The following is a 72,089-nucleotide window of genomic DNA, read 5'->3' as shown; positions in this document are numbered from 1 at the left end:
TAAGGACTTATTTATGCAGAAGCAGGAGTGAGAAAGGACCAACAAAGGGCCAGGGGTGGGAATGGTGACATAGAGATGGGAAATAGGCAGTAGTTGGGTCAATAAAGGTAGACCCTTGGGTATGTGTAGGAGAGCAAGGAGGGGCGAGGCTGAAACCCTGAGGCCAGATCACAGGGCCCTCAAGTACCAAGAGGAAGAGTGCACATCCTTGAAGGGCTCTTTAAAAAGACCAAATGGAAAAAGAACTAAAAGAAAAAATACAACCTAAGAATCTGAGACAGGGTGATTATTTGCCAGTAAGAATTGGCAAAATATAGTTTTATTTATCTGGTTAGCTCTGAAAAAGCTACATTGGTTTAAAGGGAAAAAGGCCCCTTTTTTTAAACCACAAAAGGAATTGATTTTGGAAACAACATACTTGTTCCTTTGAAGAATTAAAAGGTTCTTTCTGAAATGTGATATAATTTCTATATTTAAATTAAAATGCAATTATAGGTATGTTTTCTCAATTGGATAAAATATATCTGGAATTTAAATGTTGTGAATTCGTTCCTTCCTCCCTCCCTTCCCTCCTCCCTTCCTCACTTCCTCCCTTCCTTCCTTCCTTCCCTCCCTCCCTCCTCCCTTCCTCCCTTCCTCCCTCCCTCCTCCCTTCCTCCCTCCCTCCTCCCTCCCTCCTCCCTCCCTCCCTCCCTCCCTTCATTCCTTCCTTCCTTCCTTCCTTCCTTTCTTCCTTCCTCTCTCCTAGACAACAGGTATTTTTTTTGTCTTTAATTCTGATCTTTCATTCATGTTTTAAATGCTTATGTTCAAGTTTCACATTCATTGTGACATGAATTCTCAGTCACTAGGGCAGCTAACATTCTTAGAATGGCAGAGTTTAAAGGGACAGTAAAGATGATTTATTCTAGTATTCACATTATGACTAAGAAGACTAAAGCTCAGAGAGGAAATGCGATTTTTTTAAAGTACATAGAACCAGTTCAAGGGAAAACTGGGACCTGGACTTGTTCCTATCTAGTACTTATTTCAGTATATTGTCTGAGCACATGTATAAACAGGGTTCTGGGAAATTTAGCTTCTTAGGATTTGTTCACAGAGTCTCAAAAGAGTTCTCATGTACTGCTTCAAGACTTAGAATCTATGGATATTTAGAGCTGGAGGGAACCTTAAAATGGTCAAAACCGGCATCCTCCTTGCTTTGGTCTGAATGTGCCCTTCAAAATTCATACGTTGGAAACTTAATTCCCAATGCAACGATGTTGGGAGGTAGGATCTTTCGGGAGGTATTTAGGTGATGAGGGCTCTGCCCTCATGAATAGATTAATGCCATTATAAAAGGGCTTGACAGAGGAAATTTAGCCCCTTTTCACCCTCTGTCCCTTCTGCCATGTGAGGACATAACTTTCTTCCCTTTTTGGAGGATGCAGCAGTGAAGCGCCATCTTGGAAGTAGAGAGCAGCCCTCACCAGAAAGCTGAGCCTACTGGTGCCTTGATTTGGGACTTCCTAGCCTCCAGAACCATGAGAAATAAATTTTCTCTTCTTCATAAATTACCCAGTCTCAGGGATTCTATTATAGCAGCACAAACAGACCAAGACATTCCTTTTGCAGAGGAGAAAATCGAGGCTGACAAAAGCAGGGGGACTTGCCCAGCCCGCATGCCTGGAGGTGGGCAGAGCAAGGCCAGGGATTCCAATTTTCTGACTAGTGGGCCCACGTTTTCACTCTGTACATGCTCACCTTTACTTTCCAAACTCTCCATTTCAAGAATTCATTTCTTTACGGTCACATATACTAGAAGGAATTCCACTTCATAATGCCTGGAGGAGCCTCAAATGGAATGTATCCAAACCAGGAGGAAACCTTCCCCTGGTTTTCCTCTGGATGGTCAGTTCAGGTTGGTGTGTGGTGTGGGTAGGGGTGTGGGGAGATGGCAAGTTCTGCTTTAGCAAGTTTTTTTTTTATCTTTTCATACCCACAAGGTACCACAATCATTGCATTCTTGGTGAAACCAGAGCCCAAAGCAGTGAAAGGGGAGTGAGGAACCTGGTGAAGCCATGTTCCACCCAGCCAAAACCAAGACTGCATGCTCACATAGCACTTCCATAGCCATTTTGTTGTTTACAGTCACAAAGTAAACACATGGCCCAAGGCTCAATGGCCAGATTCTGTAGCTGATGTGAGATGTGTAAACGTGTGCATGTGTGTGTGAAAGCACTGTGGAAATTATAAAATATATACAAAAGGAAAAAAAGAAATTCATAACTCTTACCCATATTACCTTGTTCTCTCTCCTCCGTCATAGAACCAGAGAAAAATATTGGCCCAAATCTCCAACGACTACTCATGGTTTTCAATCTTGCCTGCCTGGTAAAATCATCTAGGAGCTCTCCAAATAATACCAATGCCTGGTCTCCACCCCCAGATAGTCTGATTCACTTGATCTGGGATGGGGTCTGCACATCATGATTTTTTAAAACTCCCCAAATGTTTAATGTGCAACTAGAATGGAGAATTACTCAATGAGACATCAGGTAGCTCTCCCTGACTGCTGGGTTCCATTCCTTGTGCTGCTACTAACCATTTTGTAGCCACTTAGGACTAAATACCCTCATAATGTGGTCTTACAACACATCCATCCAATTTAATAGATACTTGTTGGGCACTTCCTGGCACATGGCTGGATGGACTGCAGTGATTGGATAGGTGAATGAAAATGTTCATTGCCCTAGAAAAGCTTAGTATAGAATAAGGTGTTCAGTCACCTATATAAATAACTACTGCCTAGTAAGGTAGCACTTCCTTTTTCCTGAGAAACTCCAAAAGTCCTCATGGAATTGAACCTTGAAGATTCTATAACATGCAGGAACATTTTTTATTTTCATAGGAGAAAATTCCTTTGTAAAGAGAGACCTGCTTAATTGAAAATTTGCTTTGATAAGCCTACCATGGTGTAAAAATGAGCCTTGGGCTAGTGCCTGGGTTTGGAAGACAGAAGCTTCTCTGCATAGTAGAGAGTGGGAGCAGGTGATCAGGGCTAAATGCCAGGTAGAGAAGTGGTCAAAAGAGTACTTAGCGACTTCTTCTCTAACAACAGAGGTTCATGAGGGTTTTTGATTTTGTTTTTGGTTTTGCGACGGAGTCTTGCTCTGTCACCCCAGGGAGAGCGCAGTGGCGTCCTCATAGCTCACAGCAACCTCAAACTCCTAGTCTCAAGCAATTCTCCTGCCTCAGCCTCTTCAGTAGCTGGGATTACAGGCACATGCCACTGTACCTGGCTAATTTTTCTATTTTTAGTAGAGACAGGGTCTCACTCTTGCTCAGGCTGGTCTTGAACTCCAGAGCTCAAGCAATCCTCCTGCCTTGGCCTCCCAGAGTGCTAGGATTACAGGTGTGAGCCACCATGCCTGGCCCCATGAGGCTATTTTTTAATAAGAACTTTTAAAAACAAAATGTAGGTATTATAAATTATAAACCCCATTTTCCATATTTATTAATACATCTTCTATAAAATACACACTGCTTATTAATGATTTGGTGAGAGTGGATTCTGTATGGAAAATACAAAGAAGTGCTATATCCCCCTTTGAGATGGGCAGAATAAAACCAGAGGGTACACAAAGGGCAACCATGGGTGGTGTTGCCAGGTTTTGCAGTTAAAATTGCAGGACACCCAGTGAAATCTGAATTTAAATGAATGCATAATTTTTTAGTATAAATATGCTCCATGGAATATTCACACATACTTATATTAAACAATTATTCATTGTTTATCTGAAATTCAAATTTAACTGGGCATCCTGTGTTTTATCTGGCAACCCTACTATGAGCTATGGTTCGGCAGCGTTTTTATAATCAAAGAGGGAGACAGGAAATGAACAAAGGCACAGAGGAGGGAGAGTGTAAGTTATATTTAGGGAATAGGGAGAAGTAGGATGAGAGTGCAATGCAAAGTGTGTTGGGAGTTGTCTGGGCATTCAAGTAGGAAAATAACCTAAAGCCACATTCTAGAAGGCCATGAATGCCAGTCTCACTGATTTGTGCTCTGTCAGCAATAAAGAGCCCTTTGACATGTTAATGGGAGGGACATCGTATGCTCCATCCATCCATTTACATCAGTGTATCTGTATCAACATGGCACATTAGAAAGCCATAGTACTCTGGCTATGAGATGAAAGAAAGATAGTCCTCTGACTATCTATTCTGGTTCTGCTACGTGCTCTCTGAGTGATGTTCCACAAATCCACAGCCACTCTCAGCCTCAGTTCCCTGAGAAATGGCATAATTATATCTACATCCTATGCTTCTTATCAGGATTATCACAGTGACATACACTTACCAAGTAGACAAGGCCACCTTGAATGCTTTTTTTTTTGAGAACTCATTTAAAGGTTCCAGTACTGTGTGTGCACCAAGTTATACCCTTGTGACCCTAAAATATTCCTCTCAGTCTGCTTATGTCATACCTTTGCAAAAGCACTGGACTTTACTCCTGTGCAGTCAACAGTGAGTAAGGAATACATCCCTGTCTCTCCTGCCAAATTGGTCCGTTTGGGTCCATTTGTGTATAGGTGGGTGTTGCTATTTGTACAATGTGTCACAAAGTGTTTTCACTTTCATTATTTCCATTGAACTTTCAGAGCAATCATTCTGCTATCATGGGAGGATAGACTGGTAGGGGGTGGGTAACGGATGGGAGGTGGAGAGATCACTGAAGGGCTGCTGGGACAGTCCAGGTGAGATGCAATGAAGTAGTGGAAAGGGACAGATAAAAGAAATGACACAGAAACAAAATCGAAGGGAAGTTCTGACACCCACATTTTGGTCTCCTTGACGTTGCTTCCATTTCCTCTAGGGACACGTCCTGGATAAGGGTGAAACCGGATGCTCTTTGGCAGTTTCAGATGACACCACCCCTAACTTTCCATTGGATAAGAGAGGGCCCAAAATAGCCTCTGGTCCCACAGACTTGTGATTACTGGGACTCAGATTCCTGTTTTAAAAACGTAGGGAAGAAGCCAGGCATTTGCCCACTTACCCTTTCACCAGCTGACCTGGGGCATTAGCACCCTGGTGCCTGCTGACACAGAGCATCTGCCAGGTTCGATCAGCTCCGTGGCCTGGCTAAGCCAGGCATGTCCTGCATTGCTGCTAAAAGAAGCTCTCCAGGAAGGAGCCCTGAGACTCAGAGATGGAGTTTTTTGTTGTTGTTGTTGTTGTTTCCTTCTAAGTGTCAGTCAGGATGATTGCTTGGCAATTTGAGGTAGGGGTGAGGAAGACATTTTAATATTAGAAGGAGCAGAAGACAAAGCCAAATATTTATCTAATATTCACTTCTGAGACAAAGAAAATACTCCAGACAATAGACACAGATTGTTTGTTTTTTCACTCTTTGCTCGAACTTTATAAAGCCCTTTGGAGTCCAGCAGAATAAGCCAAGCAGCCATGAAATGGCGTGTGGGAACACGCTGCCGGCTCAGAGCAGGTTGCTTGAAGGTGGGACAGGAGATGACCTGCCTGTGAGAAGCCCAGGGAGCCCTGTTCTCCCCACCACTGGGCCAGTTGACCTGCATCTGTCAACTCAGCTTTCTGTAGCCTTCAGTGCCTCTCCTGTTTCTGGTCACAGGGAATTGGGAGGGGATTAAGGACCCTAGTTCAGGAGCTCGGATGGAGCTTTCTCATAGGTCCATTCAGACCCTGAATGTCGATTTTACTATCCAAAGTTTTTTTTCTTGTGTCTGTGGTTAGGCTCCTGTTTGTCTTCAATTTCCCCTATTACTAGGGTCCTGATTACTTATCCCCAGTCATTAGAATCCCATATCGAAGGCCTAGCCACCAGGTTAGGGCCCTGCTTCCTGTGGGCAGAATTCTCTGATGGCTGTGAGTCCTGTTTACCTGGAGTTCTCTTCTCTGGCTGGTCAACAGGTTTTTTTTTTTTCAAATACAGATGCCTGAATCAAAATCCCAGAGATTCTGACTTAACTTAAAAAAAAAAATTTCCTATGTGATTCAAATGTAATTCAAATGTACAGGTTAGGATTGAGAGCCACTGGTCTGGTGGTTAAGCCTTGGGATTATATAGATGTGGCTTCAAATCTGACTATATCTTTTATTATCTGACCTTGGGCAAGTTATTTAAGCTCCTATGTTGTCAGTCTCCTTGTCTCTAAAATTACACCTGTCTCATGGTTGATGAGTATTTTAGATAGCATGCAAAGCATCTAGCATGGCATCTGGTACAAAATAGGATGCCATAGTATTGGCTATTGCCAAGCGCTTGTCCTTGTGTCCAACCCATTCCTAGGGTAGCCACCCTTTACTGGGCTTCTCTCATATGGGTTCTCAGTCTGAAGCCCATGGATCCACTCTTTATGGTTATTATAGAACATTCTCCACCCTTTCACACCTAACTTCTGTTTAAGTGAAGGGGCACATCTAGTCCTCAGCACCTTGACTTTGCTGCCTGCTCTACCCCATCATCTATGGGATCTGTTCTTGAGAAACTGGGGAAACCACCACAGCAAACTGAGTTCATCTTTGGGGTCAGTTCTATTCAATTGGCAGTTACTATGTGGAGCATGACCTTGAGAAGGATTCTGAGGCTGAGGCAGAGCTCAGCTAGGACTTGTGAGTAACGTTTGCCATAGAAGAGAAGAGTTGGGAAGAGAAGGCTGGCACTGGTGTCCAAGACTATTGCAGACCCAGCAGCCCTGGGTCATTGTTCCTTCTTTTCTCCACCAATCCCAAACACAAAGTAACTGTAAGGTATCCACCTAGGGAAGATTGAGAATTCCTGAGTCTAGCAACTGGTTCCAGAATGCTCTGCCCATCTATCCAATCCTGGTAACTCACAGGAAGCTTTTCAGATCTGCCATGTGGTTGAATGGATGACAGCTGCCTCATTTCCAGGTATTGGAAACAGGTGACATGGAGCTCTAGAAACCCTGCACTCAGATTGTTCAGCATAGAGCAGTGTTATGTCCACTTTTGGAAGGGCTTCCATGCAATGTGAGCCTGTATGCATGTTAACCCTTAAAAGAGCAAGCTGGTGCTCTCTTGAATGCTAAAAAAATGCAATTACCACTAGTGTTCTCCCTTTCTTTTTTAATTTCAAAATATTAAGGGGGCACAAATGTTTTAAGTAACATAGATTGCTTTTGTAATGCTTGAGTGCTGGATGTAGGTGTGTTCATCACCCAAATAGTGTTCATTGTACACATTATGTAGGTTTTTGTCCCTATTTTGTCCCTCCCCTCTTCCTCCACTCTTTTGGTTGATTTCCACTGAGTTTTACTTCCCTCTGTGCACATGTGCACTCATCAGTTAGTTCCACTTTAATAGTGAGTATATGTGGTGCTTGTTTTTCCGTTCTTGAGATACTTCACATAGGAGAATGGTCTTCAGTTCAATCCAGGTCATTGCAAAAGGTATTAATTAATCTTTTTTATAGCTGAGTAGTACTCCATGGTATACATATACCACATTTTATTAATCCACTCATGTATTGATGGGCACTTGGGTTGATTCCACATCTTTGCATTTGTGAATTGTGCTGCATAAACTTTTGAGTGCATGTGCCTTTTTTGATGAAATGTCTTCTTTTCCTCTGGGTAGAAACACAATAGTGAAATTTCTGGATTGAATGGTAGGTCTACTTTTAGTTCTTTCAGGAATCTCCATACTATTTTCCACTAGGGTTGTACTGATGGAAGCCCAAGTCCTCTCAGACATATAACTACCAACTTTCCATTCTTTTTGTTTCTGTATTTTCTTTATGCCCTTCACGTTTTTTCAATTTTGCAGTGGTTAACCAGATCCAGGCTGCATGGAGTCCAGTCCCTGGGCTGCTGCTCACAAGTATTGTGATTTTTGGCAACTTAATTGAATTCTCTGAACCTAAGTTTCCTCATCTCTAAAACAGGAGTACTAATACGATCGCCCAGACACTGCCTGTGGGTAGTAAGCACTAGGCACCACAGCTGTGTGGTGGACTGCTTGTATGTCAGTGATGGGGCAGAAGGTCAAGGGAGGATTCTCCTGATGAGCCATGGCGACTTTTAGAAATGTGTTTGTGGCCCCTTGTTTCTCTCCCAAACTACATGGGTTCATCCATTTCACCCTGCTGTCAATCATTGCCATTCAGCTGGGTGGACACGTAGGGATCATGGGCTTCATTTGGAATGTACCGTCTAGAAGAACAACTTTTATTGTATGTATCTCCTCCATTTGCCTAAGTGCATGCCATGGCTCACAATTCTTATTTATTGTGAGTGAATAAATAAGAATAGCCTCTTAAATAAGAATTCCAGAAAATACAAAGTAGCCCTAGATGCTGATGACACAGACGACATGGGATCCCTTCCAGGAGTTGGAATATTAGAAAAATATCTCTAAGGTCTGCTCTAGGTAAGACCAGCTTATTACTAGTTAGCAGAGTAACTACTAAGAGTTTGTAAACAATTTTTGAGGCTTTCTTTCATGGGCCCATCACTTTTCTAAGTGCTTTATATGTATTACCACATTTGATTCTCACAAAATCCTATGAAGTAGATGGTAGTGTTTTTACCTGTCCTTTATAGGTGAAGAAACTGAGGCACAGAGAAGTTAAGTGATTTTCCCACAGTTGCACAGCTCTTGGGGCAGATCTGGGATCCAGACCCCAGTGATCAGGCTCCAAAATCTATACCCTTAACTACCATACTATGTGTCCTCTGAGAGGTGAAAAGTTGAATCCCAGAGGAAACAAAGCCCTAAGGTCACCAGGAGGAGAAGCAGGGCCTCAAGTGGGAGCAGAGCAGAGTGGATAGAACTATTAAAACAGAAAGAAAACATAGGTTTCTCAGAGATTCAGGCCCAAAGGACTCCAGGCCAGGAATACGCCAAAGTTGGGGGGCTTTAGTGAGGAACTCTAGATCAGGGGTCCTCAAACTTTTTAAACAGGGGGCCAGTTCACTGTCCCTCAGATCGTTGGAGAGTGCGCACTGTGGGCCCGGGACTAGTTGGCTGCTAAGCAGGACAGGCAGCGGTGGCAAAAACACCCGGAAGGCCGGATAAATGTGCTAGGCGGCCCACATGTGGCCTGCGGGCCATAGTTTGAAGACACCAGCAGACCCTGGTATGCCAGTGAGCTTTGTCTCCCAATCTGGCCCAATCTCCACTCAGAGTGACCTTTCCCACAATATTGAAGTAGATTTTGTCACTCTGCTGGTGTGGATTTGCCATGATTTTGTCATGAGACTTCCTTGTCCTCAAAGCTATTCTCTCAAGAAGAGGATGTATCCAGAGTGCTTGGGGGTGGCGGCGAAGTAGACTGAGAGCTGCACATCCTTGCTGAAGTTATAAAGCCTGAAGGAACTAAGATGTGAGCCCATTTTGTTTCCGAGAGTTCTATCAACAGGGACTCTACAGGATGTGAATCCAATGGTTTAATGTATTTCCTCACTCTGCAACTCAGCAAAATACACTGGATCTCTCTTTGTCAGGCATCGTGCAATATGGCATAAATGAGTGATGTAAAACATAGAGAAAATGACATTGCCTGGCTTTGAAAGAGAGGTTAGAGCCAGGCAGAAATAGCACCTTGAAGAATATTTGGGCACTGTCCTCAAGCCATTTTCTACTTGATTGTCAAAGAGTTGGCAACATTTTTATAGTTACATATGAAGTAAAAAAAAATTTCCCTGGGACACATCTCCCACTCCCCAATCCCCACGCTGACCCAAGGTGCCTCCTGGTTTCAGCCTTGTGGCATGTGCCAAGTAATAATAAAAACACTAACGATGGAGAGAGGCAGGAAATGGACAGAGAATTATCTCAGAATGTTCCCCAGCCTTTCAGTGGTTCAGAAACCTCTTTTTACTGCAAACAATGAAGTGGGAAGAATGGAATTGTAGAGTCAAAACTGGAATTTACCCTTAAGGCCATCCAGTTCAGCCTCTTCCTGTGACAGATGAGGGCTTGGGGGCTCAGGGAGCGGAAATGGTTGGCCAACCTAATGACTGAATGACTGGGACTCTTGGCTCCTAAGGTAGGCTTGTTAGAATTCACATTTCCATATTGCTTCATAGCTGGGTAATATATTTGGACACACTCCCCTCCATGGCATGAACAGAAAATCTTCAAATGCAGTTTGCAGCCTAAAACGTGCAGGAGTGTGCACACACAGACATACACATACACACAGAGATGGGGTGGGGATGGGAGTAGCTTATGTTCAGGTCCTCATTTCCAGAAACCAGTTCCTACAGTCAGGAAATGGTTTGCCACAATGTCTGGGGAAGCCCTTTGTATTTACAATCTGGTCATTTTGGAAGCATGAACCTAGGATTCCTCAGCTGGACGTCAATAGCTGATTAATTCAGGACACTGATTTAATTCGTGACCAATAAACCTCTATTTCACAGAGAGGGCTGCGTTGGCATGTGCAGAGCCCAGCTCCCCAGATGGAGTAATCTTTTCCTTATTAATTTGCTGCATGTTGCGTCTCAATTCTCACAGTCATTCCAAATGTGTTACAAACGACTATATGCTCTGGGTCCCGAATCCACTACTGCTGTCATTTTGAAAGGAAAGAAAAAAAAATTGTTGACTATAAATGGCAGTGAGCTTTCCTGGCTCACATTTACATGCTTGCTTTCAAATCCTCAGTGCACTCTTCCAACTCCTGCCACACTAGGCATTGCTCCACCTGCAAGCACCCATCGCTCTTGTGTTTTTTTAGGAAATGGAAACCCTAGATGATGTTTTCAGGGTGCAAGAAAGAGGTAGTGATGTGGCTGGGATAAGAACTCTCAGTTCCAAATTCTTGGGCTGTGCTATCTTCCTATTATCTAGAAGAACACGTGGAAGGCTGATTGCTTAATTTCCTTAATCCAATGATTCTCAAATTTGAATAGGCACAGAATCACCTGGAAGGCTTTTAAAGCACAGATTGCTGGGTCCTACTTCCAGAGCTTCTGATTCAGTAAGTCTAGGATAGGGCCTGAGAATGTGCATTTCTAACAAGTTCCCAGAGATATTGATGCTGCTGTGGCTGCAGATTGGAGATTGCACTTTGAGAATCATTGCATGAGTCCACTTGGAGGAGAGTATGGGTAGTGCCAGCTCTAAGGAAGCACAGCTTAGTATCTTTTGGAGAAGGCCTCTGCTGTTTAAGGATTTCTATTTTATGTCTTTTTCCTCTTTGCTCCCTGACATGCACCAAATCTCAGTTTAGAAATTATTTTTTAAATGTTGGAGCTGAATGGAGAATGCAGCTTGCCTAAATAAATTTGAATGTGTACTGCAGTACTTGATATGTATTTTTCCAAAATGTGAGCACTTAAGTGGGACAGAAATATTTCTCCTGGGTTCAGCCATTCTGTGTAGACCAGCTCCTGGTTTCTAAGGAATCATTTGAAACAGATTACAGTGCCAAGCTGCAGTGCTGCGGGAGTATCCTTATGTCCTGTCTAAAGGTAGAACATACACCTCAAGCTCAACCACTTTTTGGTGATTTACACGCTTAAGACAGGTCCTGTCATTAACTACAGCACCTTGTGTGATGTTTTTTCAAGACAGAAGTGTTTGTTTTTCTGAAGAACTTTTTTATTTATTTATTTTTTGCCAGATATAAATTAGCTGCTTACACTTAAATATGTAATGAATGCAAAGATCTTGTGTGTGTGAGTGTGTGGTGAGATTTAATCGGAAGGCCAGCTTTTACAATTCCATGCTACTGACATTACCAAGCACACAGAATTGTTGTTAGTCAGAAAAGCAAATGTCAAGTTGAGGAGCTCCCGATCTGGTGGTCCGTGCCTTGCAAATAATTAGTGGGGTTGAGGTGAAGGCCTATGGAAATCCTACCGAGTGCCACTTAAGTGAGTCTTTCTCTTAATGAGGAATATAATGTGTAACATCACAATTTTTTTCTTTTAATATTTAAGCATATTCTTCAGGTAATTTACTGTATCTAATCGTGTATCAAAATGCAAGGAGGTTGTATTTTTTTCTACAGAGAATTAAAATAGTGGCCAGAATTGAGAGAACAGATGAAGGTACTCAAGAGATTGGGGGTAGAGGTGTAAGCTGGGTGGTTTATTAGTGGGAATGCCCATAAACACTGGCTGGTTTGGGGTGGCTGCAGCCACTCTAGTTAATGGGTTTGATCTTAGGTGGGGAGTTCACCAACCACCAGTTAGTTCAGTGTAACCAACAAGAGTCAGATTCCCAACCACTCCCCTTCTTGCCCTCAAACCAATCAACCTTTAAAATAACAGTTAAAACAACCCACAGTTAGAAAAGAATGACCCAGATTCCATCAAACGCTAATGTTCAACATTTTGAGATTGGCTCAAATCCATGGATTGCTCTTTCCAGGCTAGATACTTCCACTACCTACATGTATGCACATATATTCTTATTCTAATTACTAGCATTCATTACTTAACAATGGCTTACCAAAAGAAGCAGCCATTCCTGCTTTATAAAACAGGCTTGATGTTAGAACATGATGGACACATGTATGTTTTAAATTAAGCTTAAACCCTAATACTACCTGGAGTGCTGGCTGAAGCCTTCTGTTGCAGTTCAAAAGGTGTTTGACGTTTTATCTAGACTCCAGTAACCACTTAAATGAATAAGGGACAATGCAACATTGATCCATGCTAGGATATAGTTCAGATTCTCACTCAGAGCTGTCATGTTACTCGTAGACTTAGTAGAGCCAATCAAGACTTCATAGACACAGCTATTGACCCCAGAGGCTGATCAGTATGGAGAAAAACAACAGATCAGAGTAATGATCTGAGATATTTCCAGGCATCTTAATGATTAAACAGCTTTAACTGCTTACCCAATGAATACAGTACAAATTGGTTACTCCTATTAACTCCTTGGCTAATTGAGTAGATACCTCCATATTTTGTTGTTTGTTTCTCTGACCTCATCTTCTAATAAAAACTTTCAGTCATGTTTACCAAACTCCTTTAACTTCAGGTAATTTGGATGTCATGTTTAATTGTCACTTCTTTTTACTCAACCATTTCAAAAATATTTTAGTCTTCCTTCACTATGAAAATTGGTTAAGCCTGAAGTTTATGAGAGTTTTAATTCCATGGCTGGGCTGTCATGACTGGCAGTCAAGGGCTTCTCTTAGAGTTTAGAGTACCTTTGCAAGTTCACTGGACAGATTAGAATAATTCATCTCATTCGATCTGTTCTTCCATATACACAACACAAGTCAATGTTTGTTATGACTTTCTTGATCCTTATTTATAAGACAATACAAGAGGAAACCATGTGCGTATGTTTAGAAATAGAAATGATACATTGCACAGATATAGTTCACCACGTTCTGGGATGGGTTGTCAGTGTTCAAATGAGGAGTCTGAAGAGTAAGAACAGATGCCTTTTTTCCTTAATGGCCCTTTCTCTAATTTAAAATCCTTCCATTGATTTCCCTAAGATTTAGCGATAACTTTAAACACTTTAACTAAATTACCCAGCGGCTTGGCAGCCATCACAGAGGCAAATCCTTTTAGAAATCCTAGCAATCTGTTAGATCATGGGTACTATGATATAAAATCTGTGTGCTCCATGTACAAAAATTAAATCAGTGCAATGGATACAAATACATACTGCAAATGGCACCATTTTCAAACCAAGAGTACATGACCTGTCTCCAAATATTGAATTTCTATATTTTTATTCAGTAGTTGACTTCCTAAATTTGGGCCAACTTATAATCATTATCCCTAAGTAAACCTACTTTGATTTTTTTTAACAGTAATTTATAATCAAATAGAGCCAGCCAGCCCTGATTCATGGATTCTGATGTTGCTAGGATACACGGTTTGGTATTTGATGAAAGTATATCACTTCAAAGGGGAAAACTTTCAAGTGTCCTAGAAAATGACACTCTCATCTTCCTCCATGGAAGATAGACCCAATCCTAGAGCTTCTCAGAAGCTCACAGACTGCAGGATTGGCCTCCCCATGCTTTGAAATAAATATCCTCTCTGGAGGGCTGTTCAATTGCTAAAACTAGTCAGGTTAGTCTTAAAGCAAGGAACACACATATTTATAATAAAAACATGTTTTCATGTTTGTTTTACAGTGAAGAGAAAAAAACCCAGAACCCCCAGATTTTATGTACTTTGAAAATATATTTAAAAACATTAAAAATTCTATATTTAAAACATATATTATATGTTAATTAGTACACTTAAATAGAACTTGTATTTACAATAGGCTTTTGATGCGGTTAAGTTTTAATGCCAATTTTTTTCAATAACATAATTATATAAATATACTAAAATACAATAAATATTTTTTTTTGTTTTACATGGTGAATAATATCTTTACCATAGAGAGAACAAGGCCACAGACATTTACTTACATTTTCAATGGGAATCACCATAAAAAAGCAACAGGCCTGCTGCCATGCATGAAAACACTTCTGCCACAAAGAGACCACAGCAAGACTTTAAAAAACAAAACAAAACAGAGCAGAACAAGAACAAACAGCAACAGAGAGAGATTTTAACAAAATAAATCTTAGGTCAACATAAACCACCAAGCATGTGATTGTGATGTATCTTATTGGGTAAGAGAGAGCCACTGACCACATGATTGCTGAATGTCTCCTACAAAACCACTTAACAGATCTGGTCTTGGCAATCCTTTGAGATTGTAATGGGGACTTTTTGTTTTTTAATTTTGTCCCTCAAAAGGAAGCTGCAAAAGGTTAATATATAGCAGATATTCCAAGCATTCCTTACATGTTGAAAATAATTACAAAGATAATATTTTTTCAAACAGCACAAAACAAACCTATACTACATAAAGTCTTCCTTCTTTTAAAGACAGGTATTTGGATGGTACCGTAAAAGACAGGCTAGCTTCAAATGAAAGACTGAACAAATAGACATTATTTGCTGATGGTATCTTCATTCCCTGGGTCATGGTGGACAACCTGTTCTGTTTATCTCACCCTACTAAGATGCAGCAATTGCTTGCGGCTTTCTGATACTCAAGAACACTGTTCCAGGTAGTGACCACTAAAATTTCTAGGCTTGAAATGGGCTTAGTGGGTGAATGGGCTTAGTTAGCTTTCACTGGGGTACCCGTTTTCCCAAGAACCACTATTCCAGGCTCCCAGTGTGACTCCTCCTAGCCCAAAATGGCAGAGGTGAGGGAGGGACCCTCTCTCTCCATGAACAGACAAGATGGGCAGGAGGTTGCTGTGGACTTCACTGGCGAGCATCATTTTGTCAGCTCTGTCCTGGCCTCTTGCACTGAGCAAGGCACCTTCAAGCCCTGTTGTCCTGGATGTCCAGACACCTTCCCAAAGTGTTCTCTCTGGACAAGATTTTCTATTGGTCCCCTTGATCATTCGGCCTGAGTTTTGGAGTTTTTTTTCCTATTCCCTTTCCCCTTACCAAAAGTTTTCAAAAGATAAAAACCCTGGTTTCCTCAAGTCTAATTTCGAAGCAGTAAGGGTTCATGTAGCAAACATCTTTTTTCTCATTGCATAATCTCATGATCACAAATGCCACATTTGGCTCCAAACCTACTCCAGGCTAATCCAACTTTATGCAAAATTATCTAGAGGTGGGATGGAGGGCATAAGTCGGCTTGAGTGTGGTCCTCCAGTTGAGAACCTCTTGAGCACAGTTAGATAATGTAGGCACTTAAAGCACGAGGTCAAACCAACTTGACACATGTCATTCCAGGGCCACCTGAAGGGTCCTTCAGAGGCCTTCCTTTTGGAATGTCTCAAGTACCATTCCTCACCTCCACCTAGACCTTAGGAGGGCCACTCAGAAATTCCTCCTGCACTGCCGGTAAATGACACATCAGCTCCACATAGCCTCCATATAGCTGCTTAGTCTCATTTCACTGGCAATGTGGATTCCTGTTCTGACCTAGGTATTTCTGGGCTCATATAGAACTCTACCTTTTGCTTGCAAGACATTTTTAAGCCTTACCACGAATTTGTTTTTTAAGCCTTACCATGATTTATTCAAATGTTTACCATTCATAAAAAAGAATCTTATTTTTAGGGTTTTTTGCTATTCTTTTTCTCTCCTAAAAAAGATAAATAAATAAATCACTGTTCTCCATGCTTATGTGAGTGCCATGATGTGATACAATTTGTTCACGTATTCATAGCAGTGGTAAAATATTTCGGAGCGCGCAACTGATTTTTCTTCCCTAAGATAAAAACAAAACAAAGAGGGGACCAGAGGGGGAGGGGGGGAAAGAATGTGCTCTAAGCAAACATAGGTCTTTCCAACAAAAGAAGCTTTCCCTGACCAACACCAAAGGGGTGAGCCAGGGGCCTGGGAGGTGCATCATGGATGTGGAGTGTGAGCATTTTTTTGTTCAGTTGCCTTAATTTTTATTCACTTTCCAGTCTTCTGATTGATATTGCAAACATCTTTACAACGTACAAAGGTATCTTTTATCAACCAGAATATATATTGAAGGAATTCTTTCCCCATCCCTACTCCCTGTGGGAACTAAAAAAACAAAACAAACAAACAAAAAAAAACACAAAACAAACAAAAATATACCCTCCCAAACCCCATCCCCTAAAGCCAGTAAAGCAATGACAACAGCACCTTGACATTGTTTTAATTCCAACGCTATCAGAAGTTAAAAGCAGTAAAACAGATATAGTACTAACAAGAACGAAGATACTTACTGTCTAAAATGTAAACGGAATGTTTTGGTTCAAATTTTTGTTGTGTTTTTTTTTTTGTCTGTTTTCTGAAAGAGGACAGTTTATTATCAATTCACAATTAAAGCAGCATGCAATTTATTCTTATTTTTTTTTTTAAACTTTTTATGTTTTCAATTCTTGGCAACGGCAACAAACCACAACATTATCGAGGAATGTAATGCAGACTTTTTTTTTAAAGTTGTGCGCAAATGACTGTTTCCCTTCTGGTCATGGATATGTCCAATAAATAGATTGTAGAACCACTGTACTGTATAAACTTCATTTATACATGCAGTTCATAAAATTATTTTTTCTTAACTGAATAATTTACCCTGTTATGTATATATACAAATAGATAATTTTTGTCTCAATATAATCTATACAACATAAATCCACTATCTTCCCCTTTTAATGGTCAATGTACATACACAGGAAGTGTCTATCCTTATGAATCGCCAGCCAATTCTCTTTTTGCTATCCATGGTAAGGGCCCTCACGTACGACTGGGTAGTTCGGCATTGGGAGTTCCAGTGCCTCTTGTCTATGCCCCTGCATCCTTCCTTTGTGTAACCCATGGGATTGCACTTGGTCTCGTAGAAGTACTGCTTCAGTTGGCCTTTCGAAACAGGGACTTTTTCAAGGACAGTGACCGTCCCGCCCGACATGTCCACTGCAGTCTTTTTGTCTGCCGCTGTCACCCACTCGCTAATACTGTCACACACGCTCAGCTCCCCACGGCGGGCGGGGTCGGAGTGGCGCCGGACCCTCATAGACATGTTTGCAGCATCCAGGTAATTTTTGTATTCCTCAAGCAGAAAGAGAAGAGGAGGCTCCAAAGGCACTTGACTACTAAGCATCACCCTGGAAGTGTACAAGTCCGCGTCCTTATTGTTTTCTTCGTTGGGCCGAACTTTCTGGTCCTCATCCAACAGCTCTTCTATCACGTGTTCAAAAGTGTCAGCCAACGACGTCAGGCCTCTTGAACCTGCCTTGGGCCCATTCACGCTCTCCAGAGTCCCATGGGTCCGCACACCTGGGTAGGCCAAGCCGCCTTGTCCTCGGACGTTTGCTTCTTTCATGGGGGCAGCCTTCATGCAACCGAAGTATGAAATAACCATAGTAAGGAAAAGGATGGTCATCACTCTTCTCACCTGGTGGAACTGTCGGGAGGAAACAGAAACAAGACACAAAGCTGGTTAGGGCTTTCTTTCACGGGAATACAACGTGGCCCATCTGATTGTAATTCCAGCCCATTCTGCAGGGTCAAGGTTTTTTATGTCTTGGTGATAAACTCCAGCTGCACCAGACACAAATCACTGTCAGTAGTGTGCTACACGTGGTTTAATATAAACCAGAGACATGCAGTGTTTCCCCCAAGATTTAGGATCTAAACCTGAAGATTAGATGGCTTCTAAGCAAGTGAAAAAATTGTGGTTTCGATTTCTCCTCCTTCCTCCCACTTTTAGCAGCTTTGTAAGTTTAATTTTTAATGATCTCTGCTCATGCTGTCATAAGAAACACAAAATCAGAAATGTTACTAAGCAACAACTACAACTGTAATAGTAATTTTTTTTTCAAGTGAGCAACATGGTCCTTTGCAGGAATGTGTGACAGGAACGCAGTGGCCTGAGGGTTGTGATGGGCCTTTCTAGCCATGTGATGTCCAGGCACGAATAGCACAAAAAAACAGCAGTCAGGGAGCTATAAGGAGCCTTTCCATCGACTTTTTCCCCCTCCCACAGAGATCCTCTATTATAGCAAAGAAGAAAGATAATTTCATTGAGCCATCCTGTTTTACAGATAAGGATGCCAAAGGCCATAGAGGACTTGCCTGGTGTCATGAAGAAAGTTTATATTAGAACGTGGGCCTCCCAGCTCCACTGTTCTTTGTAGTATACCTGGGTGGTCATAACTGAAAATGTTTTGCTTATTTCCAAACAGAAATCATTTTCTACATGTTCACTTTAATGATGTGTCTCTGTGCTTGGGGCGGATACATGAAAACAATGTGTCTGCTTAAGAGAAAACTGACAAAGTCAGCATTAAAAAGGCATGAAAGTCAAATTCAAATGCCTCCCATATGCAGACTCCATGTTTAGCTCCATCAACTCTCCGAAACCCCTCACACCCCTTGGCTTTTTCTGACTAATACACAGACCTAGCTAAGAAAGCTCAACTTCTTTTTTTATTGGAAATGTGGTCCTGTGTATGTTTGTGTGTGTGTGTGTGTGAGCTCTGAGTTTATCACACCTTTAAAATGCTCAGTGGTATTTTACACATTTTGGAATAGGCAGTTAGTGCTTCTTTCTGTGCTTTTGAAGTTTCCTGGGAAGTCCCTTAACAGCATACCACAAAATTAATCTCTTCCTGTTTGCCAGAGGGTTGCTATCCTCTAAATTTGGCTCTACATCTACAGGCATGCTCTAGGAAGCCAATTAGAATGGATGAACAAGCAAAATGAAAACATACCTATGGACCAACCCAAGGTTACTGTCAGGTGCTGAAGGAGTTCAGAATCACTTACCTGAAGCACTATGTCCCTTAGTAGTAACAAATAGCATCCCCCAGCCCTGACACACTAACTTTATTCCTGCTTCTTAGTTCTGGGGCAGGGACTTACTTACAAAAAACTACATACATGCCACACTCTTATGCCGTGCAAGTAATCAGGAAAATGGACTGTGTTTCTGTCCATGAAGTGTCACTGAATGCAAAGCTGCCTCCAGTCAATAGGTCAGAAGGCAGAAATGGTCAAACACTCTGGTATTGAAAATCAAATGTTTCTGATCTTCATTTTTATGAGAGATGACATTTTCTATCACTAAGAGACTTTATTACCATTCATAAACACAAATAAATATCCTTTAGATTCACTCTCCCTTTGCATAAATAGCAAGCATGCTCAGAACTGCTTGGATGGCTCAGTGGTCAGAGATTAGGAAGTACAAATTGGTTTGAATAAAATACAGATGTCCATTCTGTTAATATCTAAACCTTTGTGAATGTTTTGGATTTTGCATCATCAAAGAAATGAATCCTCCAAGGATAATTCTATTCCTGGCAGATGATATATCATTGAATGGATGTATCTTTTTCCTGATATTCCCAGGCCAAATTAAAACAATCCAAGGGGGCACCTCCTACTTAGGTTGATGAAAGGATGCAAATTTATAATATTTTAGCCATCTATGTCAGACTGATAGAGCTTTTCTGTAATCAGCTATCTTTTGATGCCATATTTCATCAAATCTAAGATATCATCATTATAAAACACAACATTTTATGTACCACTAAGAGAAAAAAATGCAGCCAAAGTATTGCTTTATCACTTAGAACTTTTATTATATATTTACCAAAGGAATTCTTTTAGACTTATTTGGACACCTCTTATCATATATAAATTTTATGCATGTTTAAAATAGAAAAATAAGCAAAATAAATTAAGACAATGACAACTATGTAGTGACTGCCACATAGCCAACAAAAACAAGATGACATCAACTGTAAGACACAAGCCAACTTAAGAGATGTTAACATATGAAAAAAAGGTACATCTTAGAATTAATGAAATATATTAAGTTTAATAAGTATTTACTAAGTGCTCACACTAACTGCTTAAAATGGCCAAGGTAATGAGGCATCTTAAACTGCAGGGTTGGAAAATTGTTTTGTTATCATTGCTACAGTAATGAGTCTTTTAATGATACCTTTTTCTATATTTGGCTTCAAGAAGTTTATCCTGCCTTTCACTGGTCTCATTTATCATTTTATTAATAACTTTTTTATTAGAAAGGTAATTAATGCTTTATATATCATTTTCTCATCAGATCCACAAGGAAACATTTCAGATGAACAATTAACATCTGAGTAAATATTATTTGGCTTTCATTCTGAAGTCCAAACATGGGCATGCTTCAAAGCTGAACATGTGCATCGAATTAGGAATTAACTAAATGGTGATAAAGTCCAATCCCACATCTACACTTCTGTAATTCTAACCGCCTATTCACTTATAAGGCCTTGAAGTCAAGTTGATCCAATACCAAACTCAATGCTTTTTGTCAGAACAATGGCACCTCCTACTTCTTCTGTTTCTAACCAGCCAGGCATAGAGTAGAAATCTTGGAGTAGAAATCAAGTTTGACAATACATTTCTTGCATAGCCTACAAATCCAATCAGTAAAGATGTCCTGCTAATTTTTCCTTTAAAACACTTCTCCTTGTTCATCACTTTTTCTCCATCTCATTGCCACCAGCTTGGCTCAGCCCTCACCATCTCATTTGGGGACTACAATGTCCCCTGCTATACTGGACACCCCTTCTGCTCCATTCAACTCCGATGACCACCTCCTGACTAACCACTCATTATTCTTTCACACAAAAACTTGCAGTGGCTATTTTGTTCCATCAGATTAAATCTAACCTCTTCTACCTGGTATTAAACATCCTCCAAAATCTGGCCTCACCCTTCTTAGCTAACTTTCTCTTATTACTCAATGTTTCACTTTCTCATGTTACTCAATGCTTCATCATCTCTGCTCTGATCAGACCAGAGCCCTATACACATTATTGCCTGGAAGTGACTTGCCCCATTCTTCTGTCAAAATCTTCCCTGTGTCTCTCTCCTGGCTAAATCTTTTTTATCCCTCATAGTCCAGTTCAAGCATCAAGCCACCTTCTCTAATTACCCCAACACATACTACCTTCCTTCTCTACCATTCCACATTATATCTTATTTGGAACTTTATTCCCTACTCATTGTTAACTGTATTCACTAATTATGGTGAGTCCTCAGTTGGAAGATAAGCTCTTTGAGGGAATGGATCATGTCTGATCTAATGCTTAACACAGGAAAATGTAATAGTAGTACTCGGTAGAAACCAATGGGTTTATTAAACTAAGAGAAAAGACAGTTCTGACATAATGGGAAGCCTTTTCATTTGGAAAGCATCAGTGAACTCACTGAAATTCCTAAGTAAAATATAGGCTATATTAACCCCAAATTATAATGTAAGTTGGAAGGAATGTGACAGATAGCAATTATCAGCCATGAGCAATTTCTTGAGTGCCTCTAATAAGGTAAAACTTTACTTGAATAATTAAAAAGCAAATTACACTTCAACATACTAACTGTCCTACTCCTTCCTGTGCAGCTCCATTTCTAACAGATCAATAGAATACTCGGAAAGTAGTCAGTAGTAGTAATAATGATAATATTCAAATTTGGAGTTTTCAGTCTGTTAACTTCCATTTTCTTATTCTGCCAAGTTCATCAATGAGTAATTTTATATACTGCATTAGAAAATCATAAAAGATGAAATAAAAGCTTCCATGGCAATCCTTCATTTTCACTCTTCAGATGAGTCTTTATTACACAAAAGATAAAGAGGTTGTGCACTATTGCTAAGTAGATCATTAGTCTATATATCTATTTATACTGCATAAATTCATTGGTGCTGTCTAATTCCGCTCCAAGGCTTAAAGCAATCAACTCAGCCATATCTATAAAATGCTAGGAAGGTTTTCTTAGCTCCACTCTCAGAAAATTCAATGTAGACATAGGACTGAAAAAATATTCAAAGAAGTTGATATAAAGTTTAGTTTTAAGCATGACTCACAAGTCTTAAACATTCAATCAGAAGAATGTCCATGACATTCAAATGCTCTCCTTACATTTGTCTAAGAGACTATGGAACATTCACACGCATCATCTAATTTGATTTTTACAAGGAGGCAGGATGGGTATTATTATCCCCATTACACAGATGAGACAATTACACATCAGAGAGGTTAAATAACCTGTCAAATGTCATAAAGCTGGTAGGTCACCTGTCTCCTGGAACCAAGCTTTTACCATCAGGGCATGCTGCCATTTTTAGAACATTAACTGCACAACGGACAGAAGCTATGACAATGAGGGAGCTTATACAATGTGGACACAGCATCCTACAGTGATGTGTATGCTGGAGCCCAACTTTCCAAAGGCAGCACCAATTAAGATACTACTTCACTGGACTGGACTAATCATGACCTCTACGACCCTTCAACTTGGAGTCTTGATTACTTCAGTGGATGGAATTTCAGACAATACAGTCTTCTTCTAGGAGAAAGCTTTACAAAAATTTTGGCTTGTTAGAGCTAACTTTCCATGGCCAAAGCTGAGAAGGGGAACCAAGCAATAGTATGGGCAATCCGGGCATATAGGAAAAAAAATGAAAAATTTTGTTGTTCCCAACCCCTTTGTTTTTTGCAATGAAAGAAAACACAGTTTAAAGATAAGACCACTCATTTTAGACAGCCCTATAAACAACAACGATGATGGTAATGTTGAAGAAATTATTGATTAATATTTAATTTCTAACATATATTATGCAAACCAATTAAGGGACCACCTTAATGAATCTTACAAATCAATAAAATCTTTAATTTACATCAGTTCACTACATCCATATACTAGCCTCCCTTTTGTTCATTCATCCATAAGAACTGAAGTCTACTTTCTAGTCTTACAGTCTAAGAGGGGGGTAAGATATTTATGTGACTAGAATATCAAGGTAGAAACAATCCACGAAATGTATGAATAAAATTCTGTAAGGAGAAAGAAGGTACTTCCAGCCAGAGAATGAAGGCATGTTTTGTGAAAAAGATTGCAAAGAGTTTGAATGTACCCAGAAAAGATACCAGTGGGTGAATAGCAGCTTGATTAATGGGATGGAGGTGGAAAGGCTTGGAGTGCACATCGGGGAGAAGAGTTTTAGAATAGTAATAGTGAGAAATAAGATTGAGTGATTGCCAGATTTTGGAAAGCTCTGAAGGTAATGCTAAAGACTGTGGATGACAGCATATGGGTACTGAAGAACCAATGAGAGTTTCAGAGCAGGGGAATGCTGCAAGAAGACCAGTTTACCGGTGGATTCGAAAGAAGGATACACTAGAAGAAACTAATTAACTGACGGATTTTATTCGTAGTGATTATTGAGCTTTAAAAACAATATTAGTTACCTAAGTGTGGGGTTAAAGGCCTGGATATATCTTTTTAATTCATCAATTTTAATCTATTAAACAATTAATGAATTTATAGGCTGACATGGGTTGCAAAAAGAAAAGCAGTTAGAAGTGTGCAGAGTTGAGTAGTAACCATCAGTGATGTCTGGGTCAGGAGGAAGAACAGGACAGAGGTAGAGTGAAGGTGAGACCACAAACTTTCATTCCAATTATAATTACACTGAACTTTGATTCCACTGTTCAGCACTTTTAATTGAAAGATCTCCGAACACTTTGCAAATATTAAGTAATTAAGACTCATAGGACCCTAGGGGTGTGGGTAACTATAATTATCCCCATTTCGTACAGGAGGAAAGAGGACCAGAGTTTTTAATCAACTCATCCACTCACTGTGGTTCCCCTGATAGAACAAGGTCAGAACTCCAGGTTCCAAAGGAAACTAGGCCTTACACTACAGGGACTAGTTTGTTCCATTTCTCTACATTATTTTCCCATTACATACATATTGCTTAGCCAAGAAGACTAAACAAACAAACAAAAAACCACCCACCACAAAAACCCCCATACAAATTCCTCAAAGAAAACAATTTTAGTAGTTGAAATCCATAAATAAAATGGAAAAAAATGTAATGATCATTACAGATACTCACCTCTTATCTGGATGGCCATTCAATTAAAACTAATAAATATTTTAGTAAATGATATCTGATATATCTAATATTGCAGATATTAAAAAGCTTTGAAGGAAGTGTCTTTTAAAGTGCAGTTTTTAACCATAATGTAGTTTATGTCCTGGTATCCAAATACACTTCCTATAAAACATAGTCCTTCATATCAGAGGACTCTCTGATCCCTCAGGATGCCCATGGTATTAAGTGAAACTTGCAGACATTATTTATTTAAACTCACTAACAGTGCCAGAGAGATTGCTGATTCTTAGTTCATACCCAGAGTGATGCACACCTGTAACTATTATACCATGAGAAAAAACTGTATATTCTCCCGAATCATTAATGTGATGGATAAATTTATATATGCATCTTTGATAGAAAGCACATAGCTCTGGTCCTCTGTTACCTCCCACTATTCCCCAACCTATCCCTGAAAAAATAAGCCTTTTTCTATTGGCAGACAGTTTACCCCTCTTCAAGAGTAAAAGTAGACCACATGCTCCATAAATATAGGGATTGGGTATTCTTCCTTGAATTACCACCTACAGCAATTTGTACAGTACCTTGCACAAACTAGGTTCTCCCAACACACTGAATAACTCTTTGTGCTGGGAATATTTGTCTAGTATTTAGGAAGATGCAATTAAAGTAAGAGCAGTAAGTCTTAAAGTGAGCTGAAACGACGTCATGAATTTGGAATAAGGGATAAATAATGCCCAGCACAAGGACCAGATCCAGGCAGAGAACATCCTACCTGACCCCAGGCATAGCTGCCACCATCCAAAGGGCTCTAAGTGCTTCCACTATTGTTGTCCTAGGAAACTGACTGTTCTGCTGTGACTGATGAAGTCTCCCTGAAAACTAGAGGCACCCAAAACCCAGTCCCATCAGGGCCTTGCCCTCCTCCTCTGCCTCGTTGTCACAGAACAACACTGCCCCAATAGCACACATCTCTAGTCTATAATACAGAAGTCTTGGCATCAAGCATACCCAAGCCACTTGCATATCAAATGAGGTTACCTGAAAATACTTTAATATACTTTAAAACTACTATTTTTTAGTTTACAGGACCCAAATGGCAGTTGACGTTCAATTAAAAAGTTTAACCTCTTAATTAGGATTTTGTTTTCTTTAGAATTTTAAGTGGGATGTGTTACAATTCACTAAAGTTAAGTTTAGATTTAACAATGTTCTAACTACTGAGTTATCAAAAACAATGTATTATTTACTAAATTCCCATACATGGTAGATAGTGACATTAATTAAGAAGATAATGCCAATTGGTACCATGAAGTCTCAGTGACCCACTTTGTAATGAAGAACCTGGAAAAATGACCAAGTAAATATCACATTTAATGACAGGTGTTCTACAACTACTGTGAAATCATGTGGAGGAAAATTTCCTGTAATGGGATCATGACTCTGAAAATGGTGAACAGAGAGCTAGAAAAACAAATGTCATTGTAACACATATAGGCATTTGCATTGTACTTAAATATATATAAAGATTTTGAAATTTATAGAAAAATTTCAGGTATGAAATTAATTTTATGCAACCTAAAGTCTCAAACTTCAGATAGTTTTTTGAGGTGCTACATTTATAAATTATGTGTATTAATACAATTCAAATTTGTTACTAAAATATTATAACAAAAGGAGAAATTTATGGGGCCTGAAATTAGAGTTTTAGGTAACATAAGTATGAGGTAAACTTCCACAGGCTGAAATTAAATGAAATCTTATTTCTCAAAGAGATGGCTCAGCAGGTTTAGCATAACCTGGAAGCTTACAAGAAATGCAGAAATCCCAGCTTCCCCCAGCCCACCCATTCCACCCAATCAGAACCTGCATTTCAACAAGATACATATAGTTTAAGGTGATTCATATGCTTATTAAACTTGAGAAGCACTAGACTAAATGATAAAGAGAAAGGAAGCTGCTTAAGATAAGGGAAGGAAAGGGCTAAAGTCAACTTAAGTATTATGGTATTTTCTCAGCATGCCATGGGGTTACCTGTCATCTTCTCTCTTTGGTTCAACTTGTTTTATGGGGACATTTATGTGAGAAATTCATCTTTGCTTTTGTAATGGTATTAAGTAAAATATGAGTTCCCTTTATGTCAACTGGCTTTTCCACTATTGTGGTTATGTCATAAAATGTAGGATACCTATAAATGTTTATAGAGTACTGTTGACCTAAATCTGGACTTCTACTCAGTCATTAATTTTTACCTAAATGTTACAAGGCAAGTGCAACCATAACTGGCCTCCCTGATCACTTAACACAGCCTAATATCACTCACTCAATCAGAATCATACTACAAATGATATGACCAGCTGTAGCAGGTAGTAGAATTCCAGGCACACTAATATTATTTTCAGATGGATGTCTCTGGTCCTTGAGTTCTTTCTATCCCGAAATGGCGAAACAGAGACAGAGGCAGGGAGAACTGACTCACTCACTCACTCAATGGCAGATTTCTTATTTCTATACTTGTCCTGAAGCCAACAGATCCAGCTCTCTCCTACCAAGTACCAGGAAATTTAAACAAAACAAAACAACTCATAAGATAAAACAGCAGCAGCAGCAACAAAATCTTAAAATATATTATTTTTACTGTAAGTATCAAGCCACAAGTGCCCCTAAGGTTCCCAGCAGGTAACCCAATCTTTCAGCTGGTGTCCAATATTTGGGATCATTTGCTTAAAGGATGAAATAAACCAAATGGTAAAAAAAAAGAAAAAAAATTCCAGAGAAAAGTGTACAATTTTTGGAGTTGGACATTGTAAGGGAGTTGATGGGGGCAGTTTTGTAAACAGACTAGGAGACTGGTCCACCATTTAGCCCAGGGGTTCTCAAACTTTTTAAACAGGGAGCCAGTTCACTGTCCCTTAGACAGTTGGAGGTCCAGTTTAAAAAAAACTATGAACAAATTCCTATGCGCACTGCACATATCTTATTTTGAAGCAAAAAAAAACATACGGGCAAAAGCACCCGCATGTGGCCCTCAGGCCGTAGTTTGAGGACACTTGATTTAGTCTTTTTATAAAGGACTGTAAAGATTGTTAGTTTCCAAACACCAGGAAGTCACCGAGTTCACCAGTCTAAATGCAAACGACTCTCACTGGAACCTAGATAGTGCAGTTGTTAAATCATTTACAAACGGGTGGGGCTGAGATGACACATGACACATAGCCCTATTTTCCTAGGTGGTATCTCAAGTATGGTTGGGTTCCACCTTCAGCTCCACATTGTCAACATAGTTAAGGGACTGCCTCCTCCAATTTATACACAAGGCACACCTACTAACAGGGGATGTTGTAAGAGCCAAGCAGGATACCGTCTTCCTAGTCCCTGCATCCACGATCAGCATGCTCTGTACCAAAAACATAAATAAACCAAAAATGCAAGGGTGACGCAACTGCATTCATTGTCCTCAAGGGGAGGAACATGCAGTAACTCTCAGACCCAAGGATAAAGGGTATTCCCCTTTAAGAAAAGAAGTTTGCCATTATGTGGGGATTGGGAAACGTGCCAGAACAATCACAATTATTTAAAAAAAAAAAAAAAGAGAGGGAGAAAGAGAAAGTTAAGAGCAGTCTGTCTTATTTCAGTCTCTTTCTTTAGAAATAGAAACTTTTAATCAACAGGTCGCTTTTAGAGTATTGCTAGACACCCCGAGTTCCTGCCATGAGTTGCCATGGTAATTCTGACAGCTGAAAGCCAATACTCCCCTAGACACCATCACCCCACAACCACTCTCTTACTGGACCCCAGAGCTGAGGTAAAGGCACGCCCTTCCCAGTTTTTCCACAGATGGTGCTCCCGAAATTTTCCACAGCTAGTGTATTCTTGTGGTTCATTAGTTACCTGAGCAATTTCTATTATAGAAAGAATATCTGTACATAATTAAACCCATCTTAGGACCAAGCTGGCAAGCTTCAATGTCATTAACCTGGCAAGGGCTAAAACCAGCATGGGATGGATAATTCTCACCTGATGAAGGAACATCACTAGATTAGACCTTGTCCTCTGAAGTACATAGGACATTAAATTTTAAAAAGCAAGAGAGAAGAAAGTAGGTGGGAAAAGAAACTGGAAAGTTAAGTTGCCTCTAGAGACAAAAGAATAACGTTCCTTTTTGAACTACTACCAAGAAATCCTGGGGAAAAGATAAAATTAGCAAGAGAAGGCTATTAGCTCCGTGTTGCTCACCTTTATGAGACCATTTTCGGGGATCAGTTTGTTAAGTTCCACTGAAGCGCGGAGGCACACACCACAGCCCTCCTCCTGGGACGCATAGTCATACCACACAGAAGCGTGTGGGCAGATGCCAAAACATGTGAGGACACGCAACCCTTTCTGTAGAAACTCAATGCTCTGAGCAGCAATGAGGATTAACCTTGTGCGCACATGGAGAAAACTGGTGGCTCCACAGATCCACTTGTCCTTCAGGTTATTTTTACATCCAACTCTATAATTTCTTTTAATTACTTACTATAAAGCACAGGAAAGTGCTCATTGTTTATAGCTTAATGGAGGAGGAAAAATAATTGAATATGTTCTCCTGCCCACTGCTCTAGCCCGGCTCCCAACTCTTCTGAGTGTCACTGTTTATCTGAAGAGCACAAGTAAAGCAGTTTCCGGGCCCTATTCAAGATTATGAGCCGTGTGGGCCCTATTCAAGAAACTGGCTGTGCTCCAGAGGTACTATAAAATAAAAGGGAAAATATTAACATCTCAGATGACAAAAGATCTATATGGCTGGCCAGAAAATGTCCACATCATTTAAACCATCAGAATATACCTAAATGGAAACATTCACTTCTGTGGTTCCATGAATAACAGGACTGGGAGAGCATCTGTTTGTCTCCACCCCTTTTCACTAAACACTGATTCTTCCAGATGACATGCAAACTCAAATACCAATATATTTAATGTAAGCACAGGACAGGTACTGTATTTTTACCCAGTATCTATAAATAAATACGGTACTGTATTTGTTGTTGGTGGTGCTGGTAGATGGGTGAGATCTTTGGAAGATCCTCTGGACAGCTGTATAAATGATAAATAATTTCAAGCTTCTCTTTAAAAAATAATATTAGGTTGGTGCAAAAGTAATCGCAGTTTTAGCATTGCTGAAACTTGCTTTTTGATAATGGAATACATTCTTAAATGTGGTCATGTTACACATCATTTTAATGTGCATTTCTCGCTTTATGTTATTTTGCTAATGACTTATTATTTGCTGTTTATTTTACATTTATTTTAGACTATGGAAATGATGTTAGACAAAAAGCAAGTTCAAGAGATTTTATTCCAGTTAAAAATGTTTCATAAAACAACAGAGACAACTTGCAACATCAACAATGCATTTGGCCCAGGAACTGCTAATGAACGTACGGTGCAGTGGTGGTTCAAGAAGTTTTGCAAAGGTGACGACAGCCTTGAAGATGAGGAGCTCAGTGGCCAGCCATCGAAGTTTACAATGACCAGTTGGGAGCAATCATCAAAGCTGATCCTCTTACAACTACATGAGAAGTTGCCAAAGACCTCAATGTCAACCATTCTATGGTCATTCGGCATTTGAAGCAAATTGGAAAGGTGAAAAAGCTCAATAAGTGGGTGCCTCATGAGCTGACCAAAAATACTGTCGTTTTGAAGTGTCATCTTCTTGTACACAACAACAACAAACCATTTCTCAATCAGATTGTGATGTGCAACAAAAAGTGGATTTTATACAGCAACCAACAATGACCACCTCAGTGGTTGGACCAAGAAGCAGCTTCAAAGCACTTCCCAAAGTCACACTTGCACCAAGAAAAGGTCATGGTCACTGTTTGGTGGACTGCTGCCAGTCTGATCCACTACAGCTTTATGAATCCTGGCAAAACCATTACATCTGAGAATTATGCTCAGCAAATCAATGAGATGCACTGAAAACTGCAACACATGCAGCTGGCATTGGTCAACAGAAAGGGCCCAATTCTTCTCCATGATAACGCCCAACTGCACATAGCACAACCAGTGATTCAAAAGTTGAATGAACTGAGCTACAAAGTTTATCTTCCTCCATCATATTCACCTCTGGCCAACCAACTACCACTTCTTCAAGCATCTTGACAACTTTTTGCAGGGAAAACGCTTCCACAACCAGCAGGATGCAGAAAATGCTTTCCAAGAGTTTGTGGAATCCCAAATTTTTACGCTACAAGAATAAACAAACTTATTCCTCATTGGAAAAAATGTGTTGATTATGATGGTTCCTATTTTGATTGATAAAGATTTTTTAAGCCTAGTCATAATGATTTAAAAGTCATGGTCCAAAACCTCAATTACTTTTGCACCAACCTAATAGCTGGTCAGATGTGGTGGCTCATGCCTGTAATCCTAGCACTCTGGAAGGCCAAGGGAAGAGGATTGCTTGAGACCAGGTGTTCGAGACCAGTGTGAGCAAGAGCGAGATCCCATCTCTACAAAAAATAGAAAAATTAGCTGGGCATGGTGACATGCACCTGTAGCTCCCAGCTACTCAGGAGGCTGAGGCAAGAGGATCGCTTCAGCCTGGGAGTTTGAGATTGCAGTGAGCTATGATGATGTTACTGTATGCTATCCCAGGAGACAGAGCAAGCTCATAAAAAGAATAGTTAACATTTATTAACTATGAAGTAATTTGATTATCCATAGTTTACAGCTGAGGAAACTGAAACTTAGAGAGATTCAGTAAATTGCCAAAGACCATACACGAGGTGTGTGGTAGGGATGGAAGAGGAAACTAGGCTGGCTTGCAGTGCCTCTCTCCATATTGGGTCAGATATAGATGCGGTGTCTTCTATTTTGAAAGAGATCTACTTGGGAGAGATATCCTGCAGACCCTATGCACCAGTTTCTTATTTATTTAAGCAAAGTGCCATATGGTCATCTCTGATAAGCAGTTTCTTTACATACTCATTTCACAGAGGTTAATATAACCCTAATGATTCTTCATTACTATCCTTTTCAATAAATATTGAATTATTCCCACAAGGTACCAACAAACCATGTATGAAGGTAATATGTTTGAGCTGTCAGAACATTTTTCCCTGAGATGATCTCTTCAGGTGTTGGAGTAGAACCACATTTTTCAGACCAGGAACCACAACTACCAAATACTCCTCTGTCAACTCTACTTGAGTAAGAGTTTTCAATCAAGGCCCAAGTGTCAATGTGCCTTTTAAAGAAATAATTGTGACCCCAAATCTTTCTTTTTAGCACTCAAACCTGATCCCCTCAAAGTCTTGTGGTCTGATATCCTACACCATCCACTTGTGACCCATCCGTGTGTCCTGTTCTTCAAGGATATAGCTGAGGGGCTAAGGTGCAAGTAAAAAGAAAGATTTATCAAGACAATCTCAAATTTATTCTCAAGGAGTAATTCAGACAACTGCTTAAGACCACAAAGGCAGCAGAACAGATGGTCCAGCATGGACAGAGTGTCAGACACTCACAGGTTGTGCCAGCAAGAGCAATGGAGTCAAAACAGCCAAAGGAACGAAGGTCATGGAATGGGTTCTCTCCCACCAAAGTGATACCTGGAGGCCCTGGACACAAACAACAAAGGCAATTGGACCCCAAAGCCACACTGAGTTGGTGCAAAACATATACCTGGACTGACATTCTGAATGTGTGTGCGGTGGGTTAGATGAAGAAGGTACAAAAGACAACACCTTACTTCTGGCCCTCATCAGCCCTTGGAAGAGAGCAGATTTTGAGAGAAGCAGCTGCAAGGAACCTGAGAACAAAACTGGAAATGCCTGTTGTGGACGCCTTCACTGTCATTATTTGCAAAAGAAAATGTGTATTTGTCATTGGTGTGTCAGCGAGCCTTTGGCTGTCCATCCATATGCCCCAGAAAGATCTCTTGTGTAGACCAGATACAGTCATCAATGCAACTATCTAAGTGCAACTGTTCCATAAAGGGGAAAAGGAGTGGCTTTCCCCTAAAAAGTGATCCTTCAACAATTCTATGAAAAAAAACAAAACAAAACAAAACAAAAAAAAAGAAAGAAAGAAAGAAAGAATGAATGTCCATTTGGATGTAATAATCACTCTGCCTGGCTTCATTTACCATACTTTTCTATGCAGTAGACCTGAAAGGGATTTCTTCTGTCCTCAGAGAAAGGTAAGACTGAGAATCAATTTTTCTAAAGAGAATGGTAAAGAGTTGTATGAGAATGGCCTGGAATGTATACCTTGTAAAATGTGGAGATGTTATCTAGGCCATAAATCATGGTGTTTTTATATGATTCCCTATTTGTCTAATGCAGAAAACTGCCTGGCAACTTTAAGGAAGAAATCTAGCAATATCACATCATAGTTCAAGGTTCATACTACATTTTGGCAGTTTTAATTTACCTTATAAAGTACTTGTTACTTAATTACAAATCTTGGGGGAAGTACAAAATCATTCCTCAAAAATGGATCCTTTAGGTATTAAAGTTCCAAGCTTAGCAAGTCCTCCTCTGTGATTTAAGATACATCTCTTGAACTCAGTTCCTGGGAAAATGTTAACAGTTGAGAAAAGGGCACTGAAAGCCTGATACATAGTGCATTGTGGTGGAACGATTTCCCTTTCTGTTCTAAGAAAACACCATTGTGCTCTTTAGATCCAGCATTGCTAGTTAGGTGAATAATGAATGCATCCTCTACTTTCCATGACAGGAAATTCTGCAAGTGGCAACGTGGGTCCCTTCCATGTGTGTCACTAGAACTGGCACAAGCCCATGGCTGTGGTGAGGCATTATTTCCATTGGAACTGATGCCTGCACCAGCTCTTGGAACTGTATAGCATTACCACTGCAAACTAGAGACAAGGTCAAAGACTGGGTTTTCATTTCGAAGTTTGCCTCCCATTTCTCATCTCATCTCACACACTCTGTTTGGCGAGGCTATGGAGAAACAGGTATTCTCATCCACTAATGGTGGATGTAAAAACAGCCCAAGTCCTTTGCAGGACAATTATGGAATACCTACCAAAATATAAATGAATTTTCCTGCTGACCTAGCAATTCCACTTTTGGGAATAAATGTACAGATATAGGCACACATGTACAAAATGATGTATATACAAGGCTATTAATTGTAACAAGGTATATAATAGCAAAAATGCTAAAAATAGCCCACTTTCCAGCTACAGGAAAGTAGATAAACTATAGCATATACTTACAATCCATGCAACTATAAAGAAGAATATTTCCCTATATACTAAAATGGAAAGCTCTCTGGAATATATTGGTAAGCCATAAAAACAAGGTGCAAAACAATGTATATAGGGCATGCTATCTTTTGTTTAAAAAACGGGGGAAAATTGCCGGGCACTGTGGCTCATGCCTATAATCCTAACACTCTGGTAGGTTGAGGTGAGAGGATTGCTTGAGCTCAGAAGTTCAAGACCAGCCTTAGCAAGAGTGAGACCTTGTCTCTACTAAAAATAGAAAAAATTAGCCAGGCATGGTGGCGCATGCCTGTAGTCCCAGCTGCTCAGGAGGCTGAGGCAGCAGGATTGCTTGAGCTCAGGAGTTTGAGGTTACTGTGAGCTAGGCTGATGCTATGGCACTCAAGACTCTAAAAAAACAAAAATCTAACCTAAAAAATGGGGGGAAATAATAACACATATTCACATTTACCTGTATTTACATAAAACACACTATAAAGGAGTCACAAGAAAGTAATACCACGTTTCCCCCAAAATAAGACCTACCTATAAAGTAAGCCCTAGCAGGATTTCTAAGCATTTGTGCAATATAAGCCCTACCCCGAAAATAAGACCTAGTGATGGGTGTGGCTACACAGTGCATCTGCACAACCCATGCATTTCGACACGGAGTGGTAAAGATGATGAGCAGCTCTTCTCATCTGCTCCATCGTGACAGCTACTATCCCAGAAGTGACCGGACAGGTGCGGGCAGCCCCACCAACAAGGTCGGCTCCCCTTGTCAGGTCCTGGCCATCCTGTGCATGCTGCAAGCTGAGGGTTTGAGGGGAAAATAACACATCCCCTGAAAATAAGCCCTAGGGTGTCTTCTTAAGGAAAAATAAATATAAGACCCTGTCTTATTTCTGGGGAAACATGGTACAAATGATCATCCATTGACGGTATGTGTTGGGCGAAACAGGTGAGTGAGGCACAAGTAGAGCAAGACCCCTTAAATCCTTTTTAATATTATTTTGATTTTTGAATACTACAAACTAACTATCACAAAATTAAATAAAAAAATAGCCAATTAAAGTAAAAATGTTTAGCCTAGTGGCTTCACTTTTGGCACCACAAAATCTCCCACAATGCTCTGATCAACAGATATTCCAGAGGTTTCCTTTGTGTGTGTCCTAGTGGTGGCAACAACTAAGAAGTCCGGTGGGTGCCATCTTGGTTTGGGGGACACTTCCCTGGAAAAAACTAGCTCGTGGTAGGACAAGTGGGTATAGAGGACCGACAGTCCTTGAGTGTGTGGGCTGCAGACCTGAGTTCTGGTACTGCCTAACTTTCTATTAAGTTGACTCTATGAAATGGCTGATATTGGACCACTTTTTACCAACAAATTAGACATATTCATGGGTGAACATGCTGCCTCACCTCTGTGATACAGTGAGGGTAAGTATACCCACCCTGCCTGATTCTCAGTGTAACACCAGGGTTGTCAATAGATGGAAAAGGACTTTGTAAACTGTAAAGGGCAACTCTACAAAGAACTTATGTAAAACACAACACAAGCCTAAGGGGTGACCATGGGCAAGCACAGAAGGGGAATGGAACCCAGTACCTGAGATACTGAGATAGTGGAGAGAAGAGGAAACTTCCAAAAGATAAAATCTAAATATAAACCAAAAAACAAGAGCAGGCTGACGCACAGTGGAAGATGTGGTTAATATGTGGCCATCTGCAATTGAACATACTGCAAATTCTATGAAGACTACTAGGGAAATCAGGGAGACATATCTGGGAGCAAACTATAAGGATATGGACTTGAACATGAATGTGAGATCAATATTGAATGAATGACCCGAAAGGATGGCCCTTATTCCTGGTGATCAGTAAGTATAGTTGTTAGAGACATGTGCCTGTCACACACAGGTAGGCCTCCAACTTACCTCCAAAATCAAATGCAAACTTCAAACACTTCTGAAAATGCTCCCTAGAGGACCTTTTACCCCACATTTAGAGACTGAATGAAAAACCACTCTGTAAAATGGCAAAAAATAAAACTCAACAAACTTCTCATCTCCATATGTACAGTCATCTGGAAAACAGATCTCCCATTAAACGGATGGTCAAAGCTGAACCACAATGTTAAACTCATTATGAACATTCAAGGGCTGCTTTTCTTACCTTCCTAAAGTGAAACATTCCCAAAGGCTAGAAATAACCACATGAGCAAGTTCAGAGAAGGTGCTCCAACTGGGTGCTGCTATCCAGACACTGGGTTAGGAAACCAGTCATTTGGAACTCAGAAAAAGCACGTACTCCTATTTTGGTTAGGCAAGGCCCCTGTGCAGGGTGCCTGGTTCCAGCAGGGTCTAAGTCATCTAACTGGTGTACACTCAGGAACCACCTCTTAATGAAATGAGGCATCTTGACTTTAGGCCCCAGGTTGAGAAGCTCTGAGGCCACTTTGGGCCAAATATAATGCCCTCTCAGCTCCAGCTTCATGTTTCATTGCAGACCATGTTTCACTGCAGAAATTTCTCTAGGAGGTTTACTGTCCTATATTATTTCAAGGCAGGGCCTCCTCTTGCACAAAAGCCTTAAACTGCCTCTGATTAAGAATTAAAACCGTTACATTTTAGTTAATTATTCATTTATTCACTCAGCAAAGGTTAATTAATAACCTACCAAGTTTAGATGTACTTTGCTTTAGGAAAATCATTTTTAAGGTTGCTTCATGAAAAGTGGGAATATTAGTTTGGTAATTCTTAATGGATTTATTAAGTGATTATCTTAAGTTTCAATCATCACTGATTTTCAAGTATGACAAGAAAAGCAGAGAACCATGGGGGTGGGCACACTCCCACCTATCAACAGCTCTCAAGATAGGTGTTTCGGTATTGCCCCAAATGGTCAATTTTAGAGGTTAATCATGAAATTTCTATTTAGAAAATTCTTTTTTTAAGTCAAGAAACTATCCTGAGCAGGATACTCTAGAACATCTTTCTAGACTAAAACATTGTTCCTGCAACTCCTAGCAAAGGATCTGACATAAAGACACACAATAATGATTTAATGGTTATATAACTGCTTATACAATTAACTACTAAGTTGTGAGATGCAGACCATAGATGACCCAGGAGCTCTAGATAGGGCAGGTTTATTATAGATAGGAGCCTTTCTAGAGAAAGTCGAATTCCAGTTGGGTCTTGAAGAATGAATAGGATTTCAATGGATAAAAAGAGCAGAAAAAGTCATGAACAAGCAAAGTAGACTCAGAGAATTACAACAAAACAGAGTTTGAGTTTTGTCAACCTTGCTACTAAGTGATGCAAATTTAGTTGTGAAGCATGCTGATTAAGCTTTGTATTGGCTTGATAACAAGTCTTTTAAAAAGTGGTTTTATTGGAGCTGGAAAGTACTACTAATAAAAACAGTGGTTGAAATTCATTAAGCATTTACTATGCCAAGCACTGTTCTAAGCACTTCATATGTATTAACACATTTAATCCTTACCAGTACTCTGTTAAGAGGTCAAGGTACACAGAATTTAAGTAACTTCCCCAAGATCAAAGATTTAGTAAGTCTTAGGCCTAGGATCAAACTCGATCCTGGGGCTCAGGAATACTGTCCCAGGTCTTTTGCTCTCATGTGGAAGTTTCTTATTAGAAAATTTCTTTCAAGTCAGAAGAAAATCTTCCAGAGGCCTCCCATCTCAGAGCCTCTGAATTTCTGATTATTTACAAGGCTGCAAATCCCTTCTAACCATGCTCTAATCCAAGTATTTGGACAATGAAGTAAATGATAAGTCTCTCTAAATCATAGGATATTCAGTTTATTTGGTTTCTAATTCAGAAATTCCTAAACTTTCTTTTACATCTGAACCACCTGTGGAAGTTTCTGAACATAATATAGGCCCAGGGGCCCTGTCCAAAAATCTACAAATCTCAGATATTAGGATTTCATATCTATAGTTTTTAAAAGTTTCACAAGGAATGCTGATGATCACCATTTTTTTTTGTTGTTGTTGTTGTTATTGTTTGTTTGTTTGTTCTGAGACACAGTCTTGCTCTGTCACCTAAGCTAGCGTATAGTGGCATCATCTTAGCATACTAGAACCTCAAACTTCTGGGCTCAAGTGATCCTCCTACCTCAGCCTGAGTAGCTTGGACTACAGGCAAGCACCACCGTGCCTGACTAATTTTTCTATTTTTTGTAGAGATGGGGTCTTGCTCTTCTTCAGACTGGTCTTGAACTCCTGACCTCAAGCAATCCTCCCACCTTGGCCTCCCAAAGTGCTAGGATTAAAGGCCTGAGCCACTGTACCTGGTCTGATCACCACGTTTGAGAATCCCTGGCGATATTATGTTCTATTTTATTAGTATCTCAAATAGCTCACTTACTAAGATCATCAGCTTTAAGCAAAATTATAACTAAGAAGCTCAAGGAACAACACATCAAAATTATATATTCATTTTCCCTCTTTCCAAGAGTTTTTCCCTTAAAAAAAACAAAATTCAAAAACTTCTTAAACATTTTTTTATCTTCCCATTACTATTTTTTTCCTTGGCACACACAAGGGTGTCAGACTCTGATGTAGAAAGAAAAGTGAATACGAGGCCAGGGTGACAATATCAGCCTGCACCTACTCTAGGCCCTCACATTTATTCTACTAAGTGAAGTATCACAAGAATGGAAAAACAAACACCCTATGTACTCACCATCAAATTGGTATTAATTGACTTAACTGGCCAACACTTAAGTGCACATATAGTAGTAACATTCACCAGGTGTCGGACAGGTGGGGGAGGTAGGGGATGTGTATATTCATACCTAATGGGTGCAGTGTGCACTGTCTGGGGTATGGACATGGTATCTGACTCAGGTGGGGCAAAGGCAATATAAGTAGCCTAAACATTTGTACCCCCGTAATATGCTGAAATTTAAAAAAGTAAGTAAAACAAATGCATCAAGGGTGAAATATGGATTCTTTATGGTTTCTTACTTAAATACTATAGGTCATGGCTATAGACAACCTGGGTGGTTGTAAGAGAACTGGGTTAGGGGAAGTCACTGGGCTATAATCCTTGCTCTGGTTCTATAGCTGTGCATTTTTTTCATTATTTAGCTTCTCTGAGTTTCAGTTTCCCCCTCTGTTATATACAAGTAACATCTGCCCAGTCTTTTGGGGGGGGGGTTATTTGTAGTATCCAATGAAATGAGACATGTGAGCATGTTTTTTAGTGTATGGACTACTACACATTTGGACAAGATTATTATTAAAGTATGCAATCTTGTCTACATGACTTTAGCCAGTAAAATCAAATAGGAATCTTAGTGACAACAAACCAGCTGAATTTTGGTTCTCATACCAATGCCTAACTGGAGCACTATGCGAAGGCAAGTTTTTATAACTCCTCCTGTTGCTTGGAATAGCTGTGGTGAGGTTCTGCTAAGGTTTTTATATGAGACTGACTCTGAAGAGCAATTACACACTCTGGAACAATCGATGCTACCACGTTTAAGAAAGTCATTGTTAGAGATGTGAAAACCAGAAAAGAATCTGGTATTTTAGGAAAAGCATTTTAAAATAAATTTCAGGGCGACTTCCGGGGCCCCTGCTCTTGGGGCCCCAGAACCTCGTCCACGAGTAAATAAAAAAATAAAAATAAATAAAATAAAATAAATTTCATTAATGATAAGCTATTTGAATGATTAATAAAACATTTAAGATAAGGTCATCCTGTATTGCTTCTCAACCATTATACATGGTTATTTCTAAAAATTATGCAATGCAAAAAATTTCATATTTTTAAAGCAATATCTACTTTTATCAGGTTACCATTTGTGAATGTTCTCAACAAGCAGGTGAATACAGCTCTCAGTGCAAGTGCAAGTGAATGGTCACAGAAATGGGCAGCAAGACTGTCATTTGCATGATTGCCCTGCTCAGGTGTGAGAGAGAAGGCTAGGCACTTGGCTGTAGGCTTGGTATTAGAAGGAAAGTGGAACCTATTCCCATTTCCTCATCCTGTGATTTTTTTTTTTTTTTGCAGTTCACAAAAGAACTATGCAAATGTTTGTTTCCTTGCTGTATATCAAGAGGTTAAACATTTCTGAATTGATGCTAAATTGTGCTCCAGCTACATTAGCATATTTACTACATCCATGAATACCACCTGTGGATTCTTACACTACATATTTGAGAAAAATCACTTGCTGACTTCCCAGTGAAGGGAGACCTAATGAGTGAATGTGTTTCTAGCAAACTCAAGAGACACTATTACTAAATTACTAAGTTAAACATGTTATTAACTAATGTTTAAAGGCAAAATGGTATTCACTAAACTGATTTTTCATCTTTTTCCGCATTCAGCATAATCATGAAACCAACTTCTAGTAAATGGAAACATACTCACAATGTAAGTTTTTAAGGAGAGGAACATACAGAATTTATAAATACTGTCAAATTAAAGACACATTCCTGAATAGTAGGAGACCCGTGCATGTAAGAAAAAAATCCATCATAAAGTCAGTGGAAGCAAACAACATCTTCAGTCCAGAAGTTTCCTTCTATTGTGGTTTCTGTTGTAGAGGCATTGCTGCAATAGTTCCTCATGAAATACTCTTAAATAGCAAAATGGCTTAAGATATTGTCTAACAAGCATTTTTGTTGTCTTAATTTGAACACAAAATGATACCTGCAAATCAGAGGATAAAAAAAGTTCAACCTCTAAAAGAAGAAATAAGTTTTTTCAAAATGTTACTGTCAATAAATGAGAATACGGTATGGGCAAGAAGTTCTCAAATAACTCAGAGAATTTGCTCAAGACTTTTTTTTTTTTTTTTTTTTTTTTAGAATAGGTCTCTTTGGGAGAGAATATATGAATAGGTAATAAAAGCCTTATGTGACAGAATCAATGGAGTTCTTTCTCAAGTAGACCTGAAGAAGGATAGGATCAATGTAGGGGAAAGGAAAACCCAACTAGCCCAGTACCTGGCACCCACTGGGCACCCAATTAATGTTTGGTGAATTAATGAGTGAAAGAGTCATGCTCTGCAGATAACACTTTTATTTGTTTTTTTAAAAAGCTTTGAAACAGAAGAAAATATATATAAATTATAAAATATGTGATTTCCTAAAGAGATATGAATAGTCAACTGTTTTGCTGACAGACAGTATTAATACTTGAAAGCAGTTTGAAAGATCATAAAGAATAAATATTCATTGATCCTTGGAGTGGGCTGCTCATCTTATGGAATCTCCATATTGGTTCATCTCCAACTGTTCTCCAGAAGGGTAAAATAAATTGTATTTAAAAAAAGTCACTCTATGCATGTTGAAGCCTCTGATGGAGTTGGGGAAAGAGTCAATTTCTTTGAGAGTTTACATTTACAAAGAAAAACTCTTTGGAAAACTAATATCTGAAGATTTCCTGGTTCCCAGAAAGTGAAGGTGAATGGTAGGAAGTTTTCTTAGTTCAGCTGCTGAACTCTCTACAACAAATCTAACATTAAAAGTTAATTTCTTGGCCGGGCGCTGTGGCTCACGCCTGTAATCCTAGCTCTTGGGAGGCCGAGGCGGGCGGATTGCTCAAGGTCAGGAGTTCAAAACCAGCCTGAGCAAGAGCGAGACCCCGTCTCTACTATAAATAGAAAGAAATTAATTGGCCAACTGATATATATATATAAAAAAAAAAATTAGCTGGGCATGGTGGCGCATGCCTGTAGTCCCAGCTACCTGGGAGGCTGAGGCAGAAGGATCACTCGAGCCCAGGAGTTTGAGGTTGCTGTGAGCTAGGCTGACGCCACGGCACTCACTCTAGCCTGGGCAACAAAGCGAGACTCTGTCTCAAAAAAAAAAAAAAAAAGTTAATTTCTTAAGCAATTTGGGCATCTGAATCTGATAAGGACTCTTTTGTTTTTTCCAGACATTCTGTTCTGCCTGACTCAAAGGAAAAATAACTACTTTTGAGAATCCATGTATAAGTATGGAAAAAGTAAAGTACAGCACTTTGCAAAGAAATGGAAAGAATTTCTGATACTCAGTTCATGATGCAAAACACATCGAGTAGAGGATTCAAGGATAGAAATATATGATTGTCTTCATGTGGATTGTTTGGGAACTAAAAATAAGGAGCACACTTACAATCAGTATATTAGAAAAACTTAAGAATAGATACTTCAGAGAATACCTAATTCCAACCTCCCACTTTAGGGTCATTTCTAAAAGGGTTTCAGCCTCTGCTTAAACATTTATAATAAGAAACTGACCAGATTCCAAAGAAGCCTCTTTTTTCTTTATCAGAGTATAAATTACCCTAATATTGTGCTTTGTATGCAGTAAGCATTCAATATTAAATTAAATGCTTAATTAAATTGAACTGAAAGTTCTTGTAGCTAGCACAGTACCTAATTTTACATCATTGGTCCTAGATCTGTTCTCTAAGGCAACACATAATGCACCTACTCCCTCTTCCATATAATAGTTCCTCAAATTTTTAAAGATTGTCCTCAAAATAAGGATGTCCAAAATACATCATGCATGCTGCCACTCTAATTCTCCAGCCACAGCAGGCATTAGCAATCAGAACATCCTTTCTCATTGAGCCTGGACAGTTTCGGAATTCTTCCCAACCCAGCATTCCAGGTAGCTACTACCATGGGATTAGAGTTGCTAAGGGAAACAAAAACCATTTGCCATTCCAGCCTAAGGTTTCTTGTCCCCAGGCCAGCCATTTCAAGTTCCCTTAACGATTCTTCACATGCAATGCTTTCAAATTCCCTATGCATCTGGTCACAATGATCTGAGTGTACACAAATTTATCAATGATGTACCCAAACAACCTATTTCAGTTCTTGAACCGGAGATAATATTCTAGACATAGTTGATTTAACAGACAGTTATTAGCTTTTGACTTTGAGTATTATGCTTCTAATGGCACAGCCCAGAATTTCAGTCATATTGTCAACAGCCCCTGGTCACACCACTGGCTCACATGGAAACTGCAGTTAATTTAAAACACCCAAGTTTCCTTTCTACAATCTGCTGATAAGTCATCCCCCAAAACTGCACCCCCAACTCTCTCCCTATTCTATCCTGTGTTTATGCAATTGATTTTTTGAACTTAATCACAGTAATTTGCATGCAAGTAAATGTAAATGATCCAGATTCTATCATTCAACAGAATGTCTGTAATATCTGCTGGCTTTACGTTTCAATATGATAAGTGTATCGTCTATGCCTTCACACACATTATCAGCCAACATGTCGGTGCTGGGTGTATGTTCCCAACGTTGCATAAGAGAGAATACCTTCCAGAGTTTTCCTAGGGATGTGGCCTGGGACTCCGCCAGGCATCTTGCTCCAGCAACATGATTGCAAATTTCTCGACCTTTAGATTCTACATGATGTAAAAGAAATTTGTCTGTGTTTAAAAACACATTCACGAAATAAGTGAACATGTGAAAAGACAGAGAAACTTGATTCAATTTGGGCATAGTTTCAGTTTCCAAAGGCACATGAAAGCAGAAAGAAGGCATCAGAAAATGGAACTGCTGATGGTGGCAGCTCCAAAATCAAGACTGAATAGACTAAATCCCATGTGGCAAAAATTTTATTCAATGAGTTTCCTTCTCTCCCCACGTGCCCCCCACACCTTTTATTAAAATTTTTTTCTGAAAAATATTTTTACATACAAACACACATATCCCCTTTTTTAGACATTTTTTTCTGAAAAAGAAAGCTTTCTGCCCCTGATTGCTTCAATGGATGACAAAAAGCACAGGCGATATAATCACTTTCTTTGGTTATCATGCTATTTTTTTCTCTGCTTACCAAAATTGGCACAAGTTTAAGATATACTATATTCTATTCCTTGAAGCACAGTAACTGGCATCTCCACTGACATCCAAAAATTTCAAGACATTTAAAAGAAAAATCCACAAGTATATAGTTGCTGTCTAAATGAACTTTAACATTTCATATATTCCAAACATAATTTCATGAGTGAATCAAATTACACATAAGAAACTTTAGAACTAAGCCAACTAAATGACTTTTATAATAGGTACTGAAAAGGATATTAAACTTATTTCCTTTTTAAAAATTGTTTTATTTTTTTAAATTTCAGAATATTACGGGGGTACAAATGTTTAGGTTACATATATTGCCTTTGCCCTGCCTGAGTCAGACAGAGCCACAAGTGTGCCCATCCCCCCACACAGCGTGTAAACTTAGTTCCTTCAATTTCTGTCTTCCTGTCAGCAAAACAAATAATTATGTTTCTATAAAGTTTCTTCATTGTCTGCATCACTAGTGAGAAACTGAAGCAACTATTAATCAGTCTGTTTGTTCATTCAACAACATTTATCAAAGTGGCTCCTTTGCCATCAGCATTATTCTAGATGCTATTATGGGAACAGGTAAAAATGAACTAAATATATAGTCTTTATCATCAAAGAATGTTAAGCCAATTTGCAATTATTGGTTCCTGGTTCCTTTAATGATTTTTGGTGTTGGCTCAGATATGTGTGTGTATATATATAATCTTTACTCTAAAGTGGAGGGAATCCTTATAATTTCCTTCCTCTTCTTTTCTTTTTTTTTTCCCTTACTTTTTTTTTTTGGTGTTTAAAATCCTGCTACATACATGACCCTTTATTTTCTTCTTATGCCTTCTTAAATCACTAAAGTTAAAATTGAATCATGGATCAAAGACATTCTTAAAGATCTCTCTACTCAATTTATTTGGTGTTACTGTATCTCAGAAAGTGTCATGAATTTGCCTGTGGCAAATGAATCAGACCAGAACCTTTGTACTGAACGCTTCAGTACATATTCCTAAAAATAATAAGTGTTAAAAAGGAGGCCAACCCTTGATTCCTGGCAGGGCTATTTTATATTTGGCTACTACATTAAAACGCTGAAAGGACTTTGTGTATATATCGAGTTGTAGATCTCCTTGTTTTTAAATTTCATCTACAATTCCATATGCATACTCTCCTCCATCCCCCGCCCCCCACACCTGCCAAATCTGAATAGGATGGCAAAGAAATCCTAGTAACTGTAGCCTTGGAAAAATGGTTCATATGGAAATAAGCCATTTGGCTGGTAAAGCTGGGGATTTCGTTCTCTAGGTGGCACTATTACTTCAATTTTTGATGAGTTGCTTAAATTACTTGAAACTGCTCAGGTTTTTTTTTGTTTTTGTTTTTGTTTTGAGTTTCCATTATACAAATCTTAATTTCATATGAACTAATTGCAATTAAATGACAGATTGCCTTCTAGGTTTTACTTTAATAAGCCAATCTAAAGTTCAGTGATTTTTTTTAAGCATATAATTTTACATTTCCTTGTTATATTGTCTTAGAATTAAGAAATCATCTTTTGCCTGCTCTCCTCTCTCCAAAAAGGCATGTCAAAAACACAGAAGGTCGTCATAAAGTTTCCATCAGACCAAAGGAACAAAGATGAAAGCACATTTAAGAGCTACTAGGTTCTGGGAGCTTTCAAAATCAGGACATTACTACCATGACAACCAATGAAAAGTTCTTTCAAGTGAACCTTTGGGGAAAACTATATAACATTCGTTACTCTCTGGGCTCTCTGGAAATAAACTTTTACTTTATATGGCTGTCACTGAAGCTTATAAATTTAGTTCACTTCCCCCCAATCACTCTCCTGTCCCACATCCAGTTCCCTAACTTACCTAATGCAACCCATCCTCAAAATGTTAGGCAATCTATAAATGAGATATCAGGGCAATACGCCACTTCTTAGCAGCCAGTATATTTAGTCAGATTTGCTCACCAAGAGCATAAGTGTCCCAGAGCTGTACCTGAACTTAAATACTTACATTTAAATGAAAGCTTCCATATGTATCTGACCAGATACTCATGTTTTTCTACAGAAATGAGAATACCTTCCTGTGCCACTTAAAGAACACACCCACTTACCACCCTCTCCCCAGCAAAAAAAAATTTCAATGTCAATACATTAGAGAGCTCCATTGTTCTGTATCTGCCATCAATGATTCCATATGTTCAATAATTGAGTCCAAGACTTTTCTAAGTCTTTTAGTACAAGTATTCTAGAAATCCAGTGATGCATGAATTTAAGTATAAAATTATTTAGGATTAAATAATTCTATATCTTAAGTGGAAGTTTAAGGGGACTTTTAGGATATATATGCCTAAGTTTAATAATACCAAAGCCTTTCTATGTTTCCTAGGGTTAAATCCCACATGCAAATGACATACGGATTTCATTTGCCAACATCATTTATTGCTTAGCATCACTCCACACTAAACAGAGTAAATGCATGCAGAGTGTAACCAATAAGTTTGCTCATTCACTTCTGAATCCCATCTGTTCATGTTATTCATCCTAATAAAGAAAATTTATCACAACACAACTTAATGTGTATCTTGTTCAAAGGATTTCTTCCTCCATTAAACAACAGCCAACACTTTAAAACCTAGAATTTCACAAAATTCTCTCCTCCATTCCTCTTTAAAATGCATTCACAGCTTGAGATCACAGAGCTGCCAGTGGCAGAATGGCTGCACTAGATGGCTGAGAGTCCTTCAATTAAGCAGCAATTTTGCAATTAGTGGAAACTGAGTGCTCTACAATTGTTTGAAAACAAGTTGAGACAAGTTAGCAATTACCCTATTAAAGGGATATATTCACTGGCATTGGACTAGGCAGCCCCCTCACACAAACTGAACTCTTCTACATATGGAGATGCAAGTTGAACATTAATGTTTTTATCATTAAAATAAAATCAGTATTACGGACATCTGAAATGGGAGTGCCTTTCATCTTAAAACATAGAGTTGTCTGTTTTCATTCAGGAAGTCTGAAATTGTTCTTCTCTCTACTCTGGGACTAATTTCCTAGATCTTAAAATGTTAATAAGCTGCTAGTATAAGGCCTTTCCATTCTGTACATCTTCAGTTTTCTTAAGATTAAGTCTACGACTGAGATCCCAAGCCGTTGGCTGTGGTATATGTCACAGTTCACATATATAAGAGCTCTGTGTGTGTCTCACACACACACACACAGATTTACAGAATGTTTTAAAAGACAAATGCAAAAAAATGTAAACAAGCTCTTTGCTATACTATTAGGTGGGCGTGCTGAACTCACCATGTGTGCTGTGCTACAAACCAGAGCTATTTATATTAGAAACAAATGAGATTATCAATCATCCACATTTTGACTACTGAAAAGCTGGGACTCTTAAAAGATTCCAGGAAGAGGGGGATAGCTTACATTCTAGTGGTGCCCCTTGTAAACAAGAAACCCAAGGACTTTGAGCCAGGATTTTAGAAATTTGCATCATTTACGGGATTTCCCCCTCCTGAGGAGTCAAAATGAACCAGAAATACCTCAGCACTGCCCTTCCACACCTTTGGCCATTATAAGATTAAGGCAATTAACTCACATAGTATAAATAAATTATTTGAGGTGATTACTACATTTTAGGCAAATGATCCCTTTCCTTTGGTTTGTAAGTAAAAGTTACACACTTTTGAAAGGATATTCTAAAGCAGATTTCCCTAATGCCCTTATTTTCTGAGATACACAAACATTGATCTCCTATCTTAAATGGCCTTAAATATCACCTTAATTTAAACAAGATTTCCAGGTACTAACTCAGCTCTGAATAGGCTATGAAAGTCTCCAAAGGTATGTGAAAAATTACTGTTATTTTGCTTTAAAAAAATGTGATGTCTAAGTGTGTCTGCAATGTTCTAATGCTTCAAAACACGTACGTAAGTCTTGTTTATCTGGGAATCATTTCTTTCTGCTTATATCATTTATAAATAGAAAATGTTCTTGTAATAACTTAAAATAGTTCTACATACATAATGCTTTCCATGTCATAAGACTTACTATTGGTCTATATTTACCAACATTTATCACATTTTACAAAATAAAGTAGAAGGAAAAAAAGACAACGACTTTATGGCCCTGGAATTTCAGTAATGGTGACCAACATGTTTTAAATTCCAGTAAAGGTTATGGTTACATTTCAACAAGTGTTTTTTTCCTTTCTCTTACCTCTGCTGCTAACCCAGAGGTAAACTTACAAAAGAAAAAAGTCTTAAGCAAGGCATTTGCAAAATCAGGGAATAGGAGATTAGTGATTGTTTTAAAGAGGTGTGGTTCCCAGCATCAAAACTTGTAGTATAATTTCAGTATGTTATCTGTTATGTGTAATGGCGTGAAGCCTTATGTGTCATAATCTCAGAAACCTCAGACCTAAAAATGATAACGTTGCATGAGGTAAAGCACTGAAGGCTCCCATGCTTACACAAATTAAATCTGTAATTATACCACAATAAATTGAAATGTAACAAATACTTATCAAATTGTAAGGCCAAAATGGCCTTTGACCTTATAACAAACTAATATAAAAATAGATTTTGGATAAAAATAAAGGAGGGGGAGGATGTTTTCCAAGACGGCGAGGGATCTCATTTAATAGCAATAGCACATTATTTATACACAGTTTAAAAAAAATCAACGTTCCCAATTATATATCACTTTGCTTTAAAGATAACTATACTAGGAGGATCAATAAACACTCAGAAATATGCTTTTCTTTGCTTCTGGCCAAGAACACTCCTGCATTCTTGTCGGAAAATGTTCACTGGTTGCTGCGGACAGTGAGGAGTAAGTGCAAGCTACCTGGAGAACCCTAAAATAACATCCAGGAAGTCCTAACACAACCACCAACTGTGGTTTATCAAAGCTCTCCAGCGCAAGGAAAACTTTTTGCATGGGAGCCAAAGAAGAGTGAAGAGTCTAAGTCCGACGACTAGTCGCACGCCTTACTGAGCTGGAGTCAGAAACACCATTCAAGTCCCTCCTACCGGCTCCCTAGGGATCCCGTAAAACCATCCCTTACCACTCCCCACCCCCAGCCTCCCGCCCACAGCAGCTGCTCGTGGCAGCATGGCCGGCAGAGGGCACTCTCTACCTTCCCTAGCACGGCTCTCCCAGTTCCCTCCTCCTCCTCTTCCTCCTCCTCCTCATTTTTCTTCTCCTCCTCCTCCTCCTCCTCCTCCTCCTCTCCCCCCGCCCCGGTCCCTCATCCCCGCTCCACCCCCAACACACAAACACTGCATCTTCCAGTTCATCCCCGCAGGCACAAGGCTTCTTCTCCTTGGGGGTGTCCCCAGTCTGCAATTTCCCCTTTTCTTTGCCCGTCAGGCATAAAGCCCCCAGCCCTCAGCGATTTCTTTCCAAGCTCAGCTCACTCACCCATTTCTCACTTCCTGGCTCTGCATCCCCAGAGACCAACCGGAGTGAGGAATTCCCCATGTACATCCCACCCACCCCACAAAAGTCAAAACTTTTATGTCCCTAGAGAATGCTCCAGGAGCGGGAGGGGGGCAGCAGAGGGGGAGAGATGTGGGTATGGCCCGCCCCGGAGTCTCGCAACACCCTTTCAGGTCTCCCCGGCAGAAATGCTCCAAGTTTTCCAAGCGACATTGGCTGTGGACTTGTAAGTCCGCTTTGGTCTCAACTCCAGGAAAGCAGGTGACCACGTGCAGCCGGGCCAAGCCCCGGGGACGGGATGCGGGCAGAGGGCGCAAGATCCCTGGCCCCTCCGCCCCAGCAAATCGGCGTGGGGGCCGACCAGCCCACGGGAAGGATTCGTATCCCAGCCCCAACACCCTCCCCTCGGTCAGGGCCCCCGACAGCTGGCGCCCTAAATCTCTCACTAGCCCTCCTTGGCTGGGGGAGGCTTTCGGGGATCCCCGGGGCGCCGTCTTAGCTCCCTTCGCGAAGCTCCGCGTCTCGTCTTGGCCTTCTCTCCCCTACTTAAGGGCTTCCCGAGGTCCCTCTCCCTGGGGGTGCCGGCTGCTCCTCTGGGTCCTGGGATTTGGGGAGAAAGCTCCCCAGGGGCAACTCCAAATCCTCCCTTCTCCTGGAGGAGAGGAAAGAAGGAGCCTGGCCTCTTCCCACAACTTTGCGGGGGGGGGAGCTCAATCAACTTTCCCCCGCGGACGGGCGGCTCCCGCGCCAGCCCCACGCCGGCGCTCGCCTACCTCGGGGTCCACACAAAGCTCACGGGTCCCCGGCGGCGGCGGAGTCACATCGTTGTCCCGCTCCTGGCCCCAGCGCCCAGCCCTGGTCCCCGAGGCGGTGCTGCTCCCCGCCGGCCCCACAGCAGCGGTGGCAGCCGCATTCAAATGTCTCATCAAAGCTGCACGAGGCGGAGGTGAGGGGCGCACCGGGCCGGCTGCTCCGCCCGGCCCGGGAGCCCGAGGAGCGACGGGGTGCGCGGGACAGCGAGCGGGCGGGTGCGCCCGGGCGCGGCGGCGGCGGCGGGGACCCGGAGCTCCAGCCTGCGCCTTGCGCTCGGGTCAGACATTATTTAGCTCTTCGGTTGAGCTTCGATTGGTCAAACGGCGCCGCCCCCCGCTCCCCTCCCCCGGCTCGCCCGCGCTACCGATACCCGTTCGGGGCGGCAGCTTAAAGTGAACGCCGCGCCTTTTCCTCGCCCCGGCTCGGCCCCCCGGGCCCCCCGGGACGCCCGGGACTGCCCTCTCCCGTGGAGCCTGTTCCCTGGTCCCGTTCTCCCGGGACCACGCGACGTCACCCCGCGAGCCCCGCGCCCGCCCGGGGTGCCTCGGCGGGACGCCCGCGGCTTCGAGCGGTGGTCGAGCCCCAGCCCCGGGGAACCCCGCGTCCCGCACCCTCTGCGGAAACCCGGGCAGTGAGCGCTGGGGCGGGGGGAGCGAGCGCGAAACCGGACGCCCCGAGGTCTCGCTCCCCTCGCTCGCAACTCTCCCCTTCCTCCCCATCCCAGCACCCAAGTTCTGCGGGAGAGGTCGTGCGTTTGCCGGGCCACAGACACACCTCTCCGCACCTTCCCGCACGACAGAGCTCGCAAACGCGACCACACAATGAAATGGCACAGAGCTTGGGGCTATTGGTTTACTTCGCTGCCTTAAACACGCCGGCTTAAACAGAGTTCGCGCACTGACCTCTCCAGAGTTTGCCTAACAGGAATTCAATCAAGATAATAACAGCATTTTTTATTAATGAACGCCCCCAGATAGCGTTACACCAAGTTACTTGTTCCAGCCAGGAAGCCCAGGCAATGACAGACCTCACTAAAGGCACACGCTTCCTAGCAGACCAAACAGAAAAACGGAAAGAGAAAGAAAGAAAAGAAACCCACCTTTTCAGTTACTACTTGTCAAAGTAAACATCAAGGCAGCTGCTCTGGGGAAGACTTCGGCCCGAAAACTCCCAGACTCTATTATTTTTTCGTGTCCCCTTCGCTTAAAAAAGGGTGGGGGGGGGGTGCCGAGTCTTTGGTGCCCAGTATGTACTCCTTCTGTTCTGCAGCAAAGAAGTTAAATTATTGATAGTGGAAATTGCATGGCGGAGGTAATACTCGCACCCCTTGAGCGAGGAGCTCCATTTGATCTCGGCAGAGGCAGGGAGGTTTCATGCTAGCTCGCCGGGGGGAGCGGCAGCGCCAGCAGCCCTCTCCGCGGTGAATGGGAAAGTGGGTGGGAGTCCACGAGAGGGCTCCACGGTGCCTTGACGTGCGCTGTCATATGATACCTCCACTGCCTCGAAATAGACACTCTAGTGCACGAATTACCAGAATCAAAATTCAGCGCATTTAAAATGATACATCTTTTATTAGAAGAGTTCCGTTCTAGGGCATTGCATGCTTTTGCAGATGTTTTCACTTCCAGCCCCAGCAAACTTACACACATAAGCTAACCCTTTTTAATAATGATCCCAGGCAGCAAATATAAATAAAAAGCCTCCTGCTTTAACCAGAGTCGGGGTGAGGGGGTCGAGGGGAGAGTTGGCTCTGTTACTCCTCCACCATTCCCCCTAGCCCACCCCCCACCCCTGCCCGCAGCAGAAGAGCAAACTGTCTTTCGGGTTCTCATTTGCCTGTAGCCAAGACCCTTGGAGAGAACTTACATGGCTAGAGGCCAGAGGACTATTTTCAATTGGCCATTTGACATACTCCGCTAACCATCTACCTGTGTTCCTGCTGATTTTTTTTTTCTTATTAGTTCAACCAATTTGTACGCACTAGGAAATACCTTAAAATTTAGAATAAAGAACAAGACAGCAGTACCGTACCTAACTTGGGGTCCCTGGATCTCCTGGAAGCATAAAAATCACCTGAAGGAGTCTTAAAATGAAAGTTTCTGCTCCTGAAATTGTGATTTAGTAAGGGTGGGGCACGGTTCAGGAATTAGCATTTTAATAAGCACCCCAAGCAATTCGGATGCAAGATATCTGAAGTCACACTTTGAAAGACACTCTCTTAAGGGGTGCCAAAATGGGTATCAGATCAATCTCCCACCCACCCCACAAGCGAATTCTGTAGGAAGTTTTATGTGTATGTGCATTATTCTGTAATCTCAAAGGTGGTTTGACCTAATAATTGCTAAGACTCATTGCTGTAAAAATTTTCCTAAACACTCCAACATTAATTTTGCTAAAGGAAAAGATTTATAAACAGTTTCTTTCCCTGGACCCTCTTGTGGTTATCAAGAATGTGCTGTTGAACTGAATATGTCATATTATTACATACTCAGTTCAATTTACCTAAGTGTTTACAGTTAACAAAATGAGTTCACTAACATTGGCTGTTTTAGACCTTCTAAAGGCTAATGACAGAAATAATTATTCCTGTTTTATAAAAGAAGACTCTGACACTCAGTGCCAGGAAATAATTTACCCAAGTTCACACAGTTATGTACCAGGGAGGAAACGTAGTGAACTCAAGAACTCCTGCTAGAAATAACTCTGCTTCCATCCCCTCCCCCTCCCCCACCCCAGTGAAGGAAGCTATCTGTTCCCTGGCTGTGTTATCAGAATGTGTGATCATCCAGAGCTTCTTTGCAAATTGTTGGACTAAATAGTCAAATTATTCAAATATATGCATATTCTTAGAGTATCACACATTTAGCTTTGCACCTCTGTCAACTTGACAGAGCACATGACCAATACAAACTACCCTAAAACACAGATGGTGGAGTTTATTGTGGAATATTTAATGTGTGTGAAATATGCAGGCTAACCAGAAAGCAATAAAGGTCTGAGGACATGAAGCTGGGCTCGGCCTTCCAGAAGACCCTCTGCATTCCCAGGGGTGTGTAGGCTGAATGCAGACCCAATTTCTTTAAATATTGTGATACAATTTAAGAAACTGGTTTTACACATAAAAAAAAAAATACTTGTACTACATCATAAGGGACTGCAGGATCCCTACTACAAACTTTTTCTTTTATAACTTCAGGTTAACTTCAAACTGATGCTTACTTTCCAACTTTAAATTTGCTTGAAATGAGCTATATCCCTAGGTTTTTAAGCTCAGTTGTAATTTACTTCCTTTCTGAAAACTACCTGGCAAGTTAACGTCAGGAATCTAAGCTAGCAGTCTCAAAGATGGTCAGTTAGAAGCTCTGGCAAATCTTTTACCTGCTGAATTCACATTGCCACGTCAGCATTTCTGCTGAAGAAAAAAGTGTTCTCATTTCCCAGACTCTGATTGGGTGGGTCTATGGCCAATCTTCTTAATCCTACTCTCCCTTGACATTATATAAATAAATGTGTGTATCTTCACTTTCCAGTGTGTGGTGCAGTTTTACTGAAGAAAACACAGAGGAGTCAGAAATGGCAGGGAAATTTGGAAATAAAAGAAGATCAAATGCCAATTCAGATAAGCCTGATGAATCACACTTCTCAACACTTCTGAGCATTTCCAAACTTTCTGATTTGTGATTGTAGCAGTACCAAAACAGTAAGAGACCAGACTTAAAACACTTACCTATTTGCTTTAAATGTACACCTACTGGTCAAAAACAATGAAGCCAGGATGAACTAAAGTTGTACCTGTGCCTTGCATGGAATTCTGAATATTTTGTATTTGTTTAATTCAGGTAGCATACAGAGATATTTTAGAGGTCTCAGATTAGACTTTTTAGAAAAGTTTTTCTTCCTATTGTAATAAAGGGTGATGCTGATAATATAGAGCAGGCATTTCCGATTCTTCTTAAAGATTGGACTCTGATATAATTCATGTGTTAGAAGCAAAGATTCCAAGTTTATGATCGCAACATTTCTCTATCTTCAAAAGGAAGAAAAGCTTCACAGCTTGAAAATACTACCTATTTCACATTTGTGGGACTTAAAAAATAATTTTGAATTAGTCTAAGTTTTTATTTCTTTTTGATTATGGTCTAATACTATCCTAACCCAGTGTTCTAGAAGGACAAAGTTCAGGAAGAAATATGAATTCCCATCTATTCTTGTCAGGAAATATAAACTAATCCTCATTACTCAAGTGAGAACAGAGGCTCAATTTGACACTGACATATTTTTTCTATTAATAATTTTAATTGGCCGAGGTGAATTCTACTATCCCTATTAAGCATTTTATGTTTAATTATGTTGGTTTAAGTTTCCTAGTTACTCCTACCTTCAGTCTTCTTTGCCAAAACAAAAAGAGTTGTCTAGTCTGGTATCAAATGAATTGACCTCAAAAACGGCTGCAAATTGGAGGAAGTAATTAGCATAGGGAAAGTAGTAAGTAAACAGAAAACTCCTCTGCTGAACAGGGTGGTAGAGATGTTTTCAAATTCATTCTGAATGATTTCAAAGGCCCAATCCAGAGTTCAACTGTGTAACTCACAATTTTCAAAATTATCATATAAGGCCTATTCTGAGAAAAATCTTAAGGAATAAATAACGTCCCTATTGATTAGATAATCCTTTTTCTCTGTAAGCTTTTTATGAACCATAAGAATAGCTCTGTGCCATACTCATATGTGTTGAAATTGGTCAACACCTGGTACAGGAGTTATGTAACATGGCATGGCCATTAGTAGCAGACAAAGCAAAGGAACTACAGTAAGAAAATTTTAAAGGCCAAGATTAGAAGAGTGAAGCAAGAGGTTAAAAAATGGATCCCATCTGGGAATAATATTTAGTTGGATCAAGAAAAACAGTGCACAAACCATTAGGAAACTGCTAAGACTAACCTACAAACATATGAGAATCATCAACTTGTAACCCTCTGAGTTACCAGATTTTCCATGAGAACAGTTAAAAATTAATACCAAAGAATAAATTAGGTCTATTTGTTGTAATATTTCTGTATACACGGTCAAAAGGGATGTCCGATTGAGGACTTGTGACATAAGTTAGATCTAATAATAATAAATGGCTGTGGTATTTGTTGGTTTTGCTAGGAAAAGAGCCATGAGAAGAATTAACAAATTTACCAAAGGGTTTCAGGACATTGCATTGGCTATAAAGAACAGATTATCTTACTTTTAAAACTCAAGTATTTAGGCTGTGTGATGATCAGAGTGAGAGATTTTCTACTGCTTAATTTTATATTCCTCATGAAAAAAAAATGAGAAAGTTAGAAAAGTAAGCAAAACAATAGCTTAGAAAAAAATAATTACTGAACTTCCCAAAGTCATATTTAAAAAAACACACTAAGGATTTGGCCTATTTTTGTGCGATTCTGATATATGAATCTACACAGTGCCTGTCTATAGTGGTCTTTTTAACCAAGAACCTAGACAGGATGCTCGACAGACTCTCTTTTCCTAGTCCTCTAGATAGCATAGGTATAGTGGGAATAAAATCTTTAATCACACATGTGTGCAGCACGGGTTAGGCTTTAGATTTGTCTAGCCTACATACAACATCATTTGGAAACATCTGAAATTCTTGACTTTTCTCAACTTCAATTTCCCTTCAGTTTCCCTTCATTGCATAGTTATATTTGTTTAATTGATGAAAACTTGCTGAGCACCTACTATGTGTCAGAGACGATTGTGTGAGCTGTGATACAGGCAAATGAATAAGATTTCAGCCCTTTAGGTACTCGTATTCTAGGACATAAGAGTTGCATTTTAATCTGTTGGGCCACTTACGAATTTGTTAGAGGTAGGATGTTTTGTTTTGTTTTCCTTTGCAGTAGCTTTGGTATATAGGAATGTGGTGCCCCTAGTGGTCAGGGAATAGTAGTGATGGACAAGAAACTTGTTCCCAAAGTTGGAGGGGTACCAAGGGATTGGAGATGGCCACTGTGATTGTCAGTGCCACAGTCATTCTTGGTTAGGAGTGTTTTACAAAAGGTAGACAAAGGATAAGAAGTGGAGGGTGTGGGGGAGGGGAAGAAATGAGACAAATAATTTTTGTTTGAGGCAAATAATTTTTCTAAATATGGTAGGTAGACTTATGAAGAGATAGGTCCAGAAGGGATCTTAAGAAATTATCTCATCTTCTTCATCACTTATAAGCCTATCATTGCAAACCAGAGAATTAGATTACACATCCTTCTTCTGAGGACCTTTCTAGAATCCAGCAATGCTAGTGCTTGGAAGTTCCCACTTATAATGCATTTCTGTTCTTGTTGCGATTTATATCTTATTTCATTTCATCCAACCTTCATGAAGATGGGGAACAGCTGCTTACTAACCTCCTTGTGTTATTAAGTCACCACTCAGACTTTTCTCATAGCGAAAGATCAGATCTCACAACCTTTCTTCATAAACTCCAACTTTCAAGCCATTAATCATTTCCCTTGGTCTACTCTGGACCTCCTCCAAGGTCTCCATATTCTTCTGAAAATGTAGAGCCACAAACCTGACATGTGTGTAAAATTATCCAGGGCTCAGGAAACATGGGAGTCATGAATTATCTGAACACAGCTGTTGGGAAAAACTAAAAGGAAGATTCAATCAGATTGACAAATCCTCCCCTTGCAACTTAGAGACAGAAATGGTTGCTTAATAAAGAGGTGAGTCTTCATAACAAAGTAATATCTTTTATCCTTAGGTTTTAGATGAAGCATTTTTTCCAAAAGAAACAGATCTTGAATAGAACATTTAGCTTTCCCTTTTTTCCTCCCTCAACAAAATTGTTTAAGAACAAGTAATTGTTCTGCATTCCACTTAATATCCCAAGTTATGGACTTTTAACTGATGGGTTGGGATAGTGCTTTTGTATTCTCAGTGTTTATATGTTGATATAGCTTCTCTCAGAAGGTGAGGTCTATGAAACTGTACACTACATTTGAAGCTTTTACTTTGTCCTAAATTGAATAATTTCTTTTCATTTTGTCTGCATACAAAACCTAATTAGAATAAAGCGGATAAAACTAGGTTGAATCCCATAGAAGAAAATCATGCTAACCTAAATATTAACTAGAATCAAGTTTACCTGAATATTTCACTCATCAGTTATATCTCCATTATAGCCTCACAATTCAATGCGACCAACTATTTTGGGTCTTCTAATTCTCTATAGCCCAGCTGAAGAGCATGAGATCAGCAGAAACACCATTCCCAATACTCATGGTTATCTGTTCAGGGCATATTCAATGGTTACTGTAAAATCAATCCAATTGTCCCAAGAAGAAATTAGGCCAGATATAGAATGAAGTCAGCACTCTAAAAAGAAACTGGGTAAGAGAGGAAAACATTTACTTCTTCTTCATAACATCATTTTGAGAAATTGTCAGGGGACTCTGTGACCAAAAGGGGACTAATAAAAGTATTTGCTATAAGTGGTACTTCTGAAACCTTCATCTGCCAGTGAAGGGCACCAAAAAGTGATAAGTCTAATGAGGCCTAAGAAAGAGTGATGCTGATACAGATGGATAGGACAAATACAATGTTTTATAAAAGTAGAGGACACAGAGATGGAATGGGATGGGGAATGAATGAGAGGAGAGCCATGCATTTTAATTCAAAGACCCCATAATTGATTATTTTTCTTTTGATAGTCACTGCTATATATATATGCCTTATATTTTACTGCTTGGGAAGTAGTCATGACCTGGGAGAGAGGCTGGTGTGTGTGTATGTGTAGGGGGTGGGGTTGTGTATGGTAAGATACGCAATTTTGGAAGTAAGATATTGATGCTATGACTCAAGTTAAATATATTTTTGGGACACAAACTCAGACCACAATCAGCTTTCCTCAAGTCAGCCTCCATGCTGAATTATTAATATAAAAATGAAGACCCAATACTTCATTTATTACCACATTTCATGCCTCTCCCAAGTATAGTAAAATTTAGCATTGAGTATCTTATATTTCATAGGCATGTTTTCCTGAAGACCTTGGGAAGAATGAGCCAAACATATCACCCACTGATACTTTTCATAAAAAAAGTTCCCAGTATAAACAACTGAAATTAGCTTTGTATTGCTTATTGCATTATGTTGATACTGAATACTAACTTCAACTACCATTCTCAGATGATAAACGTACTCTTATAGCATTATAACAAGATTGTGGATGTATTATAGATCATGTTAGAACTACTTTGCAAGCCAAATTTCCATTGCCTTCCATTTTGTTTGCACACAAAAACTAATTAGACTAAAGTGAGTAAAAATAAGTGAATTCCATAAAGAAGAATCTTGCTAATCTATATGATGCCAATTTATCTCAAAAGTATACAGAAGTTTGACATATTCTTGAGTATTTGCTAGACTAATGTTTTTTGTAATACTTTGTTTTGTCATTATATTTTTGAAAATTCATATTTATTTATATGAGTTTGCCCTCCATTTCTAGAAAGAGTTTATAAACTAGCTAACTCACTCTTTAGTTAACTGGTGTTTAGAAGAGCACAACTTTAGGATAATATTTAATAATGGAAGTTAATCATGAAAGCAGAATTATATGTATGGATGTCATATGAAGGACAAAGAAACAGCTCTAAGGAGTATTTCTCAAATTGATGTGTGTTAAAAAATATAAATTTTAAGTTAGTAAACATTTTCTAAGATTTTTAACAAAAAATTAATTTTAGAGTACCTCCCTTATCTCTTAACCATTTTAAGGTAAACAAATCAGTTGTTGTTGTTGATTTCTTGGGGATGGGGAGGGAAGCAAAAAGAATTTTGTCACTGAAAATCAAATAAAACTGTCAAATCTTAAATAGGAGAACCAAAGGAAGAAACTCTGAAACACCAGTAGTAATACAGGAATCAATGAAAACTTGAGGTTTCAATTCATCTTGTTTTAGCAAGTGTCTCAATAATCATAAAGTTACTATAAGGTATTTAAGAAGTTTAAAGTATAATTAGTTTTGTTCCATCATTTTGGTAGTAATAATATCTTTTTTTTTTTTTTAGGGAGTCTCACTTTGTTGCCCAGGCTAGAGTGAGTGCCGTGGCATCAGCCTAGCTCATAGCAACCTCAATCTCCTGGGCTCAAGCGATCCTACTGCCTCAGCCTCCCAAGTAGCTGGGACTACAGGCATGTGCCACCATGCCCGGCTAATTTTTTGTATGTATATATATTTTTAGTTGGTCAATTAATTTCTTTCTATTTTTAGTAGAGATGGGGGTCTCGCTCTTGCTCAGGCTGGTTTTGAACTCCTGACCTCAAGCAATCCGCCTGCCTCGGCCTCCCAGAGTGCTAGGATTATAGGTGTGAGCCACCATGTCCGGCCAATAATATCTTATTAGCATGCTCTTAAAATTTGTTTATATTTTAGTAATTAACCTACATTTTTCACTTTATTTTGAAAATCAAGATAATTAAAGTCTTTCACACACTGTCCATGGTTTTCTTGTATTTTGATTATTGAGAAATACAAGAAATATCATTGTCATGTGATATTATTTTAAGGCCCAGATAGTAGTCAAGAGAACTTAGGTCCTAATTTAAACTGTCACTTTCTGGTCATGTGACCTGGGCAAGCCACTTCACTAGCCGAAGCTTGTTCACATAGCTACTAAAAGTACCATACAAATGTTTACTCAGTAGTAAATTGAGAGATCTTCACTACTGTGCACCTCAGTTAGCCAGTCAAGAAAGTGAAGTCAGTGGGCTATAAACTGGTTGCCAAGCCTGGCAACACAGTCAGACCACTCAAAAAGAATGAATGGTACAGGTGATTTCAGTGTACCAGGGGAACAAGTGAACTGGATCATCTTTAAGGCAATTTTTAAAATCTAAATTTGGACTCCTTTCAGGAACTGTATATCATTTGGTAAACTTAATTTGGAACTCATGTAATTATTTCTTCTAAAGTTAGAGCTTTGAGCCAACGTAAGGATTCACACTCTTCTATTATGTTACTTATTTATCTCTGACAAGACTTTAGGTGGACTTTTTCACACATCGAAATGTCCTTTAAGAGCACCCTCTCTGCTGAACTGGTTTCTGAGCTTTGCGACATATCAAATACATTATGAGTTCACAGTGTCCTTCCCTGCATAAATCAGAGTGGAGGCAGGATGAAGTCTCTCCATAGACTTCTGCATCTTTGATTACTTACATGACTTTGGCAGTACTGCAAAGAGCTCTGACTTGTGCTAAGACATACCGGTATGCATCCAATCCCTCATTTAAAACCACATCTTTCTAGGAGTTGCTTTCTAGGAGGAAGATGGATGAAATATATCAGGAAGATGCTCATGTAGACATATGACTCCCTTGCACAGACTATATCCCAGCTTAGTTTCTAGAGTTGGTATCCTGAATTCTGAGTCAGTGCAAAGACACAAAGGACCCAGACATCAATTCCTGGCATTCTCCCAAATGAGATACTATATCCAGAGAAGTTCCAAGTTTGGAGTGGAGCCTTAGGAGGAAGAACATTGAATTACACAAGGAAAGCCAATAAACATTTTAGTCCCCAGCAGGGACTGTAAGCCCTGTAATTATGGTTAAGACTGTGCTTGTCCATCCTCTTCTCCTCCATATCTGTAAACAACATGTTAGCCTTGGAGGTTTGTCATCCACTGTGTGTCTTTGGAGAGGGCGTTCCTCATCACAGCATCTGCAATGTTATAGCCAGTAACCGTTGGAAAAGGCAAACTTATGAAATGGCTTCTAAACACACTAAATCCTAATCTAAACAATTTATAACGTTTCTTACTCAATAACTCTCAGAAGTCAACTAACTTGGAACTGCTCTAAACAAGTAAAGAAAGGAGTTAGACATCATCCATTGCGTTAATAAACTAAAGTAAGTGGAAGGAAGAAATGTGCAGGTGAAGAGTTCCAGATTCTAATCTTTCTGTTCAGTGACTATAACACTTATTTCTGGACAATTCTCTATCTTGATAGTGTCTTAAGTGTGATAATTATAAAAATAATGGCTAAGATTGCATAGTAATTTGAAGACTAATTTAGTGATTAAAAGAAAGGGCTTTGGCATTAGACAGACCTAGGTTTGAGTCTAGCTTTGCCACTTATTGGCTCTGATAATTTAGGATAGTTAATTAATTAACTGATGCCTCAGTTTCCTCATCTTTACAATAATAACAGTCCTTGCCTAGAAAGATTATTGTGAAGTTTCAGTGAACTATGGAAATACAGAATGCTCACCATAGTGAGCTCAATAAATTCATATTTTATTATCCATTTATTTGATCCTTACAAAACACTTTAACACTCCCTCCATTCTATGACTGTGAAAACTGGGCTGCAAATAGATAGGTAACAATTAGTGACTTGAAAGTCTCTCATTAGTTAGCAAAGATTCAAAATGATTACAAAGTAGCATATGTGGCAACTAATTTTGAGATTCTCAATCATCTCAAAGGGTTGTGGTTAAAACTTCTTTAGAAAATGTGTGTGCAAACCATCCCAAAATGGGACCCAAATCAAACCCAAATCAAATCTTGGTGGTAGCTATTAGATGGGAAGGCATGACTTTTATAATAGACTTTGGAACAAGAAGTTTAGCTTTTCCACTTGAGATCTGCTGTGTTTGTTTAGGCAAGTTACTTAAATTCTCTGAGCTCTAGTTTTTAAAATCTATCTCCAAGAGTTCCTTTGAGTATTAAATAATATATGTCAAATACAAAACAAATAACTTAGCACTGGATGAATACAAAATAAATTTTATCCCACCTCATTGTAATTTGCACATACCTTCCCATAGTGCAGTAATGACAAACACAAAGAATTTTAATAGTCTATTGAGTTAGTGAGGTCATATCAGGGATCTGGGGCAATGCTCACTGAGTTAGTGACCAGAGTCTGAATTTTTTTTTATCTTTTTCAACAGAGTTACAGATTTCTAGGGCAGTGGGGTTGTGCTGGTGACACTAAGGGTAAACTTCAGAGTAATAGCAAGTTCAGCCAGTATAAACATGCTTAGCCATCTCATCATTTGGTCTTTTTCCCACTTGGCAGCTTGTCTAATGGCAAAAGTGAATTTTACAAGTTTTCTTCCGACACCAATTTCTTTTTGCCAGGAAGGAAAGCCCAATGGCTAATGTTGTCATTGACTAAATGAACATTTCTGAATTTATGCTGTGTTAATAAGTGCTTCCCAAGTGTTCTGTTGACAAATATGTGTGGGAAATGTTATGCAGTAGGATTTACAGACTTTACCACCTATAGAAATCACAGACACCTTCATATCACATAATAGTTGTTATAGATATTTCAAAAGACACTGATGCTTATCACTACTTCAAAACTATAGTATTTACCTTGCTGTTAGGTCTTATTTATGCATTAAAAGGTACATATATTACTATGCCACGTAATATACTGCTTAAAAATATTTTTATAACTCTGTGTCACTGTAATTGGCTTACTTTATAATCTTATACTTTTAATTTTATTTCACTTAGAAACATTTTTCTGAGAAGGGTTTACATAGGCTTTACCAGACTGCCAAAAGAGTGGAGTCCATGGCACAAAAGTGGTTACAAGCACCATATAAATTCAACATACTGTAAAGGATAATAACAATAGAACAATTCTTAAACATTGATTATGGAAGTTTGGGAGCAGAAAGGAGCCCATGGTGGAGGAGGAAGGTGAAAGCAGAAGAAATCATTGTTTCCTACTAAAGTAACCATAACAATAATGAGCTGGAAGGTAGACATCAGTCTCAAGGGACAAATGGCCTTAAGGAATACTCACAGAAAAGACACCGCAATTCCAGAGCCCTTGTATAATTTTAACCCTATCTTGGTTTCCCTTTTTATTTCTGTACTCAATTATCTCCACCTTCCCTATTTCCTCCCCATTCATGCACCCTGCAATGTCCTATTCCAAAGCCTTTGGATGTTATGGAGCCTTTCTGCAATCACCTAATTTGGGTATTCTTCCCACAGTAGCCATACTACTTAGGGATAGTAGGTGGTTGATATATTTCCACGAAGCCGGAGATAAATCAGTTCTAACTCCTTCTGGTACTGATGAGTAAGGGGTTTAACATATTCTGGGGGAATTTCTAGATACCATAGCATTATAACATGTATTCTGGGCACAGATGTCTCAGAGCATTTTCTGCTGTTTAGGGCAATTGTTGGATTCCCTTTCCCCACGTGGGAAGGTTTTGTAGTGCATTTAACATTCACTCAGAAATTAAAAACATTGGCAAAGTACTTTCTACTTCCTGTAGTGGTCCAGAAAATGCCCACAAGTGGTCAAAATGTCTCATATAATCTACATATTTCTCCCAGCTTCAGGCTGAATTGTTAAATTCTGAGTTCACATGTTGCTAAACTGCTGGCTTTTAGAAAGTAGCCTTTAAAGATTTATTTTATTATAAAATTAATACTTTGGAATATATTTTGCCATTTGTCTAAAATAGAATTCAAGAATGATGTCTGTCATCCCTCGTGCATCAGAAGTTATTTTAAATATGGCATCTTTATAAAAGTCAATAGCTGCCTCATCAAAGGGCAATCATGTCTAGTGTGGGTGGCTGTGCCAATTGTTTTTGAACTACTGCAGCAATTTAGCCAATCCCAGGGAATGGCTTGCAGTCTTTCTACACCCACATTTTTTCTTAATTATCTCCACCAGGCTGAGTTAGCTAAGGACAGATCTATAGCATTTCCTGGATGTCAAAATGCCCACACACCTTCTGCAATCCTTGGGCTACCCACTTTCTTTCATGTTTTCTTTTGGTTGGTCCATCTAATTATCTATTATCATGTGTATATAATGCATTTTTCATGAGACCCAGGCAATTTCAGGATGTGATCTCTTTGATTTTAAAAGGAAATGACCTGAAAAATCAGAACTTTTGCTTTCACAAAGAAAATAAGCATCAAGTGTGATGGCAGGTCTTCCATCACATCACCCCTTTAAACAAATAATCTGCAAAAGTTTGAGATCATTGTTTGAATTAAAACTATCCAAGTCACTATTCTTCATAAAATCTATCCTGAGTTCAAATAAGTTGCTTTGGTATTTCATAATGTACTTCTTAACAAGTTTAAAATTGGTGGTATTCAAAATTGTAAATCATCGAAGGTTAGGGTAACTTAAACCCTAATTCCCACCATGAAATAGTTATCAACTATGTCTTTTATGTCAAACTTGGAGCTGAAATGGAATTTAGAGGTTATCCTGAGAATATCCTCTTTGTTTGATGTGTAAAGAAACTGACCGGAGATCAAGAGTGACTGATTGACTTTTCTAGCTACTGACAATTAGTTGGGAGTAAAGCTTGGACTCAGACATTTTAATCTAATTTACTGTGTTGTATTGAAAAAGGTTAAGAATCCAGAAGTCCTTTTCCTTCTAGGGATCAGAACACTTTCTATGAGGCCTGTAGAATTTTGGGACTAGTCTTTGTCTCTATGATACAGGCTCCACCAAGATAGAGACCATTCAGTCTTTCCCACTGCTGAATCTTCAACACAGTTTCTGGCACACAATAGGTTGTCAATTAATATTAAACACTTATAGAATAAAATTAGGAATGTGAGCATCTCTATACGAAGTATACCTTTGGACAAACTATGAAATGGCTGGCCAAGCTCATGATCCACATAAGTATCAGAATATCTACCAAGATAATTGAGCACCCAGGTGTCCAAGACTGGGATGAAATTCCAGAGGGTTGAAAGAAAACAAGCCAGCATGAATTCATGCATCAGATATGGGCTGGGCTAACTGACCTCTGAGAACCTTCCCAGCCCTCAGAGTCTATGACTCACAAGTAAAAGTAACGTACTTCTTGGCTTTGGTACTTCCTATTCTCTGTGTGTGTTTTTTTGGGGGAATTAGCAACTATGACTTAGATGGTGTGTCAGCTACAGGAAGTTTCTTGCTCTCTCTGCGCCTACTACTGTGGGAGACAGAAAGAATGGCTCAGTAAGGGAAGGTCATAAGCTGCTTAACACTTTCTATTTGGCCCGCAGAATTTTGGAAACTATTTGTAGATAACGTTTTTTTTATTTAATTAAATAAATCAAAATAAGAGAAATAATGCATACAGCTCCCTCAGATGTCATAATGGGGTTTGAGGCAGCATAGTCTAGAGAGGAACAAACACAAATTTCCCTGAAGTTGGAAGAAGTAGATTTTGAGTCAGTCTTTCCCCCTTACTGGCAGTATGGTCTTGGACAACCCTGCACCTTAGTTTCCTCATCTGTAAAAGGTGAGTGATGATTTCTACCCTCCATGATTGATAAGCAAATCAAATGAAGAAACCTGTAAAGAGCTGTGAAAACACTATATGAATATAAAGTACTGTCCCTAGGAAATAAAAATAAGTCTGCACTATAGTAGAAAGAATTCCTTGTAGGATTCTTTTGTTGTAAAGCAAGCAAGAAAGTCCACCTGAATTTTTAAAAACTCAGAATGAACACTCCAAAAATCATCAAATGAAAGTGGAGGTAAGAATAAAAAAATTCAATATTTCTATCTCTACACCATGGTGTTGGGGGGGGGGGTGTTAATCTTTAAGGAGCATGTGTATTTTTCTCAAGAGGCATTTGTTATAGCAGCAGCTCTAAACTCCAAAGTAAAAGAAGAAAGATTTCACATTTTTGAAATTATGATCATGGTTAAGCCAAAAGGGAGAGAAAAAAGTTGCTTTTATTCTTTAAGAATTTAATATTTCTCTTCCTAAGGGCACCCCTCTCATTTCTATAGCACTCAATAATGGTAAGCTTTCACTAAATGCTAATGTTTATTTTTATTATAAAGTACTATGCATTGTTCTTTACAAAGATTATGGCATATAAATTTAAGAGACTCATTGCTTGTTAGATTCCCACTAGAAAACACACAGAGACACACGCCCATACACACACACACACACACACACACACAGCAGTAGCAGATCAGCAGAGAAAGACATCAGCCAAAGAAAGATAATTTGAGATACTTCTGAGGTAGCAGTTGTAAAATTAAAATAGGCAACTCATTAAATTATCCATAGAGTGAAAAGAAAGCTATAAAAATAGATATTTTTCTGGCAAGTCAGTGCTTTTCAGAACGAATTTAGTTTTAAGCAGACTTTTAAAATCAGATGATATCAGTTCATATTCATTAGGATTATTTAAATGGTTAGGTTATTTTGTCCTTATTAAAAGCAAAGAATAGCTTTACTGGCCTTTGAAATAAGTATATTTAATAAAAATATGCTCAGATATCATTTTAACTGACAGATTGTAAGCAATACGATTGAGTGAATGTCATTTGTGCAAGTTGGAGTCTGGTCTCAAAATCACAGAAATGAAAAATAAAAACCTTGTGTAAGGCATGCTTTAATGCTGATTTTCTCTCATTTCTATTTGTTGGCTTTGTGACTGATTATTTATTCTGTGATCACCCAGTCCCTTCCTTGCCTCCTCTCTCTCACTGCCTGATTTTGGAATGATGCTTCTTACTAAAGCTTCCCCTAGAGGACAGGCCAGGAAAAGGAAAGAAACCAAATTCACCAGCTTCTCTTTTTATTAAGAATTTAGATCAGAGATTTGATAGGGAAAGAGTCTGGCATATGAAAAAGGAAGCTTGTGTATGTTGATTTTAGATCTTTTTAAAGCCTTCTTTCCAATTTATGCTGATAGACAATTGACAATATTTTGTAAGCCAACTAATCACTTGCTTTTCAAATCCCCATTTACTGCCTTGAGCATACAAATTAGATGATGTTTTTAAATAACTAGTAGTCTGGTGCAATCAAATGAAAATGCTGTATGCAAAGAGAATGTCATAATGATACCTTCCATTTATGGAGTGCCTGCTTCCCAGTTTGCAAAGCCCTTTCAGAGATTCTCTTCTATTCTCCCAAAATTGCTGTGTTGTAGGTCTTACTATCAATGACACTGAAAAAGCTATGGGGAAGGATGCACGCAATTTAATCTGAATCAATACTGATATATTCCATTGGGGGAGCTAGACCAAGCTAAAATCTCACATATGGCAATATTAATATTCAAGACTAGGGGGTACAAAAGTAGGCTAGGTTACTGTTAGTTTTTTAAGGTTAAAAATTCTCTCTCCTTCCTCTTTCTTCCCCTCTCCTCTCTATCACCTTCTAATTGTCTGACTGATTCCAAACAGGACAAGTGAAATTTCTTGCCTTCATGCTAAAAAGCTATATGTAAATACGTATAAACAGTGCATGTCCGGTGCACTATGCTTAAAGTGACATCCATTTCCACGACACTTTAGGCAAAACCATTTCATCTTGAGAGAGAGAGAGAGACAGAGAGAGAGAGGGAAGATGACGTGACACTTTTGAGGTTTATTTAAGTTGTTAAAGATCTCGAGGTTACAAGAATTAGACTGTTAAGCATTTTTCCTCCTTGTCTCCCAGAGACACGAAATCTACAATTTTCTCGGTTCAACTGACAGATAAATTGGCAAGTCGACTAAAAGGATAATATTCCCTTAACGATACATTCATTTGAAGCCCTAGCAACTGTATTAGGCAGCAGCGAGCATTCGCTAGCAAGGCATGGCGCGAGGAGAGGAAACTCTGCAATTTAGAGTGACAGATGATTTTTTTCCCATCCATCAAGCTGCCTCAAAATGTCACAATATTTACACCTCTTCTTTGGTGAATTAGAATCCAGAGACAAGCAGACAGGAAAAAAAAAATTCCGACCAGTTTCCGCTTGATTGGGAAAAGCAAGCGTTGCACCTTTAAATTCTGCCCCTCCATTCCCCGTTCCCCCCCTTCCTGGGATTTTGCAATAAATCTCCCAGTTCTGCGTTCAGCCCTGCAGATCCGTATTTAAAACAGCACCATCTGGGAAGGGTGGGTGGCGATGGTGATGCGGGCGCCTTGGAGTTCCTTTGCAGCACGCTTGGAATTGCATCAGACTGATCAGAAATCCCCCCGCCCCCAAGCCCGGCCCCTCCCGCCACGCTTCCCTCTCTGCCCCTCCCCTCTCCTCCCTTCGCGTAGATCTGACTGAGAAACGACTGGATCTCAGAACAATCTGTGCCCCATTCGCTGCAGGCTTGCTCCGTAAACCCTGCCCTACGCTCCCTTTGTGTGCCGAGCAGCCTATCACCGTCATCTGATCCTAGTGCCAGTTTTTTTTTTTTCCCCTTCTAAATTTCCACAATATCCTCGCGTTGCCTATGAATCCATCCTTTCCACCTGCGCAGAGTTGGGATTCTTCCTTTCGTTTGGAAAAACAGTGGAGTCTGGAGTTTCGGAAATAGGTTTTTCCCTGCGTTCCCCTCACCCCTACCCCAAGCCCTCGCCTCTTAATTAAGAAGGGCTGAAGCGGGGAGGAGTTCAGAACGGCCAAGCCCTGGGGTGAAAACTGCCACCGGGCACGGCTCTTTGGCCGAAACAAAGGGCCCGGGAAGGGGGTGGGGGTGAGGGTTCTAGGAGTGGAGGGAGGCGGGTGGCCCCCGCCCAGGGGCGCGCAAGTCCCCCGGCTCCCGGAGGAGAGGCAAGAGGACAGCGCAGCCGCGCGCACCGGCCTTTCGCGGTGCCCCGGGGGCGCAGGCGGGGGCGGGGAAGGTGGAACCAAAGGCGGGGCTGCACCGAGCCGCTTCCATCTCACTCGCCAAGCCCCCCACCTCCACCCTTCCCTAGCCCCCGGCCCACCCGGGTGGAGGTGGCCGCGGCTCCGCGGCGAGCCGGCTGCCCTCCACCCGCGCCTCAGGACGCAACCTCGCCCTGGCAGGGCGGTCTGCACGCCCAGCTGATTGGTGGCTCTGTCCAGCCGCCGCACGGAGCTACGAGTATTCTTCTTCACCGCCTCCAGCCAACCAGGCCCCCTCCCCCGGTCCGCTCCCTGGCTCTTCGGTCCGGAAAGGACCTTCTACTCCCAAGCGGAGGCCCCCCTTTCCCTGAGTTACCCCGACTGACTCGGACCTGGGCTCAGTGAGGCATCCGGCCCGGCGGGGGAGCGGAGCGCGGTCTCGGCAGCTCCCCTTCCCTTGAGAAAGCGGGAGCCCTCTAAGCCAGCGCCCAAAACTCGCGGGGAGGGAGGACAGAAAGAAAAAAAAAACCAGAAAGAAACATCCAGCGAGGAGCGAGGGCGACGGAGAGGAAGAGATAGAATGAGGGAGGGATGGAGGCAGGAGGAGGGGGCGGGGTGGAAGAAGGGGGGGCGGGAAGGAGGGAGGGAGGGGGAAAGAGAGGGAGGGAGGAATACAGAGAGAATGAATCCTTCTCACTATAAGAGCTGAAATTACCTTGATTCATTTTGTGTTGGGGATTTAGCTTTACCTCCTTCCCTCTCCGCAACCTCCACCTCCCCTTTCCCCACCGCACACCACCTCCACCGCCACCGCCTGATTCTAAATGGTACAAAGTCAAATTTTAGGAAATCGAATGTTGTGCAAAAGCTTCATAATTAGTAATGAATCTACTGTACACACACCACACACAGACAGACAGACACACAAACGAGCAAAGAGAACGGAAAAGAGGGAGGTGAAGGGGAGAAAGAGAGAGAGAAATCTTACATTTGAATCAGACATTTGCAGGTCCAAGTTAACTAAACTCATTATATCCGCAGGAAGACTGAAGGTGTTTTTTTTTCTCTCTCGCTTTGCCCCAGGGTTCTCACCTAGGGCAATTCAAACTGGGCAAATACCAAGAAACAACCCCCTCTCATGCTCTCCCTCCACCTCCTCCCCTCCACCACGCGTCCTCTCCGGAAGATCGAGTATCAAAATAGCTCAGGAATTGGGGAGCAGGGGGTCCCCGCCCCGGTGCTTACCTTCTTTGCGGCTTACACCACCCCGGTGGCTAGATCCTGGAGATAAACACTTGCATTTCCCAAAGTTAACCCAGTATACCAACCCGGAGCTTGCCAAGAGTCTATTCCAGCCTACACCGCTAGGAAGCCAACTTCAGCGAGCTCAATGAGGGGACAAAACTGGGGCTCGCTTTCCAAACGCTCCGCTCCAAAATCTGACTCTCTCTCCAGCCCCGATCTCAGTGTGAGCCGAACCTCAGAAAAGACGCTTTTTAAGGGCGACACGGGGCTGGCTTTACAGCTGGGCCAAGGAAGCTACCTAGGGTACCGCCACCTCGGACAAATCCGTTGGCTCTGTCCAAGGTGCTGAATGGACTCCGAACGCCCGGATTACACACCCGGCACAGCAGGAGGAAAAGACTAAAAAATCTCTAATTAAGTGATACTTGATATTGCTCTAGACGGTTTCTTCCACTTCCTTACGTTTTGTCACGTGCGGATGGCTTTGCCAAAGCCATCCTGTTAATAGTTGATCACATGTTGATAAGACCCTTTTCTTCTATGAGAGGATTACCCATTTCATTACCGGTGATATACACTTCTGAATTATTTCTCTCCCCCACCCCCACCCCCATCTGTACCTAAACTCCCAGCCTCTACCCCACCCTTACCCCCACCCCACCCCCTAACCCCAAGCTCTAACAGAATTCTTGTTTTTAGATGGAAATTAACCCCCTTGCGAATGTCAATTACATGCCCACATATAAATCATAGAATATGCTCATACACCATACATATAAATGCAAAGAATGGAATGCAAGACCGCTAAGAGACAAGCATCAGCCTTGAACAGCCAATATAACACACCCCCCTCCAGCTCCAAGTTTGTTCCACGCAGTTCCACATTGCTGTGTTAAATCTCAAATGATTCCAATTAAAGTTGCACTGTGTAAAAACCCGATTCCCCTGGCCTGAGTAGCTGCTGTTCTTTGGCGTGTGAAGTGCTAGGAAGAGCCGTGATATGCCCGTTGTTAAGCAACATGTCAAGATTTTTCAATTATAATGCAGGGTTTATTGCTACTCACCATTGTGCCTTTGCTGTCCTGGAGACTCAAGTGTCTTAAAATCTCGTCTCCCCAACAGATGCTGGAAGGTAATGTGTCTTGTTTGAAGTCATCATGTGAGAAGTTCGGCTTTGCTCAGTGGATCGCCCACCACTTGGTGTGACTTATGAATCTAATAACCCTTTGCAATATCCGCAAGCTTAAAACTCTCAACCACCTTGGCGACTACAGAAGACAAAGCAACTGGCACCGATGTTGAAAAACCTATAGATTTACGCAAACGCCCTCACTCCGAGAGACACGTTTCCCTTTGAGTTCTTACGTGATTCTAATGAATGAGCGAGGTTACCAATGATTGCCCAACTGTCCTGCTATATAGCGGGTGGTTCCTGGGGCTGCCTCCTAACCGCCCGTCACTGGGTCCTGGCACAGAAAGTTCCCAGAGAAAGTGAGGAGTTTCACGGTACCCCCCCTAAAAATAACCCAGCCTGCACACCGCTCCCGTGCCCACTGCTCAGGTCACACCTGGGGCTCTGGCGAAGCTGCGTTCGGCTCGGGAGATTTCCCTGTCGCCAGGTAAGAAAACCTTCGCCTAGTCAGGCTAGGGCGGGAAGACCGCTGGGGAACTTGTTGCTTATCAGCGCCAGCAGGCTACCGCTTTAATAATAATACCAGAAAAGCGCAGCGGGGAGGGGGTGAGGGGGGGCGGCAAAGACGACGACTATCCGTGCTGTTTACGTGACCGACTCACTGTGACTCCCTTGGTGAAAAGGAAACTTCTTAGAAAAGTTCGTGCCCCTCCCCCTCCCCCCATCATGACTAAGGGTCTCCAGCCGATGAGGTCGTGAGCGATGATCAAATGGGAGCCGGGGGGCTGGGCGGCGGGGGGGCGGGGGGAGGTAAGTGACTTGTCCTTGGGCACAACTGCCTGCGTCGAAGCGCGCATCAGCCCGGCAACTTTGCCTTTTCCTCCTAGGGACTGATGACTAGGCGAGAGGCACCAGGGCGAGCCACTAGTTGCCCACAGGAACCTGTGTAAGCCGAGCTCTCGAGCGGCTGAGTTGAATGAAGTTGTGACTGCGTGTGCTCTAATGGGTTATGGCTTCTCAAGTGTGCGTTCACAGCCCCGGTGCGCAGCTAGGTCGGCGTGGCGAGCCGCGGAGAGCGGAGCCGCGGGCGCAGGCAGGGCGGGGAGGCGCCGCGGCAGGCTCGGAGCTCTGCGTCCGCTCCGTGCTTCTTCCCCGAGCCGCTTCCGCAGCATCCGGGGGCTGCCCCGCCGCCGGGGTGCCTGGCTGCGAGCGGCGGGGAACCGCAGCCGGGCGCGCGAGGAGCCGGGGCTGGGACCGCGAGCGCCGGGAGGGGGCTCTCCCAGGAAGCCCCGCGGTCGGCGCCCGCGCTTCCCCGCCAGTGGCTGCGCAGGCTGGGGCGTGGAGAGGTCACGTGCTGCCGGAAAGTAACTTGGAAGGGAAAGGATGAACTTCGGGAGGAAGAGCAAAGAGCAAAATAAAACAAACCGCTCCCCACTC

General features: G+C 40.6%; 1 protein-coding gene across 1 annotated transcript; it reads right to left on the bottom strand.

Annotated features, from left to right (window-relative positions):
* Nucleotides 1-15,416: 15,416 nt before the first annotated feature.
* On the bottom strand, nucleotides 15,417-49,962 carry BDNF (brain derived neurotrophic factor). The gene is given in 4 exon segments (XM_020286534.2): nucleotides 15,417-17,871; nucleotides 49,637-49,781; nucleotides 49,783-49,931; nucleotides 49,933-49,962. Coding segments are annotated over 4 exon segments (1,089 nt in total). The 3' UTR covers nucleotides 15,417-17,106.
* Nucleotides 49,963-72,089: the final 22,127 nt, after the last annotated feature.

Source organism: Microcebus murinus, chromosome 4, assembly GCF_040939455.1.
Source record: "Microcebus murinus isolate Inina chromosome 4, M.murinus_Inina_mat1.0, whole genome shotgun sequence".
Classification (NCBI taxonomy): domain Eukaryota; kingdom Metazoa; phylum Chordata; class Mammalia; order Primates; family Cheirogaleidae; genus Microcebus; species Microcebus murinus.
The sequence above is the reverse complement of the archived record's forward strand: the minus strand, read 5'-3'. Positions and strand labels throughout refer to the sequence as shown.